Source organism: Megascapheus bottae, chromosome 19 (assembly GCF_031878675.1).
Source record: "Megascapheus bottae isolate mThoBot1 chromosome 19, mThoBot2.hap1, whole genome shotgun sequence".
In the NCBI taxonomy this organism is placed as follows: domain Eukaryota; kingdom Metazoa; phylum Chordata; class Mammalia; order Rodentia; family Geomyidae; genus Megascapheus; species Megascapheus bottae.
This window is the reverse complement of record NC_143527.1, coordinates 3949795-4021883: the sequence shown is the minus strand read 5'-3', so window position 1 is coordinate 4021883 and position 72089 is coordinate 3949795. Positions and strand designations below refer to the sequence as shown.

At 43.3% G+C, this 72089-nt stretch overlaps 1 protein-coding gene and 1 pseudogene across 1 annotated transcript; one reads left to right on the top strand and one right to left on the bottom strand.

Annotated features, from left to right (window-relative positions):
- Positions 1–18510: 18510 nt before the first annotated feature.
- On the bottom strand, positions 18511–23684 carry Cbln2 (cerebellin 2 precursor). The gene is made up of 3 exons (XM_090353550.1): positions 23334–23684; positions 20446–20565; positions 18511–20212 (listed from the first exon to the last, which is right to left on the bottom strand). The coding sequence occupies exons 1-3, from the start codon at positions 23682–23684 to the stop codon at positions 20015–20017; spliced, it is 669 nt and encodes a 222-aa protein (XP_090209676.1). The 3' UTR covers positions 18511–20014.
- A 24021-nt stretch (positions 23685–47705) lies between these two features.
- LOC150049560 (vasculin-like protein 1 pseudogene) lies at positions 47706–49089 on the top strand (annotated as a pseudogene).
- Positions 49090–72089: the final 23000 nt, after the last annotated feature.

Genomic DNA, 72089 nt, shown 5'->3' with positions numbered 1-72089 from the left:
GTGGATTCATTGTGGAAAGGCCCTGAATTCAAGTCTCAGGATGGACAAGATAATAACAATACTAATCCCATGGTCTTTTTACAAGTGCAGTATACAAAATCAATAACCGTAGCCTTAACTAGGCATTTGGAAGAAAGAAATACTGCTCTGAGATGAGTATGCTAGGGCACTGGGTTCTCCTGTTCACAGCCTGCCCCCACACTCACACGAGTTTATTTCCTAGCCCTCAGGTTTCCTGACCTCATTCTCTCCCCTTCATTCATTTCCCTCAGCACTTTCCAATGGCATCTTTAACTTCACTTCCCATAAAATGCTGTTTTGCTTTCCCCATTCCTGATCCTCCGCAGTCTCTGTGCAGCAGAAGGCTCCAGGCAGGCGTCCTTTCTGCTCCTGGAAGCACAGGTTCCCTTGATGGGAAGGCATCTGTCCCCTCCTCCCTCCTGCTCAGCTGGGATTCTTCCCTCCCTGGCATTTGAGCACTCAGGGAAACACCAGGCTGCTGCTTTGTGCATCCTTCAATTCATGGGAGGAGAAGAATATACAGCAGCTTTGGAAAGGACCCGTCCTACTTCCTACGACTGAGCTCCTCCTTCACCTGAGCAGGAGAGAAACTGGAGGGTGGGCCCTATGCCCAAATGCAGACACTCAACACCGAGCTCAGAAGCGCAGGGAGAATGGATGAGATGGTGGGGGGGGGTTGTCAGTTAACCAAGAGTTACCTCTGCTGTCAGAGTTAGGGTGGAGGCCTGGGGGGGGGGGGGTTGTCTGCCTTATTTTAATTCCATGGTCCACACTGATTTGAAGTAGGGCAGGGCATATGGGACCTCGCTGGTTCCAGGACAGTAACTACATTATCACATGTTGGGAAAGTCCATAATGTAGTTTACTGTGAAAACAACGATGTAGAAATAGAATGCTTTCTGAAGCTAAAAGCGACAAGTTAATTTTGTGGGTTTTTTTTCCTCGCCGTATTCTGTTATCTTTCTTTTTTTTGCAAGCAGATTATAATACTATTATGGTAATATTATTGTATAATTGTTGTTGTTAAATTATACCAGTCAGTTCTTGTTATAGCCAAAACACTTCAGTAAAAGTAACTCATAAACAACAGTGATTTATCATTGTGATGGTGGCACACACCACTCTTATCTGGAGAGGGCCACCCATACCTCCCCCCTTCCCCATCTCGTGAACAACAGGGGCAGACAGCTCCCTGCTGTCCCTTGATCAGAACACTGAGTTTCCCCCATTGTCACTTAATTCCCCCTTAATGCTCTTACCCTGATGACTAAACTTTAAACAAGAATCATTGCAATCATCATATAGTTACCATAATTACAACCACCAAAATGATGGTGTGCTACCAGACGAGGAAACAAGATTTCCTTTATTACTCGACTCTTCAAGGAATGAAGTTCTACCTTTTCCCTTCATTTGGGGACCAACGTTGAGCCCTGATTTTCAACCTGATTAGCATCCAGAAGCAGGAAGGATATGAGCGAGTCACAGTAGTGGTTGTGAAGGCATTCACAAAGGATTGTACACTGGGGGGATGTCCCCTCATGTGGCAAAGTGACACAGGCTGGGGACCCTGGTGACACCATATTCAAGTCTGGAAAGAGGTATGGGACAGGGGGACAGTGCAGCCTTCCTCCTCCTCTCTGCTTGGGAGTCAGGAAGAAAGGAGCCCCCCTGCCCTGCCAGGCCCTCCCACCATGGAGCACTGAAACTGCTGAGCCTGTAAACTACAGAAACCATTTCCTCCTCTCACCATGCTCATCCAAGCCATGCTGTCACAATGACGAAAAGAAAAGCCACAGGAAGCACATTGAGAAGAAACATGGCAGCTGTGTAGCCAACACATTCTGAAGAGGAACAACACAGTTCTTGACACAGAACTAGCAGTGGTCAAGATAGAGAATTATTATAAAAATCGGGAGAATATGTATTGATGGAATCCATCCAAGTCCAGAAAAGGACTCATAGCTAGGAAAAAAAGACAGTTCCCAAAGGAGAAATCATAGGTTTATCAACACACATCCAAAAATTAATAAATATTCATATAAAATAAACATCTATGGATTCAACCTCAGAAAATTAACATATACACAATATATGGGATTATTGTATATAATGTTCTGTAAATATATATTGCAATACATGGAAATATTGTGCTTACAAATGCATAACAACCAGCTTCACAGAAAAATAAATAAGACAGCTAATTCTTTTATGCTGAAAGATTGTGCTTACGTAAATAACACAGATATCCTCGATCTGGAGCTAATAACATGATGTTAACTAATGCCTGAGGCTTAGGTCTTAACAGTTGACTCTTAAGAGTCAATATGAGCTAGCTCTCCTAATAAGACTTCTGGTTCCCAAATGTAAAATAAAAACTATAAATAATGCAGAGGAATACACACTGAATCCCTATGACCTCAGAAAAGGTAAAAAAAAAGTTCTCAAATACAATACTCAAAGCATGATCTATAAAAGACAAAAAAAATGAAAATGCATCCTTGAGATAAATCCCAGTTCATCTGAGGCAATGATGTTTTGAGGCGCTGCTAGATTCGACTTGCTGGTGTTTTTTTGAGATTGCTTTACCACCAGGGAACTGCAAAGCAATAGCACAGATGAGGTCATCCCAGCCCAATCAGAATGGCTTTGAGCAGAGATATACAGTAAAGGAAGGAAAAGAGGTGGCAAACAGGAGAGGTAGAGAAAAGACTGTTCGACATGGCTGGAAGAAATGTAAATTACCACCAGCATTATAAAAATCACTATGGAGGTTTGTAAAAAAAAAAGAAAGAAAGAAATAGGTCTACTGAACATCCACCTGTCCTACTTCTGAATGGATAGAGAATCCAGGCAGATACAAAATGGGAGAAGATCTTCACTAACCATACAATGGACAAAGGCCTCATATCTAAAATATATCAACAGCTCAAAAAATTGAATCACTCCAAAACTAATCCCAAAGAAACAATCATCCCATTAAAAGTTGGGCCAAAGACTTAAAGAGAGTCTTCTCTGAAGAAGAAATAAGAATGGCCTATAGACAAATGAAGAAATGCTCAACATCTCTGGTCATAAAAGAAATGCAAATCAAAACAACGCTAAGATACCACCTCACTCCAGTTAGAATGGCCAGGATCAAGAAATCTAATAACAACAGATGCTGGAGGGGATGTGGCCAGGAGGGGTCACTACTACACTGTTGGTGGGAGTGCAAACTCGTTCAACCACTATGGAAAGCAGTATGGCAGTTCCTCAAAAGACTAAACACAGAGCTCCCCTATGACCCAGCAATTCCACTACTTGGCATTTACCCAACCATCCAGAAACAAGAGCATACCAAATCCACTAGCACAACGATGTTCATTGCAGCATTATTCACCATAGCAAAGATATGGAACCAACCTAGATGTCCCTCAGTTGATGAGTGGATCAACAAGATGTGGTATTTGTACACAATGGAATTCTATGCTGCTGTCAGAAAGAATGACATTACCCCATTTGTAAGGAAATGGAAAGACTTAGAAAAAACCATATTAATTTGGTTATTTGAAATTTGATAGGAAAGGGGGGAAAACCAAGACGGGTGGGGAAGTGGGGGGGGAGGGAAATGGGTACCAAGACATGTGAAAGGGTATCAATGTATGTGAATTAATGCACCTTCTATCTGGCAAATATCATGTAACCCTTTTACTAATTACAATAAAAAATGCAAAAAAAAAAAACCAAAACCATATTAAGTGAAGTAAGCCAGACTCAAAGGAACATAGGCCCAATAGTCTCCCTAATTTGTCATAATCAGTAGAAACCTTGGCTCTCCTAGCAGAGATTTACAATAGAACTAAATCTAGAGACATTAGGCCAAATAGTACAACAGTAAATGTAAGGAACTCCAGGATAAGGAAACAAAAGCCATATAATGAGTGACTGTTGTCCTTAAGGTACTATGTTATCTCCCATCTCTTTTGCCATCCCTTGGTTATCTCATATTGTTACAATTTTCCACCTTGTTATCTGATATATTGGATAAATGCTTATTTGGTTATTTGAAATTAGATAGGGAAGGGGGGAAATCAAGATAAGCGGGGGGCGAGTGGGAGGGACATGGGGACTATGTCATGAGAAAGGGTATCAATGTTTGTGAAGTTATGCACCTTCTATCTGGTGAATATAATGTAACACTTCTATTAATTACAATAAAAAATATATGAAAAGAGGGCCGGGAGTTTGGCCTAGTGGTTAAAGTGCTTGCCTAGCATGCACGAAGACCCGGGTTCGATTCCTTGGTACCACATACATAGAAAAAAGCCGGAAGTAGTGCTGAGGCTCAAGTGGTAGAGCTCTAGCCTTGAGAAAGTCCAAGGGCAGTGTTCAAGCCCTGAGCTCAAGCCCAGGACTGGCAAAAAAAAAAGGAAAAAAAATATATGAAAAGAATAGAATCTAGGTAGAGACCTGCAGCCTGTGATTATCCTGTCATTGCAGACCCAGCCTCAATAAGAAATCCACTTTCATGCCTGTCAGAGAGGACAGTATAAAGAATTACAAGATAAGGACACATGGAACATTATCCAGCTAAAAAGAAGGAAATTCTGTCACTGGAAGACAAACAGAACTAGAGGATATTATTCCTGTTTTCTTGTATGTGAGGACCAGTGCCCAGGTCCTGAGCTCATGTGCCAGTACCAAACCAAGACCTTGATCTTATCAGTATATACTTCCACACGTGCTAAAATCTCAAACTGCCTGGCATAAATATGTAAGTTATTATATATATAAACAACAGATTTAAAGACATCTTGATTAAAAATGAAGAAGACTGTTGACCATCCTAGACAAAGAAAAAGCCAAACTAAAAATGGTGCTAGTAGAAGTTTCAATTCACAGCCTTCATGGCGTAGAAAAGGCCAATCACACAACAGTACAGAGGTCAATGATTTCCAGAAGCTGAGAAGTATGGGAAGCTAACAGTTTAGAAACGTGGGAGCCTGGAGGACTCTGGAGGAAACGGAACCTTCCCATACTTTGGCTTGACTATAGAATGTGGTCAAACCTGAAAACCACTGTCAGAGAGTGGAGCCCACTGGCTGAAAATTGTTTCTTGAGAATAGGAAGGAAATATTCCATGAGTGTTTTGTTTTAATGACAACAAAGGAGACAAATCAAAACTAAGCAGGGCATCTATTAGTTTGGGAAATATTCCTTTATGAATTTACCACCAGATGGTTTTAGAAATATGAATAGATTTCTGTGTCAACAATTTGCTGTTTTCTTTGGAAGCTGTCTTAGCGGTAGATAGAAGAAGATGAAAAGTCAGAAGCAGAGGCTGGTGGCTGTGCGTTTCGTACCTGTCCCGTGACAAGTCCATGTTCATTCATGAAATCAGAAGCGAGGGAAGATGTATAGAAATGATGAGTGACAAGATAGATCTATCTATATCTAAACTAAAGGTAGCAACAGTCTCATTAGGGTGCTTTCCATTTATTATACTTTACTTCCTAGTTCTGTAAGAACTGACCTTCAAAAAAATTAAAATGTTTTCTCTTCATGTCTGCTATGAATATTCTTTCCATAATTCACTCCAGCGTGGGATTTTTCAGTAGTGACACTATGGCATACAGCTCTTGTAAGTTAATATCATCATATGGGATCGTTCAGACCATGAGAGAACTAAAAGCTGCTGTTGTTTTTAAATCACCCAATCTATATACTCTATTGTAGACCAGGAAGACAGAAACACTAAGGTCTTAAATTCCTTGAGTATCCTACCTTCTTTTCAGCACACCTGATTTTTACTCTTACCTCTACTGCCTTTTCACCAAGACACTATGCTTCCAGGAGGAATCAGGAGAGCTTAAATCTTCGGTTTCTCACCTTCCTATCAGGCAGGGCAGATGACCCTTGTAAGTCACTGCTCTGAAGCCCTCTGCTTCCCAAAATACTACCACATTATGTCCAACATGGTAATTCCAATACACTTTCCAAAACCCTTCCAGACCACAAGTTTGATGAGTTGGTTATTTATGTCCCAAGTATCTTACTCTAATAAATAAATAAATAAACTATGCCTTCTTGGAATGTATATTAAGTCATCAAGATAAGTACTTCAATGTTTGGATTTAAGTTGACATTGTGTACTTGGTCAAATATTATTAAATACATAAATTAAGTTTAACCTCAAAAATGTTTAAACTTGTAAATGTAATAAATAATTGATTTATGGAGTGAAAGGCAAAACATTTTGCAAGCTATGCATCTGGCCACAGTAGTCAATTAGAGAAAGAAGCTTTCAGATCTTACGGAAATTTTCCAATGCCAGCTCTGAGCACTGCATGATGTCATGATCTATTATTGCATGGATTCTTGGCTGGTCAGTCTGGCCTCAGCAGAGCCAACAATGGGAGCAGGAGTATGTGAACTCACCTCCAAGAGTGACATGGTCTGACTTTAATAAATATGTCATTTCCACCAGTGATTGCTCATTACCGTGGAAGTGACAGGCAGAATGCATAAAGATCTCAACAACAAAAGTAGATCTTATCATTATGACTGCTTTTTATTTTCATTCATTTTGAATCCAGTTCGAAACCATTTTAAAGTTTTAGAAATGAGAAGAACCATGCATAATCAGTTAAGTTATTAAATAGTTCAATGCTGTGTATTAGCTAGATTCTCCACGTGACTCTAAAATAGAGTGTGAGAAGCTTGTAACAAATTCCTTGCATGGTTCCCAGATTAATTCTGTTATATCAGTCAGTGAATCAAATTAGATTTGACAAGGAATATTGAACCTTCAGCATAGCAGATTCGGATTTGTGTCTTGGACCTAAAATAGCATTTATCTACATGCCTAATAACCAAACTTGGGAAGCATGCACTGGTTTCAAGGAGCTGGTCTTGATAGATAAAACTTGTTTATCCCTTAGAGCCGGGAGTTTGGCCTAGTGGTAGAGTGCTTGCTTAGCATGCTTCAAGACCGGGGTTCGATTCCTTGGTACCACATACTTAGAAAAAGCCAGAAGTGGTGCTGAGGCTCAAGTGGTAGAACTCTAGCCTTGAGAAAAATCCAAGGCCAGTGCTCAGGCCTTGAGCTTAAGCCCAGGACTGGCAAAAAAAAAAAACAAAAACAACAACAACAAAAAAAAACAACAAAAATCTTGTTTATCCCAAATGCTTCTTATAGAATGCCAAGACCAGGCCTCTCTTCTCTCTGACCTCCATGAGAGGCAGTGTCCATGGATTTGTCACCTCTTGCAGATTCCTCTTCTACAGGTGAAAACTGAAACATTTCTAAGGGGCAAAACATCTTGGTTTAAAAAAAAAGTAAGATATAAATCATGTGGCGTTTTCAATTTCCTGCATTCAGCACAGATGCCATTATTTTCACTCATTTAAATCCAGACATTGTCACCATAAGTCACCAAGCCCTTCCTTTATCCCCAGGACTCTCACTTTGACCACTTTATTCTTCCCCATTTGTATTCCTTTCAGGATTTCAGCCATCTGGATACCTGCAAACATCTGCCAGTCAGCCTTCTTTTCTTTGGGTTCTGCTGCTTGCACATTTGCTGCTTGCTATTGATGAATTAACCAGTCTATGACTCCATTTCTATCGTGTTGGCCATGAAAAATTATCAGTTAATGATTGCTAGACTCTTGTTTGTGCTTGCAAAGGAACTAGGGAGCTGAAACGTAGTGAATGGTGGGAGGAAAGAGGGGGTATGGAGGCCTTCTGCATTACTGGAGGAAGCTGACTGGTGCAGATGCCCTGGACAGAAGGCTTGGGGTAAACCAAACATAGCAGACACGGCACACAGAGTCTACGCATGTGGGCAAGGTATGGGCGTGGGCACCAACTGAAAGTGTGCCAACACACACATGTGGCTGGCAAGGGTGGAACCCTGGTTTCCACCTCTTTTCGGAGAAGTTAAACAAAGCTCTCATGGCTACAAGGCTAAGCCAGTAACTCAGCAGCAGACTCTATTAGCATGTCCTAGTGAAATGGGTGAATGTCTGTGTTTTCAAAGACCCCCCAAAAAATATTCTAATAGTTAATCCACTGCTGAGACTCCTGTAATCCAAGAACCAGGTTATTTTTCTCCAGAGATCTTTGCAAGTGCTGGTTCCAAAATGTTCAGTGTCAACCAGTCGTCATTCTCAAATATGACATCAGAGTCAAAGTCTTCATTATGTAACCAGCCTTGCCAGTTGACCTGGTACAAAGAAGATAGAGTTTTATCAAGGAACTACATGGTTGTGTTGTCACAAATTCAGGAAGATTCCATGAGATTTTTCTAAATTCTGAGGAATCAGCCAGGAGTCAGCAGTTAAATGTTAAATTTCTATTTATAGAAGTATCATCTACTAAATGTCATGAGTTATGATTGAATAGAAAAATCAAGACATATAAGAGTTTCGTATATCTAGAATCTAGATCATTAAAGAACCAGCAATTTTCCAAACAAAAGCCACATTACTACTTCGCGGGTTCACTCAGACTTAAGTAATCACTTCACATTCTGCTCTGACCCAGATTGATGGCTTCAGGGCTCACCCAGTAGGGACACAACTAGAGTCTCGCAAGTCTTCATCCAGCCTAGCATCTAATGCCTGTGACCCAAAGCTCCAAAGCCACAGAAGAGTGGCTTTGATTGGAGATTTGAAAACTTCATTTAACAAGATGATAGATAGATAGATAGATAGATAGATAGATAGATAGATAGATAGATAGATAGATAGGTAGATAGATAGATAGATGGATGGATTCAGAAATTACAGTACCACTATGCCAAAATAAACTTGGGGCCTGGCTACTGTCCTTGAGCTTTGTCAAGGCTAGCAATTGAGTTACAGCAACATGTCTGGCTTTTTTTGTGTATGTGGCACCAAGGAATCAAACCCAGAGCTTCAAGCATGATAGGCAAGCACTCTACCATTAGGCCACACTCCCAGCCCTATGAATAGTATTTTTTAATTGATTTGTGAACTTCACAAAATTTCTGAATTATTTAATTAGTAGCATTTACTCTATGACTATAAAAACAGTTAAGCTCCACTTCCTCTTGGTGTGTTCGGGGAACTGAACAGATCATATAGACCTACTGATTTCTAGCATTTCCCTTTCTCCAAAGTGAGAGAATAAATCCTTTGATATTCCAGGGTCCTCCGGGAAACGTCACAACTAGCTCTCCATCAAGAAGATGGAGTTGATTCTGGTAATACAAAACATAAAATAGATCATAAGTTGGAACTTCAATTAAATAAGATTTTTTTATCATTGTCCAACAATGCTAATTAAGGTTCTTGTTTAACTACAGTGTTAATAAAAATAATTCAGAACAAGTACAGATGTTACATAATTGCAAACTAAAAGACAACACAAATTTTGTTTAAAAAAAGAAGACTCAATTTTCTTAAATGATCAAGAACAAAATCATCAACATAAAAAACAAGAAATCCATTCTCATGAGACACTGACTCTGTTTTCTGAACAAACTAAAGATACACAAAACTTCCTAACCACAGAACACAATCCAAGAAAATTTATTGGAGCAGAGAAAATCTAACTCATGTACAAATCAATATTAAGCATTAAGAGAAGTCAAAAACGTTTTTAACAAACTGACTAATAAAACCTGAAGGACATTTGGGTAAATTGCTACATTTCTGGGAGTTTTAGGAATATTTAATTTATATAAGCATCGATTGCCATAAGGCACTGGAGTAGCACTTATGTACAGGGGCTTATGAGTTAAATGCTCATAGCATTCAGAGACAGAGACACACCACAGGCTTCCTGTGTCCACACTCATCTACCCCTGCATGCAATGCACTGTGGAACCTGAGAGTCTGGGAGTTTTACCAGCTTCTCTCCTTCACAAGCAGGCAAATTTGGGACCTTAAGCCAGCGCTAAAGTAGAGGCTTTACCACAGAGAGAGAAATTTCATGCTCAGAGGTTAGATAGTAGATTCCTTCCCCAAAAGAGCCAACAAGATGTCTACCCTGGAGGGCCTTTCTCAGACAGAGCTGGGGACAGGGACACAGCCAAGAGTCTTAACATCCCCCGAATCTTACCGTCCAAGTCTTCCCTGCTGGCTCCCAGAACTATCATTAGGAGACACTCTCCCATTCCCTTGGGATGCCATGTGCTTGTTTTGACTCTTGCTATGACTAGGCTGTTGACTGGATGAAGGCCCAGGAGGGGCCTGGTTGAAAAGACAGAAGACTCAGAAGAGTCTGTTTAGATTGGGTAAGGAAAGAGTGGCTGTCACTATCAAACCACAATACAGTTAAAGTACCTACTGTCTATGTATCTGTCATCTATGTGTAATGTACATCTGTGAATATCCATGTATCATGTGTATACTTATCATTTATCAAATCTGCAGATGTATCAATCTATTCAGTCATGTATCATCTATTCATCATCATCATCAATATCATTTATCTATTCTATCCATTCATCTACTTATTGAACATTATTAATCTATCATCGATGTACCAATCATTTATATATCTTTCCTCCCTTTATCTTCATGTATCATTTATCTCTCATCTTATATATGAATGCATCCATCCTTCTGTTCTCCACTTTACACTTACCTACCTGTTGTAGTCATGCTTTATAATGCTCTATTACCTTTTGGACAACATAATTTTTGATAGACTGGAATTATTTTAATTTCCAAGTGTATGTTCTTGTAGTTAAAGCCAAGAGTCTCTTTCTGGAAGGAGCCCAGTGGGAACTGCCCTCCCCCATTTGTGAGGATGAGAGGAAAGCCCAGCTCTGCCCTCTTCTGTGGCTGCAGCCGGAAAAGACATTACCCACTGCTGGGTGATGGGAACTCTTAGACATTTTCTAACTAAAAGAAAAACTACCAGAGTTGGCATAAACAGAATCTCTGATGCCAAAATGCCATCAATAAACCACAGCAACATGCTATTCCATCAGAGAATAACATGGATTATCTTACAGGCCACTGAGCTAATCTTGACTGTATTTAATTTGAACTAATCTTTAAAAAAATTATCAGGATTTTATGGGGTAAAATAAACTAGCAAAGATCTCAACTTATTCTATGTTCATGTGAGATTTTACTGAATCACCTCAACTTGCTGGGAAGTGAAAGCATAGGATGTGACCCCTGGGTGTTACATGCCAGCTCTTCTCAACAGTGGACGAGGAGCTGGGTGTGGCTCCAGTGTGGAGCACAAGTGTGAGGCCCTGAGTTTGAACCTCAGCTGTGCACACGTGCATACACACACACACACACACACACACACACACGCAGTGTTTAGTGTAAACACTTGCCGTCCTACCTTACCATCATGGTTCATCTTCTCTTGTGCCAGTTGTGATCACACTGCTTGTTTGATCTCTAGACACATTCTGGATTCAACTTCTCCAGCCAGAGGAGCTAAAGCTTCATGAGACTGGACTTGTTTGCTTCTTGAATTTGGCTTCATTCTAACCAGGAGCCTGGGTCTTTTATGGAAAACACACTTTCATTGCATAAATGATCTGTTTATATTTATGCATGGGAATTATTTTGAGTTTATCTTTGAAAGGGGTTTGGGCAAGAGGAATAAAGGGAAAAAGATTTCCATGACCATTTTCGACATGGGCATGAAGACTGAACAAGTGAGAGACCAAACTTCAAACTTAATTGTTTCTGATGTAAGCCGCTGAGTAAATTTGTATTTCATTGCAGCAGTTGCAATATTTCTGATATCATCATAAGAGAACTACATTTAATATCTAGGAGACTGTATTGTTAAATGATATTTTATGGAAATAGCTGTGATGCCGAATGTACTCAGTGATATTACACAGTTGTTTGTTTGTCGCTGGACAAAGTATTTGCAGACATCTTGCACGCCAAAATGGTCAGTCCAGGACATTCCCTAAAGAGAGTCCAAGATTCAAACCCCAGCTCCCAGTGTACCTGTTCTGAGACCTTAGCCAGGCCATTTCGTCACAGTGAGCTTTGAAGTACCTATTTTGTGATGAAGAGTGATGACATGGAAAGACATTGCCCTGCATGCAGAACAGTGACCTCTCCATTGGATTTACCATCAGCTCCAACCTGTGACAATGCTTCTGGAATCTGCAAATGTCCTGTCAACATGACAGAAGGAACTGGAAGCCATGTGGGCAGTACAACTTGGATGCTACAACTTTCCCTCAAAGACCCTGAAGCCTTCGGGGGCAAAAAGTTGGAAGATTATTCACCCCATCCTAGAAGCAAGACTATTTTGTTTGCATTTTTTATGTCAAAGATGTTTGAGATATGAACAATGGAGACCAGAATTAATTCATTGACCTCAAAACATCAAGAAATATTTTGGAAGTCTTGAAATTATGTAATTATTCCCATTTGCATTTGGCAAAAATAAAGCCACATTCCCTCCCCCCTCCTCCTCTTTCTCTCTCTTCCTCTCTCTCTCTCTCTAACTTGATGTCTGGGAATTCCCAGAGGCCCCTCTCTAGAGCTTTTTTGCATACTAATTATCCAATGGTTTAAATCACGCCAGCAGCACCATCTATTGGGGAATTTTTTAGAGGTTTTTTTTTTCCCCTTAGAAACAAATGTTTCTGCGACTCTGAAAGGAAATAAAGCAAAATAAATCAGAAATCATTTCAATATTAAGGTAAGTTCATTTAAATAAGCGCTCCCTTCTCACGAGCATATGCAAGAATTGGTGAATGTCCTAAGGAAAATCACATGACATCCCCCACATGGTACATTCTATTCGAGACTTTTTTTTAATTTTTAAAAAGTAATAAGCCTTTAGGGAATATAAATCTTCCCTAATTATCATGGTCTAATGCGCACAAGCCTTTTGCCTGCTAATAATGGGGGAGATGCGGAAATTTCCTTTTAACACCCATTGCCTGCTAGTCTTTCATGCCAAGGTTAATTCAGATGCAGGGGATGGAGAGAAGACTAGGCCACAATCCACTGATCATAACTTTCTATTGGATTTATAGCACCAGATGGCCTAATTATTCTCAACAGTTCTCAATCTCTGTCTGTCAGGGAGACCAGATGTAATTTCCACCTTCTGGCGAAATAAATTCCTAAGATTGAATACCAGAAGTGAAATGCAAAACACAGATCAAATGATGGAAATAAAAGTTAGCGGAAGTGAACCTACAGACCATGAGCCCTTCACCCCAGGAGGAGTGGGGAGTGCTCCGTGGCAGAGCTGCGCACACGGGGATGGGATGCTGGATGAATGGAATCTGTAACTACTGCCTGCATTCACACCCAGGCACACACACACACAGTGGGTGCACACACAGCGCACAAGAGCGGGATTCACGAAGTCGTGTGTGTTTAAAACCATCTAGATCATGTTTCATTCCGTTAGTGACTTGCAAAACTGAAGGCCAACATCCAGTTAAGCGTAAGCTGGACTTCAGATGGTGCTGTGTTTGTCCTGGACTGCAGGCCTGCTTCTAAGGACTCTTCCCAGAGTGCCTCTGCCATTCCCAGACACAAACTGCGCAGAAGGCAAGAACCAGGAACACAGCATGACTGGGTCCCTACCCAGCTGATGACCCTCAAGATCACGTCATCCACGCTGCTTGATCAGCATGGGAGGAGAGTGAGCACGGAAGTTACACTTGGGGAAGCAAGAGAGGTTCAATATCCAATGGCAGTGCCAAGGCACCACACCCTCTTCCTGTGTGAACAAACAGTAGATTACCCTGCTCTCTTCAACGGGCACTATGTCAGAGTCCTGAGGCTCTCCCGTGCCCTCCGCAGCCCCGCTCCTCACTCCAGGCAGATTTCCACAACTATGAACTGTAGCTCCACACTGGCAGCGTTTATTATTCTCAGTACTGTCAGCAGCTATATCAAGATGCTATTGATGGAACAGGAAGTATCTACACCCTTGGCCCAAAAGAATAGCTCAAGTTTTATAAGTAATACAGTGGCCTCATCCATGGTTAATTTATCATTTCAGAATCAAAACTACATTATGACACTCTGACATACTGCTGGGATTGGAAAGGCATAGCACATTTTCACTTTAGGGTCCTAAATCCATATAACAGATATAAACTACTCTCATTTAGATCATTAATGATCTAACAGCTACAAGATTGTAAAAATTCACAAGTCAAAGAGAAAATGTTTGATAGAGTATTATTCCTAGAATCTTTATATTTGCTGGACTAATACTATAAATGTTTTTAGCCATAACAAGTGATTGCCAAATGTGATCCAATTTAACCATATTTGAGATATTCATCTTACCAGGAAATTCTGCTTCATAACAGTGATATTCCCAGAATCAACGCAAATATGCAGTGTGTGTGTGTGTGTGTGTGTGTGTGTGTGTGTGTGTGTGACCAGTCCTAGGACTTGAACTCAGCACCCAAGCATGGACCTCTGAATGTTTTTGCTCAAAGTTACTCCTCAACCATACTAGATTTTTGTGTGTGTGGTTAATTGAAAATAAGAGTCTTATGGACTTATCCAGGATGACTCTGAGCCATGATCCGCAGATCTCAGCCTCCTGGGTAACCAGGATTACAAATATGAGCCTCCAGAGACCCGCAGAGTGTGAGTATTACAGTAAAAGGTGACAGAAATAATAAGATGTGCAATTTATAGGGTACTTGGAAGAAATAAGAGGTTGGTTTAAGTTTTTTAGGTAAATAAAATTAGACAAACTAGGCAAAGTAGTCAGTATAGCTCAACACCTCAAAATAATTCCAACATTCTCCACCTCAGGGTCTTTTACAATTCAATACAAAACCAAGAAGAGAGACACGCATTCACTGAAGAATCAGAGGGAACTCTGAGAATCCTTAAGGCAGGGCAAGTCAGGCTGACAGGTCTGGTAGAGGCTCCTTCATGAGGATTCTCCATTCATTTGCAGACTTCTAACTCAGGGGAGTCCTGCTGCAGGCAGGAGGAGGTGGGCATGAAGGCCCCTTTTGCAAATGACGTCGAGCTCACTGACACCACACAGGGAATACATACAGGCGAGCTGATGGAGATGATTCATGATGCTTTAGATACAGAAACCGTTCTCGAGATGGACGTCCACAGCAAAATCCACAGAAACGGAGCCCCCTGGTCTCTGTAGGACATTTGCCCTCACCAGGTTCAACTTTCCTCACGGGGTTTGAGAAAATGAGGAAAGATCATTTACTGAAGATTCACAGTTTACTACAATGGGATCAGACTGGCTCTGATGGGTGGGCTTTTATGAAGTTTGCATTCAAGGGATATTTTAAAGCGCGTTTAGAATGCCTTTTAACCTTTGGGAGGAAGGAACAAATTCTGTCCAATTACTTCCTAGAGAGCTATGCAAGGTAACACACGAGCTACCTTTGAAAATGAATTGTAATCCTCCATTTGCAAAAAAGCAGTAACTATACTTTCAGGTGAATACATATAAATGTGAATATATGTATTTATTTTAAAACATATAGTATATGCTTTAAAATTCTAGGCAGAAATACAAACTTTGCTAAGAACTTTAGCCCTCATCAACTGATTTCTTCGTGGTATATCAGAGAAAAGAGCTGCAAAGCACAGAACGAGTAAATGGATAAAACCAAAAGTAAGCTGACTGTTACCTTACTTTAGCATTCTCTCTGAGAGGACAATTTTGAAAATCACATGAGAATTGGTAGGCTTGGTTCTTAAAGCCTTTATAATACCCCCATTTTAGTGGGAAAGTGCCAGCTTTGAACTTAGCATCTTATTGACAAATAAATTTCCATGTAAGGCAAAAGGGCAAAGCTTATGGTAATTCTACAGTTAATTTACTGGCTTTGCCTTTCATACAAGTATTTTTTAAGAGAGTAGACAAATCTTTACGATAATTCGGTGCACCCTGCAGATTCTACGATTTCCCCAAAATTTTCATCATCTTGAATACAATGTAAAAGAAGTTTCCTTCATTTGTATGTTTGCATCATGAGATTATGATATTCTTCCTATCTTATAGAAATATTAACATCATCACTGTTTTGTTCATAGCAAAATTATCCCGGTAATATCTATTTTCTTAGAAAATGTTACGAAATATTGTCACATGAATTTTCCTCCCATATTCCAGGAGAATGTATCCAATCTGTAGTTTAAAAAATAACATAATCATGTTAAAAGTTCAGCTATGTATGTTCACATGCTCCAAGATAGATAGTACACAGGTAGTATTTACTAAGTATATAAATACTATAATTCCCTTGAGGTTGAGACGATATTGTAAGCAAAATTAAATATTCAACAGAAGTGTGGGTTTTATATATCATATATATATAACTTCTAATGTTCAGTATAACTAGATTTAGCTATTTTTTTTCAGACAAGCTAATCTAAGCAACCCCTTTCATGTTTCATGAGTTTCCATTCTAATATCGAAGAGGTTATTTTTATCATCTTTATAATAAGAAAAGGAATGGATAATGAAGCCTATCCTGTAGAAATACAGGTAATTTCACTTATACATGAAGATATGTATCAAAGATATTAGGATACAATAATGCATCTGGAATCTAAAACTGAGTCATCATGGTTGTATTTGTTTTTGTTTGGTTTTTTGTTGTTGTTTTTTTTGTCAGTCCTGGGCTTGAGCTCAGGGCCTGAGCACTGTTCTTAGACTTTCTCAAAGCTAGAGCTCTACCACTTGAGCTTCAGCACCACTTCTGGCTTTTTTTTTTCTACGTATGTGGTGATTAGGAATCGAACCTGGGTCTTTGTGCATGCTAGGCAAGCACCCTACCACGAGGCCAAACTCCGGGCCCCCCATGGTTGTATTTGTAAATTACAATATATTTTCATTGTTATGGCATTGAAAGCATTTCTAATTTAGTAAAACTAACATTTATCAACCAAAGCAGCTTACTACTACTGAAATGCCATACCATTAATTATATGCATAGTATTGTCATTTTTGCTTGCTTCAGAAAATCTGATAAATGCTAGCAGTCCACACTGGAAGAGCAAAGTGAACATGAAGCCCACAGAGAGCCAAACAGCAGAGCTGAGGAAGGAATTAAATTAAAAGGTGTGGATTGTGACCCTGGGGTCACCCTTAAAAATCAAATTAAAGGCAACTTCAATATCATGTCGCAGCTGTAAGTGTCTTTTGACAAATATGGAAATGTTCTTTCATGCACAATTGCCCCTCTGTCAGAGGATCACTTAAAACTATCTTCAGAAATCACACAGCATGCTTCTTCCAGGACGCCTCCCCACTGTGGTAACACAGTTCTCAGAGCACTTCTGAGAAAGCTCACTACTTCCCCTGAGGTAGGCCGTACACTTCTCCAACAAGGAGACCAGAGCTCAGAGACAGGAGGCTGAAGCCAAGCTTGGTGTGTTACACCTGTCTCTCGTTCAAAGGTCATAGTACTCAACTTCTCATCTGGATGACAGACCACAGCCGGGAGCTTCTCAGGGGTCGAAGATGCTTAGCCAAATACAGCCCAGGCTGCTGCACGAAATCAGTTTCAGACACAGTTTCTGAAGGCCTGAGTCGAAAGCAGCTTTGAGCATTCATACCACAAAAGAAAGAGAAAGAAGTAACAGAAACCTCTCAAGCTTTATCCCTGACATAAAATAAACTCCACTTATTTTTCAGTTGGTCAGATTAGTAACTTATTATACAATATAAACTGATAATAATCTAGATGGAAGGAAAGAGCGAATACCAAGGACTGCTTCTATAAGTGACAAAAGTAGATACTTAGGAAGGGCATAAGTGCACAGAAATCCTTCTGAAGTACAATGCTTCCCTTTCGTGAGGTTTCCTGTTTGAGTTAAATTGGGCGTAAAGTATGTAAGGAAAAGAAGATTCATATAAACAGGAGAAACACTTCGGCTCCTTGCTGCTTATGTTGCCAGCATTCATAAATGATGTTCAGGTTTAAAAGTCTCTTGTAATCACAGACACAGACTTCCTAGAAGCCTTTCTGGTTGACATTATTTTCACCCTCACCAAACAATAGTATTTGAATTTCAATTAAATTTTTCACCCTACTCTGGTGTTCACTGGAGGACAGAGGAATTTAATCAAACGATAGATTTTTCTTATTTATAGCCACTCCCCACCACATTTGCTAATTGAAAACGAAATCCAGGACTTCTCCATCTTCACACAGAGGTCGAGTGCCCTCAAATGCTGGTGGCTTTTTCTTTTCTTTTTACATCACTCATCACTGATTGCAATGTTAGGTCATGTTTATATCACACCAAATACAATACATGATAAAAGTGAACCACCTACCCATAAAACCCAAAGGCTGTCTTAGGCATGCCCTCCAGAAAACACTGAAGTATCAACCGGTGACTTCTACTTGGGTCAACTCCATCCAGACTTACAGCTGCCTCTGCACACATAGTGTCTGTCTGTCTGTCTGCCTGTCTGTGTCCTTTGTAAGGCAACACAGTATCCTCATGCCTTTGCTACTTGGATTTTACTTCCTCATGTTCGGGAGACAGTGTAGAGGGACCAAAGCAAGCCAGACATCAAACCCATTTATTCGGAATCTTAAATTAGGAGTTTTATCATCAATATTTTGGTTACACTGTTACACAAAGGACAAATTAACAGCCGGTTTGAGGTCTCTTTGATTGCTTTGGGATTAGTGACATTTCCTTGGCACACAAATCCTGCACCCAACAACCCTCAGCTGCCTCCTGAAACACTGCTGTGCCAGGTGCCAATCAGACAAGATTTGTAAAACCACTCCTGGGTTGGTGGCAGCAGCCAGTACCTTTGGTGCTGGTGACTTCCGGGTGACTTCCAGCCAGGTGCATTTGAGAGAGTGTCAACACATCCCTGTCCTTGGCAGGCAGAAAGAAGATCTGAGGAAGAGGGGCGGATGCTCTCTCTCTCCACAGCACCTGACCGCTGGGCAGGTTTCCAGAGCTGGATCCAGGAAAAATGAAACACACGGGAGACTCTCTCGGTGGACAGGTGTTAACAGGATTTGGTTATTACAGCTCCACACAACTTATCGGGTTCAGGCCCTCCCAGAAATGCCAGGTTCTTAAAGGATCCCAGAGTATAAATTACAAAAATAAAGCAAAATCCAGGTTGCAAATTCTAAAGGTGCGCCTCAGAGAACTTCAGGAAGCAGCAGCAGCAGCACAGCAGCAGCAGCAACAGCAAACATGGTCCCTTGGCTGTTGGTAACTGTAAGAGACAGGTCGTTGCTCTGTGTGGTGTGTTCCCACCAGGAACCAAGTGTGCAGGTTTGTATTCTATTTCCTTTGATCTCATCCGTGAACTCCACAGACATTTTTCACTTTCCCCTCCCAGCATGAAAACTCAAAGTGGGAGAGAGCAAGGAGAGCCAAGCCTGGTAAGAAAAGTGAAGCTTCTGGAGAAAAGAAAACCACAAACAATACAAAAACAAAAAGTCGCAGTCCAATCGTGCAAACTTTGCTTCTGTGGATAAAGCACTTGTTGACAGGTTCACAAAGCCCCGCCCCCGCCCCTCCTCCCTGTCCACCCAGGGGACAACACAGATGGACGTGAAGCCGCTCTTGGTTCTTAAGCGCGCGCGCGCACACACACACACACACGCACACACACACACAGAGAATACACGGCCAGGGCTGTCTTGCTCTGAGCCCTGACCAGAAGAACCTGCTTCCTATCCTGGGGGTGGGGTGGACAGCACTCTGCCCTCAGGACAGAGAAACAACAACGTACAGACAAGAGAAGGGATAAGAAGAATCCCATATTGACTTTACAATCACAGGTACAAATTGCTCAAATGGGTCGTCCCATTTATCCTTTAAGACCTTGTCGTCTAGAACAAATCAGAGGCCAGGTTCCCAAGGAAGTGTCCATATTCAAAAAGAAGATTCAAAGCTCGGAAGGATTTCCTTCTACTGCCACCGTCTGACTGGAGGCGACCAAGGAGGTGTCCTTTGCGTCAAGTTCGGGGAGCCACGGAGGAAATGCCACTTCCTGGGTGGGGACTGCAGCATTCCCGGTTGGGGGGAGCCGTGTCTATAGCGGGAACACCAGGAAGCCCGAGAAGGTGGAGTACTTCCAGCCCCCCATCAGGTTGCCCCGCTCCAGTTTGAGATGCACCTTGTCCTCTCTCTCCATGAGCAGCAGCACGCCATTGCTGGCGGCCTCCCTGGTCACGTCCTGGTCCCCGGCAAACGCCGAGATTACTGGGTAGCCATTCTGCATCAAACTGACCTACAAAGGCAGGCAGAAGTGGAAGCTCAGCCGACCACCCGCAGCCCCCCACCGCCTGGCAGGCCTACCTCCTGTCCTCCAACTCCTGCCTCCCCCTCCAGGAGCCCACGCTGAAGGGCTGACAGCCGGCAGGCTCAGAGCTCAGCTCAACGGTGCCTTGGTCTCTCCAACCAAGTGAACAGGACCTTCAGCTAGAGGCCACCCTTACCCGGGTCTCCCAGCGAGCGACCCACCTGGATGGTTTGTCTGTTATACACTTTGACCACGTGGAAACTGAAGCTATAGATCCCTTTGCGAGGGGCTACGAATATGCTGGAGGCAAGGTCAAAATGGTTGCCAATGTTTACTAAAACCTGAAAGAGAGGAGGAGAGACAGAGCTGACATCTGGGCCCAGCCTCAACCCAGCCCTGCTCCCACAACTACCAGCTTAACACCAGACCCTTTATGAGAGCCCAGAGCCTCACACCAGCTCTGCCATGACCCGGGTTAAACCACAAGCTCCGACACACCCCACGGGGATCGTAAGGGATTCTAATGAGTAAAGATCTCAGCGAATATTTTATTTATGCACTCACAAAGTGGATGGGAATGTTCTGTATTGAGGAGCAAAGCTGGTGAGGGAGGGGGCCTGACAGTAAAGTCAGAAGATGAACTGTAAATCCAGCCTGTTTCTGGGGACTGTGGTCCCAGGGCTGGCAACAGAATGCACTGTTTAACGAACAAGGTCCTTGCCAAACGGAGACAGAAAAGCCAAGGGAGCAGAAGGCCAAGGCGACAAGGTCACGTCTGTGAGACCCGCCCAGGAGAGCACTCTGTGAGCTCTTCTGCTCTGTCCCATGCCCTCAGAGCACAAGTAGGAGCTCTGTGACGGATGTGGAGAGGAAGGACTTTGTAAATTAGTGTGGCTGCTTCTGCTTCTGCTTCTGCTCAGGCTCCTCAGAGAATGTGTTTCCTCCCTTGGCTAAGCAAGGGTGTCCTGCAACTCCTCCTGAGTAAATAAGACTGAAATGCTGGCCTGGACACCCTGAGCTCAAAGGAAGGGAGTTCCGAGTCTGTGAGATTAATGACAGAATTACCCACCTGACAGACCACATGACCTGGGTAATTACAAACGTAAGGGGGATAAGAACTCCAGTGTTAGGAGCAGAGCTGGCAGAGCAGCCAGGCCCCCAGAGGTCCTGCTTTCCTTCGGGTTGTTGTTGACAACAGAACCTGGCTATCTTGTGGGGTTTTGCTTCCTGTTCTTCACACACACACATCACCCCACAATTAACATTTAAAAACGGCCTGCTCGGGTTCTTGGAAAGAAAGAGTCAACACCAACATCAATTTCTTGCCTTCCAGATCTTGTCATGTGATCAGGAAATAATGCCTTCTGGTGTGGCCTCTTCCACTCGTGATAGATGGATGCCGTGCAGCTCCCGGAAGCAGTGGGGGTATGCTGTCAGTACACACAGTTGGCCCAGGTGTGTGTGTGTGCGTGTGTGTGTGTGTGTGATGTGCCTGCATGTATGGGGCAGGGTGTGCAGACAGTGTCTGCCAGCACCACCACTGTGCAGGGAGCAAGGCAGCAGCCCGATGCCAGGCAGTGTCTCTCACACACACTGCTCCATTGCTAACGACAGAGCACCTCCTCTGCAGGTTCTCAGTCTCCCAAAGGCCCCGCTCGATGTGCTCCAAACAAGCATAAAGCCTCCTCCCCGCCCCCCAATTCAGGTCAGTGTCCTCGCCTCCCCTTAGCTAAGGATGCTCCATGTTCCATTCTGGAGATGGCTAAGTCCAGAACTGGCTACAGAGGAAGGGCCTGGAAAACAGCCCGAGTGACTCCCTCAGGGGACCAGGCACTGCCCAGCTCCTCCTCCCCAGCTCAACCTTCACGTCAGAATCCACCACCACCAGCAGTGCCCTGAGCCAGGGTTTGCTGGGTACCCACCCAAACGGTGCCTGTGAAGAAGGGAGGAACTGATAAGACTGTTGAATGATGTAACTGTATCATCTCAAAATGAATTTATTAATAGGCTTCATTTCCTAGATGCCCATTTCACTAGTATCCCATTATCTGGAAGTGAATGGATTGCTTTCCGTCTTGTAAATAAAAACATATGGCAGGAATCCCCCCCCCAACAAAAAGCCCATAGATGGGTGATCATTAACACTGATAAAAACTGAGCCTGCCTAGGGCCAGGCATTGCAGAATGTCAGTCTGTCTTATGTCGGTCTGTACCTGGTGAAGAGACAGACAGTGACCACCCAGAATGCTATTAAATAATTTTTTTAAAGCAAGTGTACTGCCAAAAAGATCTGTTGGTTGACTGTCTGAAGTCTAAAAGCCACCACAACATTTTCAGTTTGTTTTAGGGAGAAGGTGGAAAGGAAACTTTTTTTAAAAAAAATAAAGGTCATGCACAAACAAGATCGTGGCCTTTAACTCTGAGCATCCATCATCCAGAAAAAAGCGTGGGGAAGACCTAAACACGCTGCCACTGGTGCAGAAGTTAAGTGGTTTGGAACACTGAAGTAATTGCTGCTTATTTTCTTACCTATGCAGCCGGATTCCTTATGGATACTCTCTAAGTAATGGGTTGTGTGCATTGCACGCCTTTCATTTGCTTTGCCAGCTGTGCACTTGCACATCATTTTTTGGTGTGTGTGTGTGTGTGTGCGCGCGCGCGCGCGTGCCCGCTCACGTGCATGTGAGTGTGTAACCATCCCCACTCACTTTTCTTGAAAATAAACCTCCTCTTCCCAGCCCAGCGGGGAAGCCGAGCACTAGACACCTCTTTCCAGAGCACTGGTGGAGGAGGGCTGCGGTGGGCTCCCCTCGTGAACTCGAGGGGCCTTGATCTGGTCACAACCGCCCAGCAGGGCCCCAGGGGTCACGACCCGTGCCATGGTGCCTCTGGAGGGCTTGGCCCCGGGATTCTAAGAGGTCTTAGGAAGCTGGGAGAGCTTGGGGGGCCCTGGGTGACATGAGGGTTGACACAGGCTACCGTGCCTGGGGAGGAAGGGCGGACGCCCGCCTGGGTGCACTGTGCCCGGAGACCCCAGAGGCCCCCGGAGGCCCCCCGCGCACTCCCCGCGCGTCCCCGTGCCCCGTGCCCGCCCGCGGGCGCCGCTGACCTGGTCGAAGTAGATGGTCATGGTGCGGTTGCTCATCTCCGACGGCTCGTGGTTGGTGCTCCGCGTGGCGGAGAAGGCTACCTTGGCGCTGCCCGAGCGCACGGAGATGCCCAGGGACGAGGTGACGGCGCCGTCGGCCGACGGGCTGGAGTCGCACACCACCAGGCACTTGCCCTCCAGCACGATGGGCTCCGTGTCGTTCTGCGCCCGCACCGGGCAGCCGGCGGGCAGCAGCAGCAGCAGCAGGGCCAGCGCCGCCCCCAGGCAGCCGTCGGCCGGGTCGCGCAGCGCCCCCCGGCGCCCGGGCATGGTCGACCAGCACCCGCGGGGCCCCGGGCCCCGAGCCCGCATCTGGGCTGCGCGATGGCAGGAGCGCCGCGGGGGCGCGGGGACCGGCGGGGGCCGGAGTTGCTGCTGGCCTGGGCCCGCGCTCGGACGGTCGAGGCCGGGGCTTCTCAGGAGGACCGGGCCAGCGGACCTGTGGGCGCGGAGCACAGAGCCCGGACCCTCAGGCCGGGGCCAGACGCCGGGCATCGGGCGGGCAGGGGCCGCGGTGCCCGGGGAAGGGCCCAGGGAAGCCCCGCGCTCCGGGCGGCGCACGGGGCTGGGGGCCCCCGGCTAGCCGCCAACCCTCGGCCCCGGCTCGGTCGCCGTCCGGGACGCCGCCCCGCCCGCCACAGTCGATGGGGACGGAGAGCAAATGGTGATTCTCGGCGGCTCCGGGCCGCCCGCCCCGCACCCGCCCTCGCCGCCCCGCTCGCCCCCGCCCCGGGACGGGTGTTTTTAGGCAATCATCCGTCTCGTGAGCCCCCCCCTTCCCGCGCACACCCCAGAGTCACGACCCCCGGACGGGAGCCGGCCTCGCGCGCTCCCTCCCCACCGCGGGGCCCCGCGGGCGCGGACCCCAGACGCCCCCGATCCCCGGGCAGCCTCGAGCTCCGCCCGAAACGAGCAGCGCTCGGCCGCCCTTCGCCGCCAGCCCTCGCCACCCCCGCCGGCCGGGACGGAGTCTTCCCGCGGGCGTGCGCACAAGTTGTTTCTCATCCAACACCCCGGCCTTCCCGAGATCTGCGAACCCCTCTCACCCCACCTCCCCCCGACTCCGGCCCCTCCGCTCCCGCCGGTCCCCCCTGCAGTCTAGCCATGAACCACGGACCGAGCCTGAGCGCGGGGTCGGGCTTGCTTACCCAGAACCTCCATGGCGAGCGAGCACGGCCGTCCACCAAGTTGTTCTGCTCAGAGAGAAAGGCGGCGGCGTGCGGGAGCCGGCGGGGGACGGAGCGCGGCCCTCTCCCCGCCCGCGCGCCCGGAGCCGCGCCGCCCCGCCCCGCCCCGCCGATCCCCGCGCCCGGCCCCGCGCCCCGCGCCCAGCCGCTCCCTCGGGGTCCCCCCGGGCTCCCGCACCCCGCGCGCCCGCGGCGCAGCCGACCTCCATGGGCACCGCGCGCGCCCCGGGCCCCGCCGCCCGCCCCGCGCCGGCCCCGCGCTCACCCAACGCCCCGCGGGCGGCCCCGGGGGATCCGCCTAGATGCCGCTCCAAACCCGCGCACCCTCGGAAGCGCCGGCCGCGTCTTCTTTTCCAAATCCCCTCCGCGTCTCCTCGGGGAAGCGAGCGGCGCTCATCGTGCGGGGAGGACGCGGAGGGGAAAATGGACGGAGCGAGAGCGCGATCCCACCCGAGAGACCACGCTTGGCGGAGCGCCCGGAGCCTCGGGCTCTCCCGTTCCGCGGACGCCGGGCTCGGGCAGGGCTGGGGGAGCCGCCTCCACGCCCGCGCTTCCGCGTCGGCGCCCGGGCAGCGGCGGCTGGCGGAGCGCGCGGCGCCGCTCGGTAGCTCCGGGGCCGGCTCCGGGCTGCGGCTGTGAGCGGCGCCCGGCGCGCGGGCAGGCGGGCAGGCACGGGCGCGCGGCGCCACCTAGGGGCCGGGGCGCGCCCTGCGCCGGCTGCGGGCGGAGCGGCGGGCGGGGACGTCCCCGGGCGGGCTGGGCGGGCTGGGCGGGCCGCGCTCCCGGCCTTCGCTCCCCGCCTCCCCGGACCCCGGCTCCCTGCAGCGCCGTGCGGCGGCCGGAGCCCGGCGCGCTCCCCTCGGGCGGGCACCCTGGGCACCCCGCGGGCGGCGCTGGGCGTGGCAGCCCGGGTCCCCGCCCGGAGCGCGGGTCAAGCGCGCGTTCTGTCTCCGGAGCCTTCACGGCTCAGCACGCGCAGCCATGTTCGGCTAGGCGGATCCGAGGGGAACCTACCGCGGCCCGCGGAGGCTCCTGCAAGCAGCCGCTGGGAGTTTCGGGCTCCTCCGTGCACCCCGCCCCCCACCCTCCTCCTCCGGGGCCTCGGAGCCCGCGCAGGGGTGCGGACAGTTGGGCTCCCCGCGTACCCAGAGCTGGAGGCCGCTGGCCCGGCGCTGCCCTGCGCCTCCCCGGCGGTGCCCGCGGCCTGGCGCGCGTCGGGAGGGACGCGGAGTCTCCCGCGGAGAGAACTCCAGAGCCCTCACCCTGCCCGCGTCCACCGAGCCTGCACCCGCACCTGTCTGCTCCCCAGAAGTCACCTTTATTCCATGATCCAGGGTTTCGGTGTCTGTCTGTCCCTAGGGTTGAAGGACCAGTCAAGGTCCTGGCTTATCCAGTGAGTAATAAATGACCGTAGAAGTGAACCGATTCCAACTTTATTGGCATGTATTTTATATACACTAGTAATTCATTGCGCAACATTACCTACATAACTTGTATTCTTCACATTTTCCTTGCTGGTTGACACCTTCGAATGGTCACATCTACTGAGTGCATATAAAATTCACCCTTCCTGTTTATCTAAAACCTGCTTTCATACTAAGAACAGGATCAGTGAAGAACTTTTCCCGAGAAGTCTTATGGACAGTGATAGATAAGTAGCATTATCATGTTCTCTAATAAATATTCACATGAAAGTGTCATGGTTGTGATTGTTTAATGATTACAAGCAACGGTGTTGGAGCAATCTTTAAGCAGATGGGAGATGAACAGGCCTGTAGACATTTTTGCTGTAGACGTTTTGCTTTCCTGAAACGCGATATTTTAAGATGGTTCTGTTGTTTGTCAGTCCCAGAAGTTAGTCCTTCAGGACCATGGGACTCCATGAAAAAGGAAGGCATGAAGAGTGGGCAGTTGACAGCTCTTTTATAAATTAAAAATGATTCATTTAATTGCATGGCTTTATGGGGTGCCGTGCCATAATTCATTGCATTTATAAACTGCAAAATGACTCATCAGAGATGTTAGCATTTTGCTTCAACTCTCTGAGACAATGTTTGGTTGATACATAGGTAATTGTGGGTATTTCTAATGATACCATGTGATTTAATGCATGCAGTGCAGGTGAGGGAGGGGCGGAGGCCTGAGGTGGCTGGGATGCTGGAGTGGTCCTGTGTTCAGGACCTGCAGATTTGTCACCATTTCAGGGTGAGGTACTTGCAGGTACACTAGAGATTGAGGAGTTTTAACCCAACATCAAGTAAATCAAACTTGGTCTTCTCCTGGATCTCAACCAGAGCCATATTTTTTTTTCTGCTGCGTGTTCTGAAGACATTTGGAAGCAGAGACAACATTATTTCATGTCTGTGGGGCCCTTGATCTCCAGGCTCTTTGTGGTAGCTGGAGTACCCGTGCCAGAGAGCAGCCTGATGGGCCAAGCTAAGAAGAGCCGGCCGGCCCTGGGGAGCCCTGCGTCTGCCACGGTAAAAGCCATTTTATACTAGTCGTAAGTGTTTAAGAGAAATATGATCATCCACCGCACAGAAACGAGAGTGGGGAGCAAACACATTCGACAAATGACCCGGTCTCGAAGGGAAAGCCCAGCTTCCCGTCACTGGGAGAAGCAGCCAGCTAGACAAATGCCCATCCTCGAACTGGACACAGACCCCCTGTGCTGATGCCCCTGCTCCACAGGAAGGGGGAGGCCAGCCTTCCCCTCCAGGGAATCTGCAGGGTGAAGTGCTCCCGGTCCACCTCCTTCCTGCTGGCACAATTGGACATCGGGCAGCTCTGGAGTAGCTCCCGTGCAGACCTCGTGCTCCAACGAGGACATCAGGCGACACCTGGAGAACAGCTGGAAAGACTTCCACCAGTAAGGCGCTGCTCAGGGCTGACATCTTCTCTGGTCCTCCATTTTTGCAGGTTTGCCAAGCGGCCTTTCAGGCATGCGATTTCACAGACACCAACAGATTTATGATTTCAGGAAACATTATGTCAGGCGTGTATTAGAATCCTATATACGACATTGTTTGTTTGTACACAACTGAGTAGAGTTTGGGCCAAACAAATAGAGGATAACCAAGAAAAGATTTTAATGAGTAGCTAGAATCAGGATCAGATTCAGTTTAATTATGTGTAGGCAGATGGCTGCCTACATTGCAAGGATAGAAAATGTATTTTGTTTTCAATAGAGTTAGTGGCCCTCTGAGTTTAAGGGTATCACTGCTTCTGAGAGCAGTGGTAAAGAAGACTGTGAGATTCCTGTTTGGATCTGCCAAGAAGTGGCAGAAATAGAAAGCCAGTATGCAAATACAACGCAAATGCTCTTCTCATTGTAAGATCAAAATATTCTAGAGCTTTCCTTACTCACTGCCAAAATGTTCAGAAGGCAAAAGAATTGATGTCCAAATCAACCTCGTGTGTGACAAACTTCACCCCTCAGAAGACTGACTGGAGCTGTGTTTGAGAAACCATTGCACCAATTTCTTATGGTAATCGACAAGAGTAAATATCGATTTCCCTTCAAGAGCCTTGTGGTTTCCAATAAGCATGAACTGTTGCTAAATTGTTAATCTATCCAATTCGAGAACTATCATTTCTTCCAAGAAAGCTTTAACCATATAGGGATGTAAGAAGAACTCAAAGAATAAAAATGCAGAAGGTTCAGAGTTGACTGACCCAAAAGCTCACTTAGAGACGTGGGAGTCAGGTTTCAGATATGACATCTTTCTGTAGATGTTCTGAAGTTGGGCCTTGGATAACAAAAGACAAGCTCTTTCATTACTAAAGTGATAGGCAGATTAAGTTTCCTAGACTCTGAGTCCTAAGCAACTAGAAATATGTTTATATCACTTTCAAAAATACTAAAATAAAAAGCATGCCTTATGGGAAATATTGTAACGCAAATTGCTTTACATCCCAGGAAGCATTCTTCCAATAACTTTGGAAATCTTATGTGTGTATTCAATTCCCTAGAATAATATATGGTTATATTCTTAACATTCATATTATTTGTGCTTCTTTATTGTGCTTATATTGCCTTCCACGGGAAGATTATATATATGTACCCACAAGTTGCATACAAGTACCACACTGCCTTTGTTTAGCTATTTTCCAACACATCCAGCATAATATATTTATCTACAGGGAGACATATATTTGCAAATTAATTAGTTGACCTTGGTGCTCCTTCAGTATTAACTATGTGATTCTAGTATGTTTCTTGCACTGAGATGGAAAGTGGGTTTTTCTGAAGGTGAGACTAGCAGCATTAGCCTTTCAATTTGGAGGCATACTGAGACTGTAAACATAACTATCTCTGGGTCCAGTGGACAGAGTTGGGATCACCTGTTACTCAGGAGTTTTAATTACAGTGCTTTCTCTGAGATCTGAGATCTTACAGTCAACTCTTAAGTTTCCTCTGCATTTCCCCAAACCATACAACTAGAGCTAGTATCATACTTTCAAAGGTGCCTGGAGAATAAAATCATTTAAGACTAAAAGTAAACCAGAAATTGAAATTGCTTTAAAAATTAACCCACCCCAGTAGAAGTAGACTAAAGGTATTTCTATGTTGTTACTGTATTTTTTGGCTTATAGAAGTATATTTCTTTAGCCTTGACATCAGATACTGAGGTAAAGCTGGAGAACTGGCATCCAGTGGGAAATTGTTTTAGGTTGATTTCCTATTTCTGAACAGTCTTAATCTTGTCTGATATGCATGGGATACCAATTACTGAACTGCATTGTAATTACCAAAGTGGCTGAAGATGGAGAGCTACACAAATCTGATCTTCCTCTACACATGCCTTCCAAACATACATCCTCATTAAAGAATTAATATTTTTCTGGGCACGGTGGCTCATGCCTGTAATCCTACCTACCAGGAGTGTGAGATCTGAGGATCTAAATTCAAAGCCAGCCCGGGCACAAAAAGACCTTAGGCTCCTCTCTCTAATTAACCTCTAGAAAACGGGAAGTGGGACTTGGCTCAAGGGTAGGGTGGTAGCCTTGAGCTGAAGAGCTCAGGGACAGGGCCCAGGCCGAATTCAAGCCTCATGACCCACAAAAAAAAAGAATTAATATTTTCACAAAACAAGTTGGACCGATCAATTTTATCAAATAATCATAGGTGAGGGAGATGTGTCATAGATTATTGTTGGTTATTGGTAGTATCACATGCTGAGGTTTCCCATTTTGTACATACCATGAAATTATGTGAATATAACTCTGCATGTAAACCCCACATTTTCTATGTAATTTAATATTTCATTAAAGAAATAAATTGTCCAGATCTTGTCCAAATCCTGGAACGAAGTAGAAGTCTAGCGGACAGTTTTCTTGGTTGTGATTCCATGATTATGCAACTCTATGAATCAGGCCTTTGGGTGTTATTTGCTACACATTATTTCTTTTTGATGAACTTAGTGTCTACTTCCTACATTCCTTACCATTTTGTTCCTCTTTGGCCTGAGCAGTTTTGTGCTTTCTGAACTTCAGTGCACATTAATATGTCATCAAAGGAGTAAACACTTTTAATTAAAAAAAGGAGTTTAAAGTAACTGATCATACAGACAGCTAATACCTGTATTCATTTTCAAGAGGTAACCATATTACTCTCTTGTGTAATTCAGCCATTTCTGTATTATAAATGCTAGCCCTCTTCATACTGGAAAAATAAAAATGGGACTCTCAAAATAGAGGAACAACAAACAGTGCTCACATTCTCCTTTCCAGTAAAATCAAGCAAATTAGTAGTTTGCAGATAGGTGATAGATGAGAGATAGACAGATAGATGCATACATACATTCATTCATATGTTCTCATGCACATACATACATACTTATGCATACATAGACTTAGATAGAGTTATGGTTTACATGTTACAATCCCCACAATCCCTGTGTTAAGGATTAGGTCAACATCCTGTTGCACAATTAACAGATGGTGAAAGTTTTTGCAAAGTAGACAAAGCGGAAGGAAATGGAGATACTGGAGGTGGGACTTGAAGAGGACATTGGCACCTCAGACTTTCCCGTCTTCTTTGTTCCCCATCTTCTGCTGTGTGCTTCCTGGCTTGGTGATCTGCCTCTCTGAGGCAAAGCTCCAAGCAACTGCGAGCCAAGATTCTGAAACGGTGAGCCAGCCATGCGCTCAAACAAACGTCTCCACCTTTTACGCTGTTGTACTCCTGTCATGTACCCACGGCAATAGAACACCGGCCGCCACCATGGGACTGTGATATATACCTATCCACCTGTTTCATTAAAATAAGCTAATAGACCTATCTCACTTTGACCTAAAAATCAGATAACCCTTTTACACTTGGGTAATGTCAGCAAAGATGATTGCTGTGCCACTTGTTAGATGCGTGGCGGTAGGTGACACCCACGAACTGTTTAGTGCAGCACAGAGTTTGGGATTTAGCTTTGGAATGGAGTGATGACAGGCTGTTTTCTAAGGCTAGAAAGTTGGAAACAAAGGCAATAAATTGACAGAAATTCGTGGTCAGTTTTGATGCATGTCATGAAGTCTGAAAGGAGAGGAACTCAAATCATTTGGCTGGTACCCCACGTAAGTAAGGACAATTGCCAGGTTCCCTGTGCGGCCCTCTGCCTGTCCTTCCCATGGGCTCCTGAGTCTGAGCATCTGCACTCCATTAGCAGAGAGTGCATATTCCCATAATGAAGAACTAGTGTCACCGCTCCAGGCTCTCAATCCCAAAGGGAGGGAATTAATGACTAATCATATAATCTCTTCTATAATTTATTCTAGATAATCCTCAGAGTGAAACATGACTAGTCATGTCAAAGGGAAGGAAATAATAGGACTATTAGCATTTGTTGTTTTCATTGTCCGATTCTTGTTTAGATTTGATTGTGATCAAAGCAAGCAATTTAAAATATATAATAAAATTTGAAATTTATTCTGACTGATTAACCTAGGCGCTTCTCAGAAGGAAGTGATAAAAATGAATATTTGCAAGCAAAACAAACACTTCTGTTACTAGGTTTCTGGATTTCGTCCAAAGCACAAACAATAAAGCAGATAACAGAAGAGTTTGAAAATTATTTCTTAGGTTTCTTTATCTGGGGACATTGTTTCCTTTCTATGCAAGCTTCAAGTATTGGAATTAAGTCTTAGAAACTAGAATTACCCCCTTAGAAATGGTGTATTGATGTTAATTAAACAGATTTGATTATTCCACATTAATCTCATGTCATCACAACACTGGCCCATATTCTATAAAACACATATAATTATTACTTGTCCATTTAAAATGTTTGTGCAGTGGTACATGCCAAGTAGTCATTCTCATGGGAGCATATTACATCAGACGATTAATATCATATCCTTTGGAGCCCAAATAGGTCACCAAATATTGGAAAAATATCAAAAAAATTCCGGAACAAAAATCTCCCTGACAAAAGAATGAGTCAAATCTCTCTAGACTGTAAGCAAAATGCCAGCAAAACCCAGAATGACAGCAACAGTGCCTCACTCACCGCCAGGTCCCCTTCCTCAAAGTAAGAGAGAAGCAAAGCCCAGTAAGAAAGGCACCTTCTGTCCGCTAGCTTCCACTCAGTCCCTGTGCAAATATCTGAAGGCGGATGGGGAGCTGGCTGCTGGAAGGGCACATGCCTTTCCTGGAAAAGCTGAAGGAGGAGAGAGAAAACACCGGATACCAGATACCCACTTTCAGTCTAGGAAAACCAAACAAACACTGCTCGTTATGGTTGTTGAACATGTCCCATTCTTTTTTTTTTTTTTTGCCAGTCCTGGGCTTGAGCTCAGGGCCTGAGCTGGAATATTACACTGTACCACAGCCTGAGCTCACTGGAACAATTTATCTCATCTATTCTTTGATAGAGTCTCATCCGCTGGGAATTGTGATTGATAGGGCCTCTATGGAGCAAATGAAGAAGAAAATAAAACAAACTTTTAGGAAGACTAATCCAGTTCCGCAGCAGGGAAAATATCAGACCTGACGTTCTGAATTTGAGAAGATTATTGTCAGCGCTCCATGGGCGAGTCAATGTCCGCAAAGCGACTCTGCTAATCAGTCTATGAATCGATTGAGAATAGAAAGAAAGCTGTCCGGGGCAGCTTAGTGCTGGAGCACTTGCCTAGGGTCTGGGTTTGATCCCTGTCACTTCCCACAACAAGGGTCTTGATATCTGCTTTGAAGGGCTCTCAACTGTGGGAGGAAAGGCGAAAGGAGAGGCAGTGACCACTGAGTATAAAATAGTTCTTTTCTGTCTCCATTTCTGGGTAGATGTGGTAAGTACGATGTTGTGATTGGGAGCAAGGAAAACTTTGCCAGGGAAATCACTGGTTCTGGGACTAAAGATAACTCAAGGTGATTCACCGAACTGTGTTGAAGAAATGTGAAAATTAAACCTATTTACAGAAAACTATGGATAGGTGGCTTCTGAGTGGGTCGTGAAGGTACAGAATCATAAGGGCCGAGAGGAAAACTCCGGCTGGAGTGAGTGAGGATCTGCAAATCAACAGAACCAAATGATATACAGATATATGTGCTTTTAGGTCACTCCCGTGTAAACTGAACATGTTTGCTTCCTTCCTATACAGATATCCCACGTGTAATTGAAGAAGAAAATAGTTTTTTTCTATCCTTCAACATTTCAGTGTTTTGGGGGGAAATCATCTTTTTTTTAACCTACAATATTAGTAGTGTAGGACTTATCATTGTTTGTAATATAAACAAATTAAAAATATGACAAGAGGGGCAGGGAGTTTGGCCTAGTGGTTAAAGCACTTGCCTAGCATGCATGAACACCCGGGTTCGATTCCTCGGCACCACATACATAGAAAAAAGCCAGAAGTGGTGCTGAGGCTCAAGGGGTAGAGCTCTAACCTTGAGAAAGTCCAAGGACAGTGCTCAAGCCCTGAGCTCAAGCCCAGGCTGGCAGAAAGAAAAAATATGACAAGAACATTTTTTAAAGTTTTAATTTGATTTTTAAAACTGATTTTTTCTCCTAAAACGAACTCAATGAATTTAGTGAGTAAGAACAGGAGTTGGAACCTGTGAAGAACAAACAGGTGACAGCTCCTCGAGACTGAGCACACGCACACCAAAGTTCTTACATGGAGTATGTCTCAGGGCAAAGGGACTTGGGACCTGCTCGGAGCATCCCTGTCAGTTGCAAGACAAGGGAAATGGTTCTTCCATGTTTCTCATCAGCATCAAGCAGTGTGCAGGGGTTTTCATTGTGACATGTTTGTCTGTGCAGATGATGACATACCTTGACCAGAGTGATCCCTTCCACATCCCTCCCTCTCTCTCCCTCCCCTCTCCCAAGCTTCCCTGTTCCATGTTCACACACATACATGAAGAGCTTTGATTGTGTTCACATTCCTTCACCAGTGCCACCACTCTGCCCCCCCCACACACACTACTACTTCAGACACTATCAAAAGGACGTTGGTACTCTTGGCACTCAGAAAGCGGAGGCCAGCTGGGGACACACAGAGAGATGCTACCTGGAAAGTAAAATACTAGAGCAATAATGAAATAATATCACAAAATTGACCCTCACAGAAATCTATGTGATTCTTTGATTTGTGGTGTGGATTCTGAAGCACGGAGACTAAGGTTGGACATATGGAGATGACCCAGGAGTGTGACCTTCTCAGAAACCTGGTCCCTGGTGGGCAATCCCCGTGGATGCTATCATATGATGTTGCCAGAAGTCATCAATACAGGCCAAGTCAGTCCAGTGGAGAGTTCTGCCTCTGTCTGCTCTCTCTTCCTCCTGCCCCAGGCGCTCTTCCTGTTGCTGGATTCAGTTTTTGTTCTGTTATTGTAATAAACTAATTGCCAGGTTAGCAGGTAGCTCAAGCTCCGTGACTCCTTCCGAAGAATCTGTAAAGGATATCTTTGGAGAACACTCGTGGCATTTGCCTCTTGTTCCAGCAGAGTATTGTATGACACCTCTATCCTTGCATTGTGGCAATGTGGTTTCGTGAGGTGACAAGTCAAATTCATTCCTAAAGAATAGATTTGTACAAAAACATACAACCCAATAACACCATAGGACTAAAAAAAAATTAGCTTCATTAGCAGCCCTACACAATTTTCAGGGCATTATCGTCAAGTTTATGTATGGGAAGTGTAAACATATCCCTAGGAATGTAATCTATAATCTGAGCCCACCACCCCCACTTATTCTCTTAGGCCTGGATCTCTATCCAGCAATTCATTTGATATTTTCCAAGCTGTATGTATCATCATCATCAGTAAGTCACCAACTGCCTTCCCTTGGCAGTAAGCAAGTTCCCTGTCTGTAGGGAAAATGACAATGTTCCTGTATTGCTGTGAGGTTCAGCTGGCATCAGTATGGACTCCACTCTCAGCGTGTGCCATTTTGGTTTTGAGAGTCTTAATCAGGTTGTTGCTTTTTATCAACATTCTACAAAATACAATTCATTTTCGATTACCTAAATTAAAGAAAAATCCTTCATCGGTAATCTCAGCAGAAGATGACCTGAAAGACAATGAGAGAAACTGTTTTGATCAATAGGGCCTGACGTGTGTTTGAAAGATCTGGAGAAAGCTCTTTCATACCCGGCCTCCAGCCTGCAGTCAGAACGGCAGCCATCTGACTTTTTTTTTTTTGAGGATACTGCAAAGCTCAGTGATACACAGACACAGATGACACTATTTTTGTTTAGACTTCTAAAGGGCACTTCATATGGCATTGGAGATAAAAAGCCTTCTTGAAATGCAGTCTATTAGACTTGCAGAAATCAACAAAGTGCATTGAAAGGCAGCTAAAAGAAAGACACAAAGCCCCTTGATTTTGTGGCCAGTCCAAGGCACCCTTCTCCCTGTGGCATTTGTTAATATTTTATATATGCATTGATCAAATATCTATCATTCTCATCCTTTTCTCCATGGAGATAATGGTGCCGTCTTGCTCTCCCTGTTGAATGTTTGGGTGGTTCATGGGCAGGGCACGGGCAGAGGAGCCAGTTCAAGTCCTGGTCTCTTTGCTTACTGTTTCAAATGCTATTCACGAAAGGACTTAACAAAGGCCTGGTTTATAAGTGAACAGGTCTTTGCATATGTGCTTGCCTATACCTAGCAATATGACTGCTGAGATATAGCATCTCCTCCTGCGTTCAAAGGCAGGCCTGTCGCAGACAGCGCCCACCTGGCTTCTATCTGATAAGGTACACAATCACACTCAGAGAGGGGTTGTCCTCCATGGTCAAGTTGCCTGCTGTTTGAACATACGATGGAGGATTCCACTGCCTTCATATCATGGTTACAATGACCCCACAATTATGGGGAGAAATGGAATAAGCCTTGTTTTGAATCAAGTTTTCTGTGGGACAGGGTTTTCCAGTGATGAGTTATTGGCCAAAAACTCCCCTGTGCTCCCTCTGCTTGCTAGCTGACTACAGACAGAGTAGGCAGGGCCTAGAGACCACTGTCCTGCCAAACCTGACCTGTCCTGTGGAAAACATGTACCATCCCTGTCCTTTTCCGTGTTCTGCATGCATGGACTCAAACAGTTTACATCAGTGTGAGTTTTAACATGTATTTACATCAATTGTTATGTGTGTATTGTTGCATATGTCTGTGTTATTCAAATAGAAGATAGACATAATAATAGTATGCATGTGATACACACATGTTATAAAATATATTGCTATATTTTAATACTATATATTTTCATGAAGACAAACTATTAAAAATAGAAACATTTCTTTAAACCAAGTAAAATTCCCCAGATATTAACAAGTTCTCCTCATTCATGTATTCATGTTACAGACAATATAACGAATTAATTTTAGGCCAGAGAACAAATGAAAGATGATATTTATAACAGAATAATCAATGATTGAATTTTTGTATGATTATTTAAAGCACATCATTTTAGATCCTTAAAGCAAAAAAAAATGAATCCATGTGTTTAATAAATCTTTATTTTCTTCTTCTATTCCCTCTCCTTCTTTTTCTTCCAACTTCTTCCCCTCTCTCCCACCCTCTCATGTCCCTTCCTTTCATTTAATATAGCACTTCTCTGATGATTTGGCACAAATTCTCTCTCTACCAGGAGCTTAAGATTTGGGATCTATTAACAGTGCATACATTATTAACTTGCACCCTGCGTAATCTTGCAGTTGTCAAGCTCAGAAAGCTTCAGGAAATTATCATACTACCCCAGCGTGCACTGCTTTTCAGTGGTTCATGACAGACGGAATCATTGGAAAGCCAGTTTTCTTTCCTGACAGCTGGCTGTGAAAGCATGGCGAACGACTTGTGTCACTCATAACCCCCCTCCCTCCCCGCAGGAGTAACCTGAGCCATTCTCCAGTGGGATCCTGAGACAGGACGATGCATCACTCACGCAGCCATTGTTGGGTCCCAGGGCTGGCCTTGGTGTCACAGATGACAAACAGGAGGACCTGGGAGGACAGCCCTGCTCTCTGTGTCTCTACTACTTCGTGGACAGCAGAGGACAGCTGTCTGGAGCCGTCGAGGTGGCAGATCCGCTGAGTGCACGACCTGCTGGTGAGGGTGGATCTGGCTTCCCAGGACCATCTCATCACAGGGCTTGGTTAACTCTGACTCCGGTGTTCAGAGCACAAAGGCTCAAGGCATATTTAGTCTTTGGAAACAGACAATAGAGGAAAATGAAGCCTACTCTTAAGGAGGCTGTTTGAAATTTTACTCTGCCAAGTATAATTCGGGTTTGCCGTTATGTAAAGAACGCTGGCATGATTCTCGGGGTTCTCAGACGCTGGTGATTTTATTTCTCTCTCTTATGCCATCTGACAGGTGAAGTCTGCTTGGGTACACCTGCTAGCACTTGCTAGCTTTAAAGTAGGAGAAATTGAAAATAGGTACTTCTAGGATACCGAGCTTACAATTCCTTTTTTATTTTAGTAACTGGTGCACAAACAGTATAAATAATCTCATTGTAGGTTGCTCTCCTTTACGTGTGGAGAGGCCTGACACTGAAATCAGGACTCTTAGATATTTGCATGAATTTATATGTAGACCCTGACAAATGTAGACTGAAAACTCTGTATACATATGTGCACACACACACACACACACACACATAGGAGATTAAATCACAGCTGAAGCAAGCTAGATTTGCATGATGAAGAGAGAAAGCAAAAAGTACTATGAACTCAGATTACTCGTGGGCCTTTATCAGATTGCCACATTTTCATCAAAGGAGGTCAGTTCAATGAGTTATTAACATTGGCATTTCATGAGAGCCTTGAAAGCTGAGTAGTAAATGTTTCTGACTAAATAAAGGAAATGAAAGTAAGGATGTTTAGGGACAGAGAACACAAGAAAGGAGGGAGGGTGGGAAAGGAGAAGAAACACAGGTAAATATGATGAAAGTACAATATATGCATAGGTGAAAATGCCTTGATGAAACAATGACAGTGTCAGTGAATTAATATCTGCTCATAAAATTTTTAAAAAGGAAAGACAACATAGTGTACCATTGACTCCAAAAACTCCAAAAACCCAAAGCTATTCTAAAATTTCTATGAGTGTTTGAAAATGGGTGGTCTCTCAGTTGTCTCTTCTTAATTTCTTAATACTCAGAATGAAGGGTTTGTCTCTCATTCTGCCAACCTCGGCTCATTTCCTCAGGCTGTCCTCATTCACATGCCAACATGTAAGCAGATGCACACACACGTTCACACACATGCACACATGGGTTTACACATGACACCCACGTATCTACATGCACAGATTTAGTACATACTTGCATCCTTACACACACAGAGACACACATGCACAGGCACCTATGCAAACACTCACAAAACCAGTATACAGGAAATGGAAGTTGCCGAAGATAGAAGTGTGAGGCCCACGTGACCAACGCCCCTTCAAGTGCTCTCTTCACGTCCCCATGCTCCTTCTTCCTCACTCTCCAGCCTCTAGACCCCATCTCTCTTTCTGTCTTCCTCCTGACTTGGTTAGAACTTCAAAATCTTCCTGACACACAGGCCTCCCCATGCCTTCAGGCTCAGCTTAGACCTGTTTTGCATTTCAAACCTTTCTAGAAGTTTAGCAGATCAAAAGGACTCTCTTGTAATATGATCTTAGAAAGTAGTTACAATTACAGGTTGCATTCATATTTGTCATTGCACATGGTAAAAATCAACTTGAGAAATATTTTTTTTCCGTGAGCAATGAAAGGTTTTGTAAAAGTATTGCTATGATTAGGTTTAAAAAAAAAACAGTGAATTTATTTCTACTCCTTTTCTCACCCAGAATATCTCACTTCACTTTGAATCATCTTTTACTTTATTATATATATTTTAATACTCAGCTTCCCTGTCAATATACTCCAGCCATTATTCTCTAAGGAAATGTGACTTCCTGTGCATTTAATATTCTACATCTCTGAGTGATCGTACAGCTTTCTCAAACTTTATCCAGTCCTCGAAAGTTGACTAGGGGATTCTTCAGCTTTATTAAGGCTATGGGGGTCACAGAAGGAGTTTCTGCTTATCAAGTTTATCTGCAGTGATGAGCCAGCGCTTACACTCAGATGTCCAAACAGATTCGAGCATTGCTTGTGGTGACTTCAGGTTGGTGGCTTCGTGGTGGCACCCCGGGAGCTCAGTCGGGGGTAGGGTCAGCTGGCCCATGAACGACAGATTGTTAAAGAATTTTGCCATCCAATCAGTAAGAGATTCATTTGCGAACATTATATAAACTTAAAGCTACAATATGTATCTAATACAAGTATAATGAACACTCAAAACGTGCCATTTCCTGAATCATTTCATTGCTGCTGTCCTTCAGATGCTATGAGTGCGGTATGGGTGTGGAGACGTCGTAATGTGGAGCCTCTCAAGGCAGCCAGGATCTTACTGGTCTTTGATATTGGCTTATTCTATTGGAAGAAGTCAAGGTTAAATAACGACAAATGCTATAACGCATGGGCTCGTTGTCTTGATAATTTAAGAATGTTACTGGCAGTTTAAAATTTAACACATAGCTTTTAATTGATAAAAACTGTAAGAAAAAGAAATAAACTCCAAGGCATAACCTTCTAATATTCCAAAACTATCTACGACCTGCTTTGTTCTGAAGGTCATGCATGGTATGAGTCCAGTTCCAACTTGCCCATTTGTGGTTCTCATTACAGCGAGCTCTTACGCCCAGAGCTGGGCATTAGATGTTTGCCACAGCATCTTGGGATCAGGAGGTGAGACCTGGGGCTTGAACTCAGAACTCAGAGCGTGGGTGTTATTTCTGCACTGTTTATTCCCTCGAGGCTAGCATCCTTTCATTTGAACCACAGCTCCAGTTCTGTTTGTTTGTTTGTTTTTCATTTAGTTCATTGGAATAAGAGTTTCCTGGCTTCAAACCACCATCGTCAGATCACAGGCTCCTGAGTAGCCAGGATTACAAGCATGAGCCGCCATACCTGGCATCCATTACCTACATCCCACTGGACATATCTTTCGTATATGGGACAAAAATCTAAAATTTACTGCAAATAGTACCAAAAGGAGGTCTAGACTTTTAAAAAGACCCTGTTATATTTTTTAAAAATTGTCAGTTCCTCAGATGTTGATACTGATATTTTGTAACAAAGACAGTGATGCAAATATCTTGACCCAGCTTGAATCTGGATGACTCATCAAATGTCCATGTGCTGAAGAATCGGTCTTGAGATCTCCATTCAAGCCTACTTTGTAACCTCGTGGTTCACTTTCCTCTCTCTAGGCTTTCCTGTCCTCCCTCAGTGGAGGCAGAATCCATTGTCAGGTACGTGATGTTGTGATTTTTTTTTCCAGTTTGTGGTTTTCATGGCATTGTTTTGATAATATCCTCATACAATTGCATGGATTGTGCATTTGGTGTTATGCTGTGAAGAACCATCACTACATACAGTGTGTTTTAGGAACCTCTTTTTGTCTTCTTGCTTTCAAGGAAGACCAGGGGAGGCCTTAGATGGGTTCTGAGCTCATTGTGGGCTCCTATGTGAGCAGCTGGAGCCCAGAGAACGTGGGTGCAGATGCTCCAATCTGAATGTATATGACAGAGGGAGACTGCAATGTTCTATTCTGAAGCTGGCTTTTCTCAGTGAATAGCAAATTGGGAATAAAAATGGGAAGGTGGTGCTGGGGATTAGGGAGTGAAGAACACAAAATGGGGGAGTGAAAAAAAAAACTAGGGAAATATGACATGGTTGTCATGACTCAGGACCCATATGGAGTTCTCAGGGATGGATTTAAAGGGTGGTTTCTGTCATCATGGCTGTGTGGATTCCTTTAGCCTTGCATGCTCTAGGGATGGAGACAAGAAGGTACAGACTGGAACTCAGGATGTGCTGCTTCTTCCAAAGAGGTGTCGAGGAAGCAGAGCATGTGCACAGGTGAGGTGACTGCGGAGTGGAGGCAAGGGGGCAGTGGAACTTGAAGAACTGGGAGGTGGTTGATCTGGGCTACGGAGGTGTGAGCCGGAGCTGGGGAGTGATGGTCTAGAAGAAGTGTGATGCCAGGCCTGGTGTGGAGATGGCCCTGGGCGAATGGGAGCAGTAAAGTGCTCATGGCAAGATCACCAGAGCTCAGCATCTGAAATTGCTCACAGTTGAAAATCACCCAAATGTACAGTCAGACCAGTACACAGTTAAGTCAGGGAAACTTGGGGGCAGAGGAGCCATGAGTCAGGAACTAACACAGAAACGAAAACAAAACAGGGAAAAAACAAGCACACGACAGCAACAGAGGAATAACGACTGCTCCAGAGCTGCAGATGTGCGGTGAGGAGCACAGCCCAAGGTCGACAATCCACACCAAAGGGCAGGCAGGTGCGCCCCTCTGGGTCTAACAGCAACATAGCCTTGTCCCCAACAGCCAGCCACACAGCAGGCCTAGCTAGCAAAGCCCCTGGAGGCCTCAGAGGAGGGGATGAGAGCCGGGTGATCAAGGGCTGACTCTGGACAAGCCGAGGAAACAGGGAACTTTGCTGGTGATCTGGCTGCTGACAGACCAGGATTTCCAGGGTTTGTAGCTTAGAAGAAATGAGATAAAGAAGTTGGTATCGGAGACTAACAACTTACTACTCGTTCCTAGAAAGTTAATTTTGTGTTAGTTGGTGAACGTAAACTCTTCATTCTAAAGCTGATCAATGGAAGAATAAATAAGGCAAGTAAAAAGGAAAGAAGTCTTTAGTTAGATCACAGCACAGTTATTCTCAGCATCTTGGACCCAAATCTGGTATCTCCATGCTTTCCCAGGAGTTAGTGATATTACTCACCCTATAATATGTATTGTATCTCCTCCACCACCTTCCCTCGGTGTGGCTGAATGGAGAATTTTGTTCTCCATCTCTTTTTTTAAATTTCAGAATGTGATCCTCCAGACACATACTTGACCCTGAACAAGAAGCAAGTGCACAATATCAGGCCTGTTTTTAGCCTTAAGTATTTTATTTGATTGTACACGCCATTCACAAATATTACCAAGAAGCCCCCACACAGCGCGGTGCCACAGGCACAGCGCATCCTGAGCTGTCCCAGTGTTTGGGGTACATATTCAGATAGAGAGAGGGGTGGGGTGAGGGGGACAACACAGCCTAGAATTCAATGAATAGCCTAGAAAAGTAAGAAAAATGATAAAGAGGGGAAAGATTGGGGGGGATAAGGGATGAAAGAGACAGGGACCAAGAAGCATTATATCCATGTACTTGTGTTGAATGACAACTCCGTTCTATAGCTACTTAAAGATACCAATCATGGTGATGATAATAATAAAACATAAGGTTATGAATGTCTCATACATCACAATGACCATTACAACAATACAACTACAATCAATACCACATCAATAATGTGCCACTTCCTGAGCTGGACGAAAGGTGAACACTGCAGGCTTTGCCTCCTGCAACTTCCTACCGTTTGGAAAATTCATCGGAACTGTATTTTCAGAAACAAGTTTAAAGATGACTGCTTTCTGTACTAATGCAAAACTTTACATCTAAACACCTCCACATCAAAATGAAATAAAGGTAATGTTTAGAATATTTTATTCTGGAAATTATAGATAGATAGATAGATAGATAGATAGATAGATAGATAGATGACAGACAAATATGTAGTTAACAGCTGAAATCATATTAGCAATTGTTCTTTTTAGATCTTTCCAGTATTTTTACATATAATCTTATATTTAAATGATACCTCTCAGCTGTCTCAAATTAGTTTGATAATTATCTTAAATGCATATTTTGATGCACACAGTCAGTGAGAGAAACTTTTCTTTTTGGTGCCACTTGAGCTTGGGTGGCGTTTCACTGCACCAGTGTGCCATTCCACGAGGCCGTGGGAAGAAAACAAAGCCTTCTGCTCTTGTGACGTGTGAATCTGTAAGATGTCCATGCAGACCTGTGTTCTCCATGGGGTTTCCACCAGAGAGAACAGAGAACACAACTGCAGTGGCACCCCAGGCCCAGATGGCTTCCCCCTGCTTTATTAAAGGACCACTGTAGCCTGCAGGGGGCTCCAAGGGTGAGAGAGGCCACAGGGCCAACCAGGCCTCCCTTCGTTTCTCATATGTCCATCTTGCCACGGGGACACAGCTAAATTCACCACAAGTGATTTCAGTGGCACCCCACAAGTTGCATATTTAAAAATACATGGGCATAATTTGTTTTCTCGCTATGATGAACACTGCCCGTGGAATAATCCATACTAGGAATGATATCATTATATCAATAAGTTGGCTCTGTAAAGTGAATAAAACACGACTGAAAATTCTGCCTCTGACCGTTGACTAGTAAGGAGCTACTGTGGTTTTGATGTAAGTTTCTTGTTTCTGGAAACAGCAATATAAAGGAGGAACAACTTTTTGTGGCTCATGATTTCAGAAAGTTCAATCACTTGTCACCTTGTTTGTGTTGGCTTCACAATCACCAACCTGTGAAGCCATAGGACCAGTTATACAATTGTTTTGTGTGACATTTTGAATATGTGTTCAATGCAAGTTGGTCATCATCTTGTTAGTTTGACCTCCAGGGCCAGTGTCTGCTACTTCTCTTTCTCTGCTTTCCCCGTGCTGGCTCTGCCCCAGGCATTGTGGCCTCTTACTGGTTCCCTACAGAGCCTCCTCGTGGTGGAAGGCGTCTTCAGGGCCTTCCATGCAGTCACACACTCAGACCTTCATTCAAAACCTCCTCTCCCATAAGCACCCACAACCCCCTCACCCCTTATTTCCTTCCTCCATTCTTTTCCACCCTACCCTTCTAAGTCTCTTTAGAGAAATTATCTCTCTTGAAGAGTTACCAGCTTTACTTATACATATGTACTCTGTGCATTCTAGAAAACAAAATGTCACTTTTACTGGCTGCAAAATTCCAGTGAGAAGTAGTCTGTTTGGAAACTAATCTCCAAAGAAACAACCATCCCAATAAAAGATGGGCCAAAGACTTAAAGAGAGTCTTCTCTGAAGAAGAAATAAGAATGGCCTATAGACACATGAAGAAATGCTCGACATCTCTGGTCATAAAAGAAATGCAAATCAAAACAACTCTAAGATTCCACATCACTCCAGTTAGAATGGCCAGGATCAAGAAATCTAATAACAACAGATGCTGGAGGGGATGTGGCCAGGAAGGGACCACTACAACACTGTTGGTGGGAGTGCAAACTCGTTCAACCACTATGGAAAGCAGTATGGCAGTTCCCTAAACATAGAGCTCCCCTATGACCCAGCAATTCCACTACTTGGCATTTACCCAACAGTCCAGAAACAAGGGCATACTAAATCCACTAGCACAATGATGTTCATTGCAGCACTATTTATCATAGCAAAGATATGGAACCAACCCAGATGCTCCTCAGTTGATGAGTGGATCAACAAGATGTGGTATTTGTACACAATGGAATTCTATGCTGCTGTCAGAAAGAACGACATCGACCCATTTGTAAGGAAGTGTAAAGACTTAGAAAAAAACCATATTAAGTGAAGTAAGTCAGACTCAAAGGAACAGGCTCAATGGTCTCTCTCATTTTTCATAATCAGTAGAAACCTTGGGCTCTCCTAGCAGAGATTTACAATAGAACAAAGCCTAGATACATAAAGCCATATAGTATGACACTAAATGAAAGGACCTCCAGGATATAGAAACAAAAGCCATATGAGTGATTGTTGTCCTTAATGTACTATGTTTTCTCTCATCTCTTTTGCTATCCCTTGGTTATCTCATATTGTTACAGTATTTCACCTTGTTATCTGATATATTGTATTTGGTTATTTGAAATCAGATAGGGAAGGGGGAAAAACAAGATGAGGGGTGGGGGTGAGGGTAGGGAAATGGGGACCAAGACATGAGAAAGGGTATTGATGTTTGTGAAGTAGTAATATACCTTCTATCTGGTGAATATAATGTAACCCTTCTATTGATTACAATAAAAATATATGAAAAAAGTAAATATTGCAAAGTTGAAGAATAAATAAAAAGGTATAAACATTATAAAAAGAAGTCTGTTTGGGACATAGTAGATATGCAGTCCATAGTTACTTGAAAATTGACTACAAAAACCTTTAACTATTCTCAGTTTTCCTTTCATATTATTTATTTTTTATCCTTGTCATATTATCTCTCTATGTTATAACTATGCCTGCTTTGTTCTTACCTTTGCTTTTCTTTTAATCAGACAGAGCTTTTAAATTCAATATTCTGCAGGTCAGAAACATGGCCATGAATTTTTCCACCACTGTTGCTGTCACTCTTCAGATGGGTCTATGTGGCCCGCTGGGCTGGCAATGAGGTACAGAGACAGTGGGGCAGCTCTGCTGACTTCTGCCAGCTGCTCTTCCCAAAGAATCACTGGAATAAAAGAAAGTAACGCCTTCCTTCCCACAAGGGTTCCCTTGTCTCATTTTAATTCATGAAATGTTAAGCGTTCTGCTTAAGCTGAATGCTTGATTTGTCAGCACTCTTCACGAGACCCTCCCCACTCACAGGGGCTGCTGCGCTCTGGCCTTATTGGGTGAAAATGGAACCCAGCTGAAAGGGGAAAAACTAGACACATATTGGGGAACAATTACCATATAAATAGACATTAACTATCTAAGAGACTTCTCCAATGCAAAATAAGTGAAACAGGTCTTTTGGAGTGTTATTTCTGAGATTTCAAGTTGAAATGCTATTTCAACTCTCATTTATTTCTGCACTGGCACAGGAAGAAAATCGTAAAGGAGAGGTAAAAAGTGCTCAGCTGTCTATACGACAGTGCGAGTAGCTGTAGAGATACTCTTCAGTGACAGGTTGTAAAATGACAGACAATTTTAATATGGAAATCAAAGTAGATAATCATTGACCTTCACAGATACTGTGTGAATGTTTAACAAATTTGTACAGAATTACAAATACTCAAGGTTTTCATTTCCCTGTCCATTGTTTAGATGTATAGAGGCGTTCCCTAAAATCAATTCTACATAAGGTATTGATATTTTCAAGATAATAAAAGGTGGAGAGAAATAGTCTTTGGAGAGGAAGTTCTAATCAAAACTAAAATATTTACACTGATTTGCTTTGCTTTTAATTTAACAGGTAGTTTGAGATACACTCTTCCTTTGCTCACCCAAGAAATTATTTAAAGTTGTTAGTCTAAGTTAAGGGGATAGTTATTATAGTTATATGTTATCCTTTGCGTATAGGTGCTCATGTCAACTTTTCTGTAGCTTCCTGAAGATGAATGAAGGCGGCTTAGCTAGGAACATAATTCGTGAAAAAGTCTGGGAAGTCACTGAGTGCCTGTCATCCTAGCTACTCACGAGGCCAAGGGTGAGGATCATGGTTCACAGCCAGCCTGGGCAGGAAAGTCTGTGAGATTCATCACCAGTTAACTACCAGAAAAGAAGAAGTGGCTCAAAGTGGCGGAGTGCTAGACTCAAAAGCTCTGGAACAATATCTAGGTACTGAGTTCAAGCCCCCCCCCCCGAAAATCCCAGAAACCAAAAAAACAAAAATAAAAACTGTGCTATGGTTGTAGCCGAGACACCTTTGAGGGTCTAAGAGCTGGACGTATGTCCTGAGACGCCAAGTCTTATCCTTGACCGTAGCCCCACAACTACCGGATTGATAGATTCAAATTCCTTTTGAATAATTGAGAAATGATGGAGAAGGACCTAGAATATCATGTGAATTCTCTACCAAAGCAGGGGAATATTCTTCCTACCATCTTCTGAAAGCTCAATTCAGGTTTTGGGAAGGAAGAGAACAAGTGAAATACGGGAAAGTAACAAGAAGAAAACCTCATTTAGGAAATGTCTTCTCCTGACTCCCCTTTATCTTACTGTCTACTTGTTTTAGTTTTGTTTTGAATTTATAAATAGTGAAGACCAAAGAAGCAATATACATATTGAAGAGATTTAAATCAGGAAATTGGACTTGAAAACTTCTATTCGGTGGAGGGAAAAGTATATCAAGTTCCTATCTGATTTTTTAAGCAAAATTTCTTATGTGCTTAGACTTTAAAGATTAACAAATATAAATGCGTATCTACACACTATTCTTAGCAGTTTTGTAAGGATGATGAATTATATGTTTTAAGGGCTTTGCCATACCACTGGAGTTGACGACTCAAATCTTTTCTAGTGCTTTCATATTCTATTTTTGATCTCTCATTTTGACATAACACACACGGGAGGCTGCTTTTCTTTCTAGCTATGACCTTACAGTAGTATTTGCATTCGCATTCGCTGTGCAAACGTCCATGTGTTACCTATTGAAACAACTTCGTAGTGCTATTATTCAAGAAGTTGAATGAGGCGAACATAGATAGAACTTTTCCCTTTTCCTCTTTTTTAAATGTAACAAATACTGTTCCCCTTTCCCCCTCCCCCTTCCCCCTCCCTCTTCCCTCCTCCCCTTTTAGGAAAGGAGTCAGGAATTAGAGTAGTTTAGGATGAGTAATTGAGGGGACGGAGAAGGTGAGCTACACAGAGCGGGGCTTCTCTGTGCTGCTGACCAGGCCACTTAAAGCACCCTTTCAATGAGAAAAACCTCCTGGAAGATCCAGCTGGCCACTTAAGGCGTTCACACAACAGGACCCCAGAGCTTACACCCTGGGATCCTGGCCATGAGGTTGGACCCCTCACCTTGTTGGAAAGACACTGGACCTAAATGGCGCAGCATGACTTTGCTCCTGCTTGGCTAAATTTCTCCACACTACCGTCGGTGAAGTCACCTACAGCCACTTTTGAAAAGCAAAGTGAACATCTGTCCGAGGAGAAGGAAGACTTGGAGTGAGCTGACGTAGACACAACTCCTCTGATGGGTTTTTTAACAATGGACCTCTATGGACTCCGGGAGATTCCTGGCACCAGCCATCCCTGTTCTGCCATGATTCTGTGGACGCTGGTGTCTGGAATGGCAGGGAACCCTTCTTATTGGCATGGGCCTCCTGGGGTCATGCTGGCAGGAGCCAGCGTAGTGCAGGTAACACTGGGAACCATGGACACTGGATGGCAGCTTCCACTCCCAGGAAGGCTGTGCCTTTCCAGAAAAGCCACCTACAGAAATGAGGGAAGAAAGAAGACAAGGTGGACACGTGGCAGTTTGAAGAGGAAGACTTCTTTGAATCCAGAAGCTGGCAAACAGAATGGACTGTGCAGACCTGTTGGGACCCTTTCTGGAGTGTGGGGAAACCCACCTGGTGCCAAGCAACCCTCTAAGATGCTCCTCATCCAAAAAGAGTCCAAAGAGGATCCTGCTGCTGCTTTCTCTGCTGCCTTCTCTGCTGCCTCACCGGGATCCCAACACGCACACGGGAGCCAAGCATCAACCCAGGGGTCTGTCAGAACCTGGTTCCTGAACCTGCACCACCTCCTTCCAAGCCCAACCCATGGAAGCAAACAGCCTGGAACACACATCTGGATCCCTTTCCTCTAGCCGGGACTCTGCTTTTACCATTCCAATCTCCATTATCAAACTGGTCGGGGCACACAATTCTAAGCTCTCCCAACGAGATCCCTCCATGGAGACGAGCACCACTCCTCTGACCAAGCTGAGCCCTCGAACCACTGACCACAAGAGTGAGTTCCTGAAGACTCTAAGGATGGTTGGAACGGAGACTTCTCAGAGAACAGAGACTGTGACAAGCTGGAGGATTTGAGGATAATAGCGCATCTGAGCCAAAGGAAACTGGAGAGAGAGGCTGTCTTCACAAGGGTCTTTCTCTCCCCATTGCAGAAGAAAGGGAGGGCCTCTCCCTCTCCCTGGAAGCAGAGCACAGATGATTGAAAGCTCTGGGGTGGCAGAAATATCCTGAAAATGGCTAGAGTTGTCTTCTTCTCACAGAAGATGAGCTCAAAGAATTCCACATAAAGACTGAGCAGCTGAGAAGAAACGGCTTGGGGAAGAATGGCTACTGGAGGGCCGCAGGCCCAGCCTGTTCTCTCCTTGGAGAAAAGCTTATGAAGCAGAGTTTGAGGACTCAGGCACAGAAACAAGTAGCAGTGAAACATCAGATGATACCTGGAAACACGCATGCACCCATCCACGGTGAATCTGACCCAGTAAACTCGGCTTGTGTGCGTAGGGAATGAATACACACAAGAAATTGTTCTTTTCCTTTTCTTATCTCGTTGAATGTGTTCTGCACAGGGAAATAATCAAATCCCAAAGAGAGAAGAATTGGCTTGCTTAGCTTTTGTTCTTGTTACGTGTTATCTGCCTGCGAGAGAGGTTTGCGTGGTGGAGATTTGTAAATGACACATATACAGAGCATATGAGGGGCGACGCACAAGTGGGAGCTGGCCACAGGCAGGCGCCAAGAGGGGGAGATAGCAGTCTCTAGCCACAGCTTCTACTACCAGCCCTCGGGGCATTCACCCTGTGCTCAAGCAATCATTGTCAATGACAAAGTGACTATTAAAGTTTATAATTGTATTAAATTAATGCTAATAATTTGGATATTTTATTTTATTTTTGGCTGCTCAGGTAACATTAGCCCCTTAACCAAGCATTTGTAGTTGTTTGTTTTGTTTTCTTTTGTTTCCATTTTGGGTACAGTTGTAAAGTACTTGGATTTAGGAAATGTTGTGTTATTCTTGTAGCCTTGATATTTAGGATATTAGGTGGATTGTAAAATTTAAATTTTTGTGAGATTTCAAAGATTAAGATTATTTTGATAACATTATTTACAAATTTAAGAGGTGGTTATCACAAGTCTTGAGGGGAGGAACTAGTGCATAAAATAACTAACTTGGAATAAATATTTTGCATCAGTAAAAAAAATAAAATCAAAACTATGAGGTTGACATAAACATCATTTTTTTCTCTTTTATGTCTACTTTTTGTTGATTATGTTTCATAACATATCAATTCTGGCTTCCTTGTTGAAGGAACATATTAGTCCTTGTAATTAATTACATTCAAAATCCTTCCACGCATAGGGAACAAGTAGTAACTCTTCAAGGAGCATATACAATGGCACTACAATCTGCAAGTTAACTTAGAGGAATTACACTATCATATCACATAATATCAGATACGTCTCTGAACTCAGTTACACTCATTGCACTAACCTACATTTGAAATCACAAGGCTATTTGTGAATTATACATTGACTAATGTAATTGACAGACTTTAAACTTTATCCAAAACAGTGCTTCACTTTACTTAATGTTCCTATAGTAATTATCATAAGGATTGACTGTGTTCTCAATACCCTAGAGTTTATAAATACCTGCTAATAATCGTGGTTCACTAGTAAGGAGTAAATGTATGGCTTCTCATTTGCTACATGATCTCAGCCAAAGCAAGCATGGGAGCTGTGTTTAGGAACAAAAGTTACAGAATATGGGAGAATGGAAGGCACTAGAACTAGTACTCAGGTTTCTGGATGGATCGGCAGAAATAAAGCTTGTAACGGAAAATTTCAAAGTAAATTCGAGTATGGAAGAGAGTTCATTGTGTTGACAGTTTTTTTTTCAGTCCTAGGGCTTAAGCTCAGGGCGTGAACACTGTCCTTGGACTTTCTCAAGGCTAGAGCTCTATCACTTGAGCCACAGCCCCATTTCCGGCTTTTTCTATGTATGTGGTACTGAGGAATCAAACCCAGGTCTTTCTTCATGCATGCTAAGCAAGCACTCTACCACTAGGCCAAACTCCCTGCCCTACAGTGAGTTTTGTCTTGGATAGACATTGTAGATCTGCAGTATCTCAGAGACAGCCGGTGGAGGCATCCAGAGATGTGAGGGAGAGCTGGAAGCAAGGTCAAGGGATTAGCACACATAGGCCATGTTCTTAAGCATCCTCAGGTGAGAAGAGAGTGTATCGGGAGTCAAGGTTCTTAGTCCACTTGGCCCTCTAGGAGAAAACAGTGGGTAGTCAATTTTTTGAGCATATGTATATACAAGGATTAGTGTTATATTAGGAGAAGTAAGCCAGAACCAAAGAAACATAGGTTTCATTATAGGAATTAGAATGTTTGCATATAAAATCTACATTTAAACCCCAAGGATAGTAAATGGCAAAAAAATAATACTTGGACCTAAACAAAGGAGGTATTCTTAGGAGAGGATCACAAGGGCACCAGAGTGATGGCTTGAGAGAAAGAATTTGGGAGATCCAGACCCAGGGAATTGCTCAGGGTGTGAGGGTGATTCCTGTGGGAATCTGAATGCCAGTTACATGGCAAAGCATGTCATTAGAGTTAAGGTTTCACAAGTAAAAATTTTCCAGGTGCCAAAGCTCATAGCATGACCTTCAGAGACCATTAAGATAAGAAGGGCTGGGCTCCGGAACTGGGAGGCAAGGATTGGAGGATAGTACTTCCCTGCAGTGTAGTCTTCTCCCAAGGGTCGTGGAGAGGACAATGTAGACTATGTGCCAGACATCTGATTCATAGATGCACTGCTGAAAAATATAGGTTATCTCGAAAGGCTAAAGGAAAGCCCCCGTGAGAAGTGGTTAGAAGACTTTCAGGAGCTTTCTGTGTCCAGAGAGAGTGTCAGGGAGCAAGTAAACATGCACACTCTGATCTCCCCCATTTCTTCTGGATTCTGCAGAAGATAAAAATAGCACTGCCGTCTGGTTGTTTGTGTGCTTCCCTTGTTTGAGACAGAGCAACTAACGTCCCTTTCAAGTCCTCCCAGACCCCTAACAGCACATCTAATGTTCAGAGTTGGGTTCAATTCTCATGCAAATGTCATTAGAGAAGTTCTTCCTTAGATATATTTGGGGATCATGCAGCTCACTCACAAGAAGGGGGTGTGTGGAGGATCACAGACTTGTCAGCAACAGCTGGGCTGTGAGCCGAGAGGAGGCCTGTCTCCTCAGCATCGCCCCCTCTGCACCCTGCTGCCTCCTTGTTCCCTTCTGGTGGGAGTTTCTCTGCCTCCAACAGTTCCTCTTTTCTTTCCTTTAGGATTTCTGCCCTAGTATCCTGGAACCTGGATTCCTTTTTCATGTTGAGCTCTTACCTGATGCGAACACCAAGGCTTTGCTTACCAGAGGGCGTGTTAGAGGCAAAGAGAATGGCAACACTTCCTACTGGCCGTGTTTCCTAGGCAACCCCACCATCTATAAATCCAGTCTAATGAAGTTTGCCTTCAAAGCTACTAGAGGGACGATGAAATGGTGCATGCCATGTGCATTTCACACTATGAGGAGAAATCTGTCCACAAGTGTCACTTCTTTATCTGAGTTTTCCTTCTACGTACACTCTTGTTCCCTTGCAACATACTTTGCAAGTCCTATTCAGAATGTAGAAGAACCTTTCATATTTGAATCTCCAAGGCACTTCAATTATAAAGCAGCTTTCAAATAAATGGTGCCATGAGATATTGGAGTCCATTAGACATTTCCACCAGACTTCTGTATTTTGTAAATTTCAATACAATTAGTGAGAGTTGTGTTGTTTTTCCAGTGTGAAGGATTCACAGATTAAATAACGAAGCAGGCATCACACTGAAATTGACAGGCAAAAGTCAGCCATGGCACGTTCTTGAGGCATACACTTCGGAGAATCTGGTCATTCATGCCTTATTAATTTTTTCTGCTCTTGGCTTGGGTACAATAATAAAATTTTGGTAACAAATATCCTGCTATTTCTTTTCTTTTTCTAAGATCTTTTTCTTCCTTCCTTATGTCCAAACGTCATCACCTCCGTGTAGGTACACATCTATCAGTCTCTGCAGGAGCTATGTGTCCAATCCCCACATGTCAGAAAAGAAAACTGAGTCAGAAAGTCCAAACGTAACTATAATACATTTAAATCTCCGTGAGAAACCAAAGCCGAAAGATGCCTTAAGAACTCAGCTAGTTTTCAGTTAGTGCAGGAAGTGGCCCTCAGAACCTTCTTTGTCCCGGCCGCAAACGTGGTTCTTTCTAAAAGGTGGAACAGAGTTCACATCACTGCTCACGATGGTACCGTGAGCTGTGCGCATTCTGGTTCCCAGCCTTGGTTCTACCTGATGCCAAGGAGGAATTCTGGCACTGGTCTACAAGGCAGGATCTTTGAAACAGTTCACCTACATGCAGGGATCAATGTGCCCTTGATTTCCACCAAGCGTAGCCCAAGGCCCACCAGGATGGTAACCAGATCCAGGTTAGACCTCCAGAATCCTAGGCTTCTGCTTCTTGCTGTAAGGAAAGTACCACTTTACTTCTCTGATTGTGTGCATTGAACATCTTCCCTCATTTGTTAATAATGTTCTACCTAATTAGGACTAATAACCAACATTGTTTAATAATATGGACACAAACCAACCGGTGACTGTCAGGTAGTATCACTTTATATTTATTGTGAATGATTTTATCTATCTATCTATCTATCCATCCATCCTCTACCTCTCTGTCTTTCTGTCTGTCCACCCATTCATCTGGCCTTCTAAATATCTGTCTATTCATCAAACCAGCTAGCTTGGTGAGGTGGAATATCCTAGACTTTAGGAGACAATTAATTAGACATATTCTGTCCTTAGAGATGCTTACAGTCTGGACAGGAAGAATGACATGCATTTAATTATAATACACAGCTAAAGTAATATTCCTCAGACCTCAGCCTGCCATAGAAAAAAGGAATTCAGCAGATTAGAGAAAAACTTTCAGAGAAATGTCACCTGGTTTTGCATCTAATTAGATCCTTGTCGTATCTTAATTCTTGACCCTAACTTTCACAATGAATTAACACCTTCACGTTCTTCCTCTCTCAAAAGAAGTTTTTTTATTGAAATTAATTCACAATCAAGCAAACCATGATGGCTTCCCCCACTTGGCACCTGCACATCATTTCTTGTAGTATAAAGTGAATTTAAACACGGAGCGGAGGGAACACTCATCCTTGTGTTTAAGGCACAATTCCACACACCTTTTCCTCACATGTTGCCTTCTTACAGACAGGCTGCATGCATTTTTTGAAACAGAGGCAGAAATTAATTACTGACCTTCTGTTAAAATGGACAAGCAACCTTAGCAATCGAGCCCAAGTGGCTTGTACGAATTTTTTTCTTCCTTCTTAGGACAAAGGCCTAGTGATAGTCCAAAGTAAATATTTTTCAGACAGAAAACAAGACATGGTATTCCTGTATTCTTAGATTTTCGTAAAAAGTTGTTTTGTTTTTTCTTCATGAAAATCATCATCACAATGATGAGACACAATGATGAGAAAAGTCAAGTATTACAGGAACTTAGGCGATGTTTGCCTGGGCTCCTGGAGGAAAACAATGTGTTTGCGAGTGTTTCTCAATTGTGCATTCAGAGTTTACCTCGGAGGTGGTCCCTGCCAGACCACAAACCCACGCCTGCTGTGACTACAACACTCCACACTCCTCGAATTCATACACTGCTTTTGGGTAAGAGTCTTCTGTCTGTTGTCTCTACATCCAGGTCACACAGAGACTAGATTCTTACACGATGCATGGTACGTGGTATGGGACACCTGGTGTAGATGGCTCTGATTGTATGTGAAGAAGAACATCATGCATTCATGTTAAATCAGGATTTTAAGGCACGCACTCACTTCGAGGCCCGGGGAGTTGGTTGCCGGGCCTTCGCTAGACTGTCCCGTCCACAACGAACTCACTCGCTGTCACTTCATTTCACGAAGTCCTTGAAATTCCCCTGAAGAGATGGCGTTCCATCCTCTTTAGGATATTTTTCATACAATACAAATGTGTAATACCTTACTTTTTTCATGCATTAAAAAAATTCCAGCCTATTCCAAATTGTAGTGTTTCCACTTGACTACTAATTCTTCACCATTATTGTATCGTTTTCATGCGATAACCCCCAAAGCTAATGCCAATGATATGTAATTTCTTACATGTCAGTACAGACTGACATACTATTATCAAATACTCAAAGATATATTTCCTACATCTTCTGTACGACTACATGATTTTTCTTGGGTAAGTATCGCAGATACTTCTCCGCTGCACTTTCTATTCCCCAGACACAGACGTGGGCAGGCTGAGAATCAGAAGCATGGTCTGGAAGTGAGGATTCTGAGCACAATGAAGTCTGCTCTTGGCTCTGTTCCTCAGACTGTTCCTCAGTCTGGATTCTTGAAGATAGCATCACACACTCTTGTTGAGAACGCTGAGGAAGAAGCAAGGGCAGCTCCCAAAGGAGGAAACATACACTGTGGTTGTGCTTCGGAGGGGTCCCTGAAGTCTAATGGGATGCCACTTGCACACAATCTCTACAGGGGTATGCAGACGAGACCAGCTCAAGGGTCCAACCATGTCCTTAATTAAGGAGGGCAGCCAGGACACGAGCAGGCCACACGGAGGAGACGTGAATCAGAAGCCATCATTTATGAATCCAAGAGCAAAGGGCAGGGCAGGTCTCCCTTCTCCAGCTCCAGGAGGACCCACACCTGCTGACACCTCCATCGCAAGTTTGTACATGTCACACGTCAGAACCACGAGACGCACTGTGTGTGAGAGAGAGAGTGAGTGTTAGCCACTTGGTTTGTGCTACTTTGCTATGGCTATGGCAGACATGGCAGGCCCTTGGGCATGGTCTGAATGACATTGTGAGGCAGAGGTACCGCACTTAGAGATACACCCTGCTTCTTTTCTCGTTCAATAAATAGTCACCATCTTTTTCTAAGGATAAAACACAGCAAGTATCTTTTCTCTACTGTGGGATCAGTTATGACTACATTATTATTATTATTATTATTATTATTACCACCAGAGCAGTCTACAAGCCAGCCATCTTCCCCTTTGCTTCTCGACTACCTCTTCCAAACAGATTCATACTTTCCTTTCAGACACATTATGCTAATAACTCGTTATTCTATAATATTCCACTTAAGTGTGTCACCAAAAATCAAATGTTAACCAAAATAGCATCAGATGTAAGCTACAAGGATGTCTCTTTCTGTGTTCTAAATTTCAAAGTCTGAGCAGGGGATTGAGTCCTTTCAATCCCTTTCAACTGAGGTTTTGAATTCCGGCTTTTGTCGCCTCCTCCCCAATCAGCCTCCCATTTCCCTAATCATGCTGTCACTTTTATTGGGAACATTAAACGCATTACGAGCTTTTTTCCCCCTAACGAGGTCTTGAAGTCATCTAATCAATACCTTTCTAGCAGCTGCCTCATTTCCAGAGAGGATCTCATTTAGCACGAGCGTTTTTGAGGGGAGCATCTTTGAGGCAAAGTCCCCGAACTCTTTCCACAGGCTCACAGCCTCTTATCTGACTGTTTTCATCAACATGAGTCTTCCATAGATCAGTACGTTTGTCTGCTCTCTGAGGCACATAGGATTGCAGAAATACGTTAGAATTATTCCTGGTGAATTTATAATAACGGTTCCCACAGCACCATTCATGTGGCAAGTGCTTTATTCCTAGTAAACAGATCTTAGAGAAAAGAAATCTTTCAGAAGAGCCTTCCCTTTTCTTCATAGCTCTTGAAACATGGTAGAAATCTTCATCTTAACCTCTGACTTCTTTACTCCTGGGGTGGTGAATGCAGGGAGAATGAAAGAGCCAAGAATTTCTGACCTTTTCATAGAATGCTCTCCTTTCCTCTTCTATCCACCCTTCTCCTTTCCTCTTTTCTCACCCCTCTCTCCTCTTACCCACTCCTCCTCCCCTCTCCTCCTCTCTCTGTCCCTCCTCTTTCTTCCTCTCCTCTTCCTTCTATTCTTCCTCTTCCTCCTCTACCTCCTCCTCCTCTTCCCCCTCCTCATCTTTCTTCAGTCTCCCTCTCCCCTCTGTTTCTGTGTCTCTCTGTCTCTTTCTCTCCCATCTCTCTGTCCATCTCTGACTCAGTCTGTGTGTGTTTCCCTGTATCTCTCTTCTTCTCCCATCATACACCCTATGCAATTTTGTTTCTTTTGTTCTTAGACTCAATTCAGGGTAAAAGTTGAATTTCTTTGCTCCATGAATGATTGTAAAGCGATGTATGTGTCGGAGCTGCTTTAACAATGAATGTGCCCACAACTCAGGAGGTTTAAACAATAGCTTTTGTCTCTCCTAGAACCCCAGGCTGCTGCCTTCTCAGGAAGCTGAGCCTCTGTCCCTCTTCAGAGACTGGCTGTTTAGCACTGGCATTCTGCACACTCTCAGGTTTACATTCACTGAAGCATGCTCTTGTCCCTGTATCTGTGTCTCTGCCTGTATTTTCCCTTTTCATACAAACATTTGTCCTTTTGAATTAGCATCCCCACTATATAAAGCATGACAAGCCAGGACTGTCTTTGCAAAAACACACACACATGTGTGAGCAAAGAAGTTAGGACTTCATGGCAAGAATGGTGAGGGAGGCACATTTCAAGTAGCATGACCTCCTTCGGAAGGGCTTTCTTTCCCTCTCTTTTTAGGTGGACAGCCTCTAGCCTGGTGAATTTCACATACGAAGATGCCATGCCTATTTTGCTGCCTGTGAGTGTTTCATTTATTCAGAATCACAGGTGCTTTCTGGAACATATCTAGTAGTCTGCAACGTATTCTTAAGTTATTATCACGGCATGGGTTTTCTTCTTACACAGTGGGATTGGGGGATAGTCATGCAACCCCACTTTCCTCAGGGTGGCTTCTCTTGGGTGTGTGGTGAGTGCAGGCTCTGCATACACCATTATTAGGTACAATAACCTAAATGCAAACCCTGCTGGGACCAGGAGCAGGCCGGCCAAGATGGAACTGATGGGGAACCAGCGATATTCACCTGATTCAGAATACAGAGAAACACGCACAGGAACGGGGGGGAGGGGGAGTCAGGGACACAGCTATTTTTCTCATCAAGGTATTGCTCTATTTCTATGCAAATCTCCTAGATCTAGGCTTGATGACTCTAGAAATGAAATGTCAGTTTTATTCTCATATGCTTTTGCCTTTCAAATTCATATTATTGAGCTTTTTTTTTATTCAGTCAGAGGTGTATGCCATTTGTATTCCAAACATGTTCTGAGATGGTGTCTCTCTCTAGGCCAGCCACCTGGGTTGAAATCCTTTTGTGAGATAGTATTTCAAAGACATTTGCAGTTGGCCTCTGGGGCCATGTTACGACAACTGCAGAACTTTTCCTAGCCCTGCTTGCAGCTCTTGGCTTTACTGCTGGCGGATACAGTGGCACAGCTCCCACGATCGTGGAGAAGATTCATATGCCTTCCCCTGTGGATGTGGGCAGACATGGGAACAGCAATGCAAGCATAGGTTTAGTGGAAAAGTCATCCCTCCGTTCACCGTAAAACGATTCAGGCTGGGCTCAGGGCGAGTATCTTTCATCCAAAATGGCTGGGAGGTAGAAATGTGGAAGACCGTGGTTCCAGACCAGCCTATAGCAAGAGTCCAGAAGACTCAGCTCAATTGACCAAAAGCTAGGCCCGGTAATGTCTGGCCAGATCAGCAGTCCTATAGCACAGTCCAGGCTGGCCTCAGCACAGAGCGAGACTTCATTCAACAACGAGCAGCTGGGACCATGGGAACACGGCCTAAGTGATAGAATGCCTGCCCGGAAAGCATAAGACCCTGCACTAAAATCCCAGTAATACGTTGATTACCAGTGGCTTACTCCCCACAGGAAGCTGAAATAGAAACCAATAGACACACACACACACACACACACACACACACACACACACAAAATACTTCAATTTTTAAAAGATTTAGCTACCAATATCAAAATGAGGTAACTGACACTCAAGTACGTCTTGTTATTTCTATTCAATTCTATTATTTAATAATTTGACATTTGTATACATCAGTTATGAAGAGTTTAGTGGTCCTCACTCATTTTGAATACAGCTTGTTATTTCATTGAATGCATTAGCATTAACAAAAATTCTGAAATATTTTTGGATGTGGAAAGACTTTAGCACAAAACAAATGCAATGAAAAGTAGAAGACATTCCACTGTGATGATCTCAGGGTACCATGTGTGAGTTGAAGGAGCCAAGGATTGATTTTGAAAGTAAATATTTCATCTAACATATTCACATTAATTAAACTATTGGCATTACAATGCAGGGTATGTGAAATTCACAGTTGTCAACCGAGTAGCTAAGTCTCTCATGTAATGCCAAGCTAAATGTAAAGTGACTTGAGACTTTGACAAATTACTGCATGTTAAATGCGTGCTATAATAGTCATTCTCTTTGTAGAGTTTGGTGCTTTCTCTTGATCCTGACAGTGTGCATTTACTGAGCTAACAAGTTGTTTGAGAAAACGTAAAGGCTCTGGGTTTAGAGAAGACCCAGCAAGCAGACCCAGCTCTTCACCGCCTGCTCAGGATGTGCATGGCTGTCCTGGTTCCTGGCTTGATTCCTGCCAGTCGGAGTAGACATGACACACGACAGACAGGCGAACTACGTCCCCACTCATCAAGGAGATCATGTACACCCCTAAAACATCGGCAAGAAACCAGAATGATTTCTCACTGACGCTTGCTTCTAATTAACAACCCACTCATTAAATGTTTCTTTTTTGCGGATATCTTGAATTTTACCAGTAGAGCAATTCAATGTATTTCATAGGCTAATGGAAAAAAAAAACATCTAACCTTGGTAAATGATGTACAATGTAACTGGTACTTTTAGAAAGCAGGTAGACAATACAGGCTCATTCTAACGCCACAAATCTCCTATCTCCTGAGCATTTGAATAGAAGGTACAGCTCTATTAGAGTTTACATCTTTTCCAAGAATAAATCTTACCATATTTCTGACTCTCTTTCTATTTATGACTCATTTTTTCAAATATAAAATATCTGGTAATTTTTAAATGTGAAGAATCTTACAGAAGTTTCTAGAAGAACTGTATGTTTTAGTTGCTTTGATTTTTTAACACCCTTAAGCTTGGGTAATAATGAGTTTTGACCAAATCTTGTGTTTCTGGAAAAGAACTGAAATTTAGAAACACTTCTATCTTACTATTTTATAATTCTTCAATATTTCCTTTCTAGAAAGTGGCCAAATAACAAGAGTGCTCTTCTGAGGTCTACTGCAGAAAGTCACCCTCACTTTGCCCCAAGAACAGCTCCCACACGAAACTTGAGCTTTACCACATTTTCTCTAAGATACCCAATTCTGAATCCAATGATAGCAATATAGGCAGCCCAGTTTTCCATTTCCCTCTTTTCTGGGCTCCTCTCTGGATCTGTGCTCAATGCTGACCTGGAACATATATGATTGCAATTGTCTTTGAACATTTGTTTGTTTAGAGAAGCTGTCAATTTTTTTTTTGGTCGTGGGTCTTGAACTCTGGGCCTGAGTGCTGTCCCTGAGCCCTTCAGCTCAAGCCTACCACCTTACCTCTTGAGCCACAGTGCTACTTCCAGTTTTCTGGTGGTTAATTGGATATGAGTCTCATGGGCTTTAGAGGCCAGGCTGGCTTTGAACCTCGATCCTCAGATCTCAGCCTCCTGAGTAGCCAGGATTAAAGGCATGAGCCGCCGCACCTGGCCTAAGCTGTCAACTTTTGTCTTTCTTTGTGAATGGGCTGGTCATTGTGATCTTTTCTCTGCGGAGTAAAATATGACCACCTTCTTGGGTTTTTTTTCTTTTTGTGGATATTTCACTATTTTGAGATCTGGTAAAAAAAAAATTTGTACCCTCTGCCAAGGAAGATTATGAACTAATTAGTTTTTTGTCTGTACTTATTTTTTATTCAGTGTTGAAATTTGGGGGGGGGGCAATCCTCTGCTTGAGCTCAGGACCTGAACACTGTCCTTGGACTTTCTCAAGGCTACATCTCTAAGACTTGAGCCTCGGCACCACTTCCATTTTTTTTTCTATGTATGTGTATAGAGGAATTGAACCTGGGTCTTCATGCATGCCAGGCAAGTACTCTACCACTAGGCCAAACTCCCAGCCTCAGGGTTGAAATTTGAAAACTCAAGTTTCCTATCTTGATGTGTCTGTTTCTAGTTCCAAATTCAGAAATCATTTGCTTATATACTATGTGATTAATACCTTCTTAAATAATATTACCAAGGTGAATCTGGAATACCTTGACAGAGCACTATTATGATTGACCTAGGGATAAATGCACATTTGAGAAAGCACCTCAAAATTGCCAGAAGCTGGCCAGGAGTTTGGCCCAGTGGTTAAAGGGCCTGCCTAGCATGCACGAAGACCGGGGTTCGATTCCTTGGTACCACATATATAGAAAAAGCCAAAAGTGGTGCTGAGGCTCAAGTGGTAGAGTTCTAGCCTTGAGAAAGTCCAAGGACAGTGCTCAGGGCCTGAGCTCAAGCCTAGGACTGGCAAAAAAATTGCCAGAAGTTAAAAACAAAACTCCAAATATTTTCAATGTAATGATGAAAATATGTTGTAGAGAAACAAGCCTGTCTGTCTAAGGAATTCTAGTTCACCTGCTTTAAGGAAGCCATGTGTTTGACAGGATTTCCCAGAGACTGTGAGACTGTTCGTATAGCTTCCCATTTCTGATCCGATTGTATTAATATGGTTGTCTGATGAGTCTGGACTGACTTTATTACCTGTTCTGCAAGATATAAGAATGACTTGATTTTCCTGACCTGAAAAAATTCTTATAATGCAGTCTTATCCAATAGATCTGGCTGTTTCGAAAACTAGGTTTGGAAACTATGTTAAGTCTTTGGTCATTTATAGACAGACTTAATTCCTTTAAAAGTCTCTGGGTGTTTTTGGCAATATTCACAGTTGAGGGTTCATAGTTTTCAAGCAAAAAGACCCTTCTCGAAATCCCATGAATAGATCTGTTCCAGGGTTTCCAAACCCAAGCAGAGCCCTAGGTGGGATCACGAGACTGCTGCCCCAGGTCAAGCACAAGAGCCATTGTAGGAGAGAGGACCTAAGAAGAGGTGGCAAGAGGTATTGATCATAGCAGTAGCCTTTGCTTAATGTTCGGATCGTCTGTTTTGGTAGACACACGAGTAACCCATTTATCCTTAAGTTTCTATCTCAAGACACTTTTGTATTTCCTTACCTTTCATGAATTGAGAAGAAACATTGTTAAATGAGGTCATCTTTCTTCTTCCTGTTTGACTTTTTCAGAATTCTGAAGCTCTGAAATGTTCTTATTTTCATAGCAATAGAGTTACATGCGTACAGTCACATTATGCAATGCAGTTATTTGCATGTCCTTAAAAGAACATAATTAGAAGCATTGGTTATACAACCAAGGTCTGCATGGAATGTCATATTTGAGAATGATTCTCTTAATCAGAGGCAAGGAGACACATGCAAGGAACTCAGGCTGGCTTTGTGGGGCCCATGCTTACAAAGCCTTCTTAGAAATCTGACCTAGTACCTCCATCCTGATAGGTTGGCAAGGAAAGTGACTTCCTGGCAAGCTTGGAAATCTAAAGTATTTGGTCTGATACTTTTGAGTAACTAGCTCGGATTGCTGGTGTAGTATTACTACTGTCTCCTTCCAGACCATTAATCCAATCCAATTCCTTATTTGTAAGTACTCTATAAAACTTCCAGCAAAGAAAGTCTGTGTGACACATTGCCATTCTGGCAAACTCTTCTATAAAGAATCCAGGCAAGTCAGGCACCAGTGGCTAACCTCTCTACTCCTAGCTACTCAGAAGGCTGAGGTCTGAGGACCATGGTTCAAAGCCAGCTCAGCTCAGGTAAAACAGTTTCCATGAGACTCAAAACCTGGAAGTGGCACTGTGGCTCAAGCGGTAGACTGCTAGCCTTGAACAAAAAGGCTCCGGGAGAGCACCCCGGCCCTGAGTTGAAACCTTACAATTGACCAAAGAAAAGAAAACCAGAGTAAATCTAATGAAACCTGTCTTACTTGGGAATGAAGAATAACTTTTAAGATTATTTTGATCAAATGTCTTCAGGCAGAAAGTATATATCTTGATGGAAACCATAGCCAGTTAAATTTGGCCAACATTTCTGGTTAGATTTGGTACAGATCCTAACCTTGATATCATCTTTGATCCATTTCTTAACATAATTGAAAATCAAATGGGTCTAAAAACCTTGATAGGGTGTAGAAAAGAGATTAGATTGTTTTCAGCCTTATTTAGCAAAAAGACTGCTCATTTGTGTATTTGTGTGTGTGTGTGTGTGTGTGTGTGTGTGTGTGTGTGGTGTTTGTATTTCCTAAAATTAGGAAATAATAATAAAAATAATCTATACTTGAATTTGTTTTCAAAATTGATCCATGACCTATGGTAATTTTGTTTGGGGAAGAAAAGAAAAAGAAATTTATTATGACTTTTTTTTCTTTTTGGCTTTGCAAACAATAGTTCAAATTCTATAGAGTGAATCCAACTTTCTGGGCATTTCAAATTAAAATACTAAAATCATATTGTAGAGATATACTACAAATATTAAATAGGAAAGGCTAGTATATAGTTCTAAAAATCTGTTTCTGTTAATTTTAACTAACAACTAATTATTTTAAATATCTAATAGAATTGCAGAAGGTACTTTCTTGGGGAGTTGTTTACTTAGAAAAGGTGACTTGCTGTTGACAGCGCAACTCCTGTTCAAACTCACACACAGACACTGAGGAACGACTTTGAGTCTGCAGTTTCCAAGTATCCAGAGGCCGCAGCCTCACCTGGTTGGTCATTTTACAGTACTAACATACTCCTTTCTGAATTAAAATTTGACTCACTCCAATTTAGTCTATTTACTTCTCTTCTATCATTCTATTCTCTCAGCTCATTTTTTTTACCTAGAAAGTACTTTACCATTACTTAGTGAAAACTATTAAGTTATATAAGTAGGCCTTTCACATTTAAGTCTTGATAATGAAAGTATAAACATGTTACTATAACTCAACACTCTTTATTAAGTACCTACATATTTATATATAAAGATACATGCAATTAATCAATCAGTGGAGCTGTTTAATTATCTCAAAGACATTTCTATAAATCACAACTGACAGGGCTTTAAGGATTTTAGATGAGATCTCCCCCCGTTCCTTCACCAGGGTATGCTTGCTTTCAATCTATGTTTGCCTTGAGAAAACTACAACTTAAGAGTACCTTTAAAAAAAATCCTAATTCCTTAGAAAGGCCAAATCAAAGTTCAGCAAATGAAAGCAAAAGGGAGTGGATCCTTAGAAGGGGTGCGTGGGGGTCAAGGAATAGACAAATAAAGAAGAGAGGGAGGGTGCAGTCAAGCTTATTCTGCAAAATTATGAAGAATGAGGAAGGGATGGGTGAGAATGCTGGGATGACAATGATCAGGATACATGGCTCTGTCAAATGGCAACTCCTTTGTACAACTACTTAAAAAAATAATTGAAGGTCTAAAGAAAACTAACAAAACGTTCATTTCACGTGTAGAATAAGTTACAGATCTCACGCTACACTTTTGGGTGTCCTTGGGTTTTATCGATACACCAGTCCTCCGTCAGTATCTTTCCATTCTCAGTGGTGGGCTCTGGCATGTGTTCCCTAGGAAAACCTTCTTATATTCCATCCAATTATGTCATGTGCTTGTGTGACTTTCTTTCAGTAGTGCTGTACCATGTGCATTCCAGCTCCTCTAAATATTGAAAGGAACCCCGGTAAGACAGCATTCCCAGCTACCTTCCAGTCACTCTTCCATTTGGACCACGTTCTGTTTGGACTAGCTTGCCTGCTAAAAGGTCCTTCAAGCATGTGTGTGCTGAAAGGACTTCCTAATTTGTTACGGAATTTTCGTGTTGCATATTTTAATTTTGATGAGCAGGATAAAGCTTGCCATATTGCAAAAAGCAATAGCAGTTTCTATTTTTATTATCAATAGTCTCTAATTATGTTTTCTCTCCTTAGGAACTTGTTCCCACCTGAAGAAATCAGCTCATTTTTCAAAGTCCACCTCAAATTTCATAAAGCAAACGTAATTCCTTTAGCATCTGTGTTGTGGAGCCAGGCAAGCTCATCTCTAAAGTTGTTTTGATCCCACATTGCTGCATACCTATATTTACATGGTTTTCTCTCCCCTGGGCTGGAACTATGCCTAGAATCAGAGGTCTAGGTAACTCACGGTCATCCTGACATGACGGCAATGGCTATGTCTGAAACACATTCCACGGCAGCTGAGTAACAGAACAAATTACAAGAGTGGCTGTTCCATCTCCAGCCTCGCCCCTGGCTTGTTAAGATGTCTCCAGTAGCTGCTGCACCTGCAGAATGCACAGAAAGTAGGGCCAGGGAGTTTGGCCTAGTGGTAGAGTGCTTGCCTAGCATGCATGAAGACCCGGGTTCATTTCCTTGGTTCCACACGCATAAGAAAAAAGCTGGAAGTGGTGCTGTCACTCAAGTAGTAGAGCTGTAGCCTTGAGAAAAGTCCAAGGAGAGTGCTCAGGCCCTGAGTTCAAGCCCAACAACTGGCAAAAATAAGAATGCACAGAAAGAAGGCCGTGGCTAGAAAGGCTTGTTCCAGAATACTTCATCAGAACAAATTCTAATCTGTTATCATAAACCACTATACTTAAAGATAAAAGACCTCTATGTCCCATAGCCTCTCTTTTTGTTAATTTAGCTTTCATATAACAATTTCAAATGATCCAAAAATTACAGTGCAATGTTTTAGTGAAATGGACATACGTGGTGTTTGGAACCCTGTAAAGACACTCCCTTTATTTACCAACAAATTTATCTGTATTTACATATGACAGTTCAGGAGATATTATGCAACTATGAACTTGGGAAGTAATTCTGTTCATGAGTTGTAGAAATTAAAATGAATTGTCTCAATGGCATACAGGAAATTTAAATTAAAATACTAAAAAGCTATTGGTTTGGGAAAATTTTGGTTTTGAAAATTTTTATTTTAATGGCACATAAAAATGTATCAGTACACATATACTAGCCATAATTGAGTCTTAGAACTCATAAGGAAAACTGTGTTGAACATGAACATGAACCGTGAGCCTTTCTGTGACTTTAGTACTGATAACAATTTCATATACACCATGTGATCATGATTCCTGTATATATAAAAGTCTCAGAGGCACTCTGTATACAGTTATTTTATTAGAAAAAAATAGTATAGAGTTCTACTAACCTATTCAAATATATCTAAGGGCTTCCAAGTTTCTTTGTTTAAAAAAATCAAACTTACCTGCTAATATGGTCAATGATACAAATTAATAAAATTGAATATTATTTATTTTGCATGTACTTTATTAAAGTATTTATGTCACAGGTGATAAATTGTGAACCCAGATAAATAGAATAAGGTCCTGAATATTAGCTAAAATTAAAATTGAGTTGAGGCCATTAAAACTTTTTTTGGCCTTGCACCAGTCACAGTGCATGCATTGTCTATGGTAATGTTTTCTCAGCAGCACTGCAGTGAGTTATGGCTGGTAACACAGAGAGAATACAAGGAAATCAGGAAGCAGAGGACTTTACAGCATGAGAGATTGCTGTGCAAGCATGGATGGATATTTCAGAACAGCCTGAGGCACGTTATACAGTGCTATTAATAAAGGCACGAGGAAACCAGTTAAGGGCAGATAGAGCCAAATATTAAAATTTAGTCTTCACTCTTTGGCATGGCAGATTGGTATCAGGGATTTATAATTGCAACCACAGTGGCCTCCTGTGGCAATAAGATATTTCTACAAAGTAATCATCTTTAGTTATTCTCTAATAAAAATTTTATAGCTTATCCATGCACAGTTTCAAATCTGCTATAAGACACAGAGTGACAGCTAAGTCTTCCCTGACTTCCTTCTTAGAACTGTCCCATAGTCTGGGTTTTTCTTTTTAGTTTTATTGTAAAAATGATGCACAGAGGGGCTGCAGTTACATGAGGAAATGAGTACATTTCTTTTTGAATAGCGTTCCCGCTCTCCTCTCATTTTCTCCCACTTTCTCCTCCACACTCCGCGAGCCCAAGCTGTAAAGTTTGTTTCCTACACCATGTCTGGTGAGCATTCCTCTCACACTGGTTCACCTTTGTCCCCTGCCTTTCCCCAGATCAGACAAACTTATACACAAGACGAAGGGTATAGAGACAAAAAAACAGTGACAACAGGAATAAGCGAAAGGAGAACAAAAACGAAAGAAAAAAACAATTGCAAACCATTCACTAAAAACCCTCTTGTTTCCGTTTCTTGGACTGCACTTGGCTGAGCAAAACTGTATATGGTCCTATGCACCTAGCTACTGAGTTATTGTGATCTGCTAAGAATATCCTGTAGTCTAGGCCTCCCACATGTGGAAAACCATGCAGGCTATGTTTCTTTGGGTCCGTGTAATATAATTTCTTCCAAGTCTTTCCGTTTCTTTACAAGAAAGATTAGTTTAGTCAGGCGGCTTGGCAGAGTAGAAAGGCCTGACACGTGGCCATGGCTTCTCAAATGACCCACTCCCTCCTTCATTTCCTGACCTACAGCTCTCTCACTTCTTTTCCTTCTGCTTCTTTGCCAGCTCGCGTTGGCTGCTATAGTGGCTTTCTGAGGACTTATTTTGCTTCATAGCTATCTGTGCAATGACTTCATAGTTACCAGATGCTAATTAGGGAGTTCTCCACTTGGAAAAATGTTAAATGAGTTAATTGAGTGCATTTAATGTGGAATGAGTTGAATAAACTACTTGAATGCTAGACTTAAGTAGCCTTTAGCATGGGCTCAAAATCATTCAACATCAAGACTCTTTAGATAGTTTATTCACGCTTAGGATCTCTGAAACAAGTCCCCTAACTTTAGTGAAAAGGAGGACATAGCCAACGAGCCAATGAGTAGGGCAAGGCTGTCCATTCGGCCCCAGAATCCAGCTGTCACAGGGTTGTTGTCATGACAATGCCTTTCCAAGTCATGTCATTTCACTAGGTCAACTGATTATATGTTACTTATATGTAGGTATGTATATATGTTCTATGCGTGCAGGTCTAATAAAATAAGGCAGTCATCGTCTTGAAAAATATATCTAATTGCACGGAGGCTCACATCTGTAATCCTAGCCGAGATCTGAGGATCAAGGTTCAAAGCCAGATCAGGCACTACAAAGCTGTGAGACTCTTATTTCCAATTAATCACTAGAAAACAGGAAGTGGGCCTGTAGCTCAAGGGTTGGGCAGTGGCCTTAAGCTGAAAAGTCAGAGACAACACCCAGGTCCTGGGGAAGGATGGTAGCCTTGAGCTGAAAAGCTCAGGGACAGCACTCAGGCCCAGAGTTCAAGCCCCATTACCGCCCCAAAATATCCAATTTAGTTTAAAACTAATGCACATGTGTAGGAAGGGCAAAAAATAAAAATATTCACAACTCAATAGAAACCTTGAGATTTATCTTTCAAAAGTCTAAGTTGGATGGCAAAATCCTTTAAAAAATAAATCCGCTAAGTTGACTTTTTAAAAATATACAAGAGCCGGGAGTTGGGTCTAGTGGTAAAGTGCTTGCCTAGCATGTACCAAGACCTGGGTTCAATTCCTTGGTACCTCATACATAGAAAAAAAGCTGGAAGTGGTGCTGAGGCTCAAATGGTAGAGTTCTAGCCTTGAGAAAGTCCATGGACAGTGCGCAGGCCCTGAATTCAAGGCCCATGACTGGCAAAAAAAATACACATCCAACTTCAGATGTCTCAAATGGGCTGGGCACAGGGGCTCATCCATGTAATCCTAGCAGGCAGAAGCTGAGGTGGGGTCCAGCGTTCAAGGACAGCCTGGCCAACATGGGAAGACACTGTTCAGAAAGTGTAATTCCATTACACCCAGGAATGTATACCTTGTTTTTCTCATAAAGAAAAGTACACATTCATCAAAAATACATGTACACACACACACACACACACATATATATATAACATTAATGCAATGCGATGAATAAATCATGACCATAGCACTTAATGAAAACAAGACTGTGTTCAAAGTACAGCACATGCACATATCTACAGAATTAGCACAGTGACCTCCCTGTGAATGCATGCTAATTTTAAACTCTCGTGACTCTGAGAAAATCACTGGAACCACCAAGAGATGGGAGGTGGGCAGCAGGGGGCATTCCTTCCTACTGCATGATTTTAGACTGAGTCAGAAATTCTGCTAAACATGGAAATCATTGCATAGCTCCTACGTATTTATGTTTTCCCAAGGAAAACAATCTTTGTGATAAGTGTAAATACTTGTAGGCCTTTCAAAGTTGGGAGATAACACCACAGAACAAATAACACTCACCGCCTTGCAGTGTAGCTAGGAAATAGCCACGAGCAATGAGGCCCCCAAGGATCAATCAAGAAAATTCTGATTGTTCAGGAATCAACCCAGTGACAGTAAACGAAAAGCCCTGAGACTCCAGTTCCATTTTCTGAGCAAGGGGCCAGGCCTGACACCCCCACAGCTGGTGGACTTTCTGGGCACAGGCTAGTGTGGATAGAAAATGACAGCCGTGTGTCCCCTGTCACATTTGAGTGAACAGCTACTGTGACAGGAAGAGTCTCCGTGTCAACACAAGAGAGGCGGCTTTGTGAGAATCCACGGTCCCTGTTCTTTTTCCCCTGGAGGGAAATTGGTACCTGATAAGGAAGATTTCCTCCCAGGAGTTGGAGGTATATTTAAATGTCTAGCACTGACAGCCCGCCGAGATTGCCCAGTGCTTGACAGAAGAGACCAGCCCTTAACCTCCCCGAGCTTTCATTCCCGGAACCACCGGAAGAAATGGAACCCACAGAGTCTATCTTGACAAAGCACATCATGTCACGGTGCCATTAATAAGGCAAGCACCAAGGGGGCGAAGAGGGCGCAGCTGTCCTGGCAGGGCAGGCCCCAGCAAGTGGCCGCAGCCTCACCTGTGATGCAACTGGGGTGAGGAGGCAAATGTAGACATCTAGAAATGAACAGCCATGACTAGGTGGCCATGGATGTGAAAGACTGAGGAAAACTCAGGAGCCACTCGAGTATAAGCAAAAGCGAATGTCCTCATTGTTCCTACTGAAGGCGGGGTGCTGAGGGGGGCTATCTATGGCTGCTAGAAAGTTCTAAAGGGAAAGCTTGCTGTTAAGAAACACAGGTGTCCCAGGACTGTGAGCTGCACTTAGTAGACATAGTCAGAATTATCCTTTAGTTCACTCTAGTCCACAGGATAGACTTTTCCCAGAGTAAAATACCTAAACTCTTTCTAGCCTCAAGTTTCACCCACCAAGTTCCCCTCCTTGTTGAATTCATTCCTTGTGGGAAATGAGAAGATATCCCAAGCAATATTTACAAGAGTTGTAAAGGAAATTCAGTCTGACTGTCTTTTCTGTCTAGTTTCTCTGAGATCCGCTCACAAACTGACTTACAGTTAAACTTCCCGATGGAAGCAAAGACCCACTCTTCACCTTCAGATACTTGTGCTTATGACTAAATTTCAAGTGGCCTGTGACTCATCTGCAATTTCCCACATTTCTATTTTAGACTTGCCAAAGAAAAGGCAGCTCTGAAATACGGCATTCTAGCGGGGTTTTCTTTTTTAATTTTTTATTTCTGGTTTTGTTTTGTTTTCAAGTGACATATGCCATGTTTCTTCCAGTGACGCCATAAAAAATTCCTGGGCTCTTTTCCTGCCGAAGTCGCACGGACTTGTGTCAGTAGCACTCTCAGTGTTCTATTTGGCAGTCGTATCTTCTGTGATGCCAAGACAAGCAGCACCGGTCCCCAGCAATGACACCCAGTGGCATTTTGGGAACTGCAAGAAAGAACAGGAAGTTCATCCAGCATATGAGGATCTGACTGGTGATTCTTGGCCACTTCATCACACTGTACAGACAGATAGAGTCTCAGACCAGACTTGTTTTCCAGAAACTGCGTTATTCTACAGATTCCTTTCCAAGCCTAACTCATTATTTGTAGAAATTGCTGACCAGTGAGTTAAGCCTTGAAAGTTTTGAGAAATGCATTATGGCATTGCAATTATGTTGAGAATGTCCTCAACTGAAAAACTGCTATGTTGGGCCTAATGTAATGCTTTATAACCTTTGGTTTATGGTGTGTGTGTGTGTGTGTGTGTGTGTGTGTGTGTGTGTGTGCACATGTGTCTTTAAAGAAAAGCACCTACATATTCCATGAGGTGCTTTGGTGTAACTGAGGTTCGATGTTCCGCAGGCAGAATGAAGGGAGATAGGTGAACCCTATAATTCGGATGGGACTACCACATGCCTGAAATTTCACAACTGGGGCCTCAAACAAACCTGTCTGGAAGAACTGGATGGTTGCTTGTATTTTCACTGTAATTCTTTTCTGTCTAGAAAATGGCTGTGTCAGTGTCTATCAATATCTTGTACCAGTTTGGTCCCAGGTCGGTCCGTCATCTCCAGTGCCTGGATAGAGACAAAGGAGCTACCAGTCATTCTTCAGAAGTTAAGATCTTGTTTTCTTTGGATTTTAGGGGATGGAGATGAGGGTGACGTGTACTCTAGCACTGAGTTATACCCTGGGCCATTGTAAGCAGGGATAGGTGGTAGTCAAGATATGCTCGCGTCATTTAGGCAGTGCAGTGTTCCATGTTTACGCAGATGAACAAGTGATGGCTACTCAGTTTCAGTGGCCTGATGGCAAGTGTTGTCTTTTGCTAGACAATTCTTGTGTGTATCAACTTGGTGGGTGTCGTTTCTAAGCATTGGTGCCTCTGCGCGATTCAATTCCTTAAAGAATAATGCTAGAAACATGAGAGCCAATTCAATAAGAATAATGCTATTAATGCGTCTTCTGGTGTTATTTATTTAGGAAAAGTTATTCCAGTTCTCTGTTTCCTATTAAAAATAATGTACTTTGGACTTTTGATCACATTTAGCATGTTATTATTTCATTTTTACTTATTGATGAGGTTTTGTTTAAATTAAACATCTATCGCTCATGGGTATGGGTGGTGACTATTTTAATTTGATTCATAACTACATTTACATTCGGTTCATAGACTACAAGTGTGTCTGCATGCATTTTACTGAGATATAGGTGGAGCCATTATTTAAAATTTTAAGAAAGAGCCTAGGCCCAGGGGTAGGGTGGTAGCCTTGAGCTGTAGAGCTCAGGCACAGTGCCCAGGCCAAGTTCAAGCCCCATGGCCAAAAAAAAAAAGTTTAAGAAAGAGAGCTGGGGGTTTGGCCTAGTGGTAGAGTGCTCGCTTAGCGTGCGCAAAGACCAGGGTTCCATTCCTCAGTACCAAATGCATAGAAAAAAAAGCC

What these genes read in the sequence shown, in the direction of transcription:
- Cbln2 (XM_090353550.1), bottom strand. Translation starts at nt 23,684, where the DNA reads ATGCGGGCTCGGGGCCCGGGGCCCCGCGGGTGCTGGTCGACCATGCCC. An exon ending in TGACCATCTACTTCGACCAG is followed by an intron (nt 20,566 to 23,333) that starts GTCAGCGGCGCC and finishes CCTCTCTTTCAG; the next exon opens with GTTTTAGTAAACATTGGCAA. An exon ending in ATAACAGACAAACCATCCAG is followed by an intron (nt 20,213 to 20,445) that starts GTGGGTCGCTCG and finishes CTGCCTTTGTAG; the next exon opens with GTCAGTTTGATGCAGAATGG.